The sequence below is a fragment of the Nicotiana tabacum genome, chromosome 13 (genome assembly GCF_000715075.1).
Source record: "Nicotiana tabacum cultivar K326 chromosome 13, ASM71507v2, whole genome shotgun sequence".
NCBI lineage: Eukaryota > Viridiplantae > Streptophyta > Magnoliopsida > Solanales > Solanaceae > Nicotiana > Nicotiana tabacum.
The window spans coordinates 50,016,892-50,088,980 of NC_134092.1; the positions used below are offsets into that span (position 1 = coordinate 50,016,892).

General features: G+C 37.7%; 1 protein-coding gene across 1 annotated transcript; it reads right to left on the reverse strand.

Annotated features, from left to right (window-relative positions):
• Positions 1-22,657: 22,657 nt before the first annotated feature.
• Positions 22,658-40,630, reverse strand: LOC107775304 (mitochondrial-processing peptidase subunit alpha-like). The gene is made up of 13 exons (XM_016595029.2): positions 40,472-40,630; positions 38,961-39,197; positions 38,575-38,871; positions 38,330-38,497; positions 38,055-38,222; positions 37,887-37,967; positions 28,229-28,295; positions 27,809-27,906; positions 26,314-26,386; positions 26,078-26,148; positions 25,915-25,964; positions 23,074-23,186; positions 22,658-22,990 (listed from the first exon to the last, which is right to left on the reverse strand). The coding sequence occupies exons 1-13, from the start codon at positions 40,508-40,510 to the stop codon at positions 22,938-22,940; spliced, it is 1,515 nt and encodes a 504-aa protein (XP_016450515.1). The 5' UTR covers positions 40,511-40,630; the 3' UTR covers positions 22,658-22,937.
• Positions 40,631-72,089: the final 31,459 nt, after the last annotated feature.

The following is a 72,089-nucleotide window of genomic DNA, read 5'->3' on the forward strand; positions in this document are numbered from 1 at the left end:
ATGGGTTTTGAGCTGGAGTAGTAATCATGATTCTTTTGGCATGTATTGTCGCTTAGAGATATACGAAGAGATAAATAAAGAAAGAAGAGAGATGGAGATTGCTTGATATGCAAGGAAAATAAGCAGTATACTTGATGGACCACCATCACCCCTGCAATTAAAATAATACTATATAATTATTATATATGTATATATACATTATGTATGTATATACTCGCCACTTAGATTTAGTATTAGAAATTGACAAGACTTGAAACTTAAGCACTCTCCTAAAATTAGTTCATCTAAAAGCAAACTTCAGGAGCCAAATAATTTTGCATTATCATTTATTTAGATATGTTTTTCTTAATCTAATTAATAGGATTAAGGTCTTTCTCTTGATCATGTCTGCTCCCTTCCTCTAATTTGATTCGTTAAAGAGAGCGTTTTAATAAGACTATATATTCCGCAGAGAATATGGCTTAGTTTCAAGACCATCTAATCATACTTTACTATATAAGATTTACCTTATATACACCGACAATATCATTTATATTTTGCATTTTTACTTGTTCTCCTAGATTTTTCTTATTTCCTACGTCACCAAATTCGGCTTATTATATATAATTACAATTTACATGTGGATGGTAGGTAATATTTTGCCTTATTGTTTACCCTAAAATTCGAGTAACAATTAAACTTTCCAATACCAATTGATAAACAAAGAATTGAATAGATAATCTGAATAATAAAATAAATCAAACCAGTGTTCTAGCAGAGCTTTCGACCTCGATCTGAGATGGACTCGAGGCTGGATAAAGAGAACAGTAAAGAACAGAAAAATAAACAATGATGAAAACTAGTAGATAGTAAGTGAAATAAAGAGCAGCGTTTTTTATATATGTTTCTCAGTGAATCTGTCCTTATAAATGAATGGGGTTCCTCTTTATATAGTAGAGGAATCCTAAATAAGGTACACTTCTTATACCGGAAACAAATCCCATGATTGGCGTCTATAACCGCTTGATTCGATCTGTTCCGGGATTTCCGCCGAGATCTTCGGTCGGTTGCTAATATTTTGCCATTCCTTTATTATGCCTTACTCGAAGTCGGTCATGCTCGGTCTCGATCTTCAGCGAGCACTTCGATCTTTATGCTCCATACTCTGCCATTGAGCTCGAGCCTGGTCTATTACGAGCTTACTCTCGAGGCAGCTTCTCGTGGTTATGAAATCTGACATGCCCGATTTTGACCGTATACAGATAATCCCTGCGTTTCTTGGAATAAAATGATAAGAAACGATCCGAGCCTTGATTTTCTGAAACCTCGATCATGACGTAGTCCTTATGACGTAAGTGACAGATATGATCGAAACGTCCCGTCAGTTCAGTTCCCCAAATCATAAATGCTTGTCAGTTAGCGGTCAGCCACTAACGCCACCGAACTGTCGCCGTGAACCTATAAATACCCGCTCCTTCATTGAATCAAACTTTACTTTTTCTCTAATCAAACCTCTAAGTATTCTCACTCTTTTCATCTCCTCTTTTTCGCCGTTTGTAGAGCCACCGTCGTTAGCACCGAAACCACTAGTTTTTCATCTTTCTTCACTCTTCCTTACTTATACAAATGGCGAAAACCTCAAAGACTGTACCGCAGAAGGAGAAAGCTTATTGCTCCTCTTCCTGGTCGTCCGGTGGCAAGGCGCCCGGCCCGTGTACTCTAAAATCCGACTTCAAGGTCGAAAATCCTTCATCAATCCCGGGCCGATGTGAGCATGTGTCGATATACATGTTCTCAATATCGAAGAGCCACCTCGAGGCCGTGAAGAAGGACTGCAACTGGGGTCCCGAGGTCGTGGTGCAAATTCCTGCTCCCGAAGATAGCATCACCGCTTATGTGGAGGGGTTCTTAAGTGTTTACACTTACCCCTTCACATTGGGTCCCCTCAACCCAATGATTATTGATCTCTGTAAAAGATATCAGGTCACCCTCGTCCAAATCCATCCCTCTCTATGACGCATAGTAATCATGCTACGCTTCTTCTCTAGCAAGGCCGAGGAGCTAGAGTTTACTCTAAATCACCTCATGCGGTTGTACCGGCCTCGAATCTACCGAGGACTAATCAGACTCCAACGCCGGGCAGCGAAGGCCTTGATCTTGAGAATCGATGAGGACAAGGATCGGGGTTGGATGAGCCATTTTATACGGGTGAGGACCTGCGACATTATCCCGAAAGAGAAGATGTCATTCCCTGAGGAGTGAAACTTCGATCATAAGTGATCTTTTAAACTTTGTTCTTCGTACCTTCTTCGACTTCGCCTGATAGCCATTCCTTGGATGCCTCAAGCGGTACCTGACCTCGAAGATTGGGTGCGGAAGTTAGCCTTAACTTCCACATATGCCGAACGCGCATGGCGTGATTTGGCAAAGGGAAGATGGGAGGACAAGAACCACGGTAAGGATCTCCTTTTTCATGTTCTGAAATATTTTTTATACTCCATTCATCACAAAATGTTTTTCATGCAGGCCTGACCAAGGATGCCATTTTGAGGCCTTCAAGTGTTGAGGAAGAAACCAAGTCCCCGGTTCTGAAGCCGGGAGAAGACAAGAAGAGGAAACCTGCCCCGCAGTCCGAGGACCCTAAGCCCAAACCTCGAAGGGTGAGTAGGAAAGTAATCGCTCTCATGATGGACTCGGTCCAAAAATTGAGAAATGAAGAAGAGGAAGAAGAGGAAAATGCCTCGGTACTGACGGTCCGACCTAGGAAAGCCTTCGAGGTCACCAAACCTTCTGAGCTGACGGCGGCTGCTAAAATCAAGCCTCGTGTCGAGGAGGCTTCCAAAAAGAAATCGGGTGAGGATCCTAAATTACCAGAGGTCGAGACCGTTTCTCGGCCATCTGCAACTACACCAGACGGGGCCGGTTCTAGGACCCCGAAGATCAATCAGAGCGTCCTGAACGACTTGCTCGGGACCATGACAGCAGGTCACTTGCCTTCTCTCCTGATCTTTTCTGAGGAGGCACTAAGGGAATCTCAAGAGTTGAAGACTCCTCATATAGGCAGAGGCTCTAGTGTAGGGGATCCTTTTCGGGATTGCTTTACTGGAGTCAATGATGCCTTTGATATCGGTGATGCTTCTATTCTTTTAGAAGAGGCCCAACGCCTCTTATCTCGGGTAAGAATCACTTCTTTTCTTTACTCTTCTTTTTCTTTTTCTCTAAATCTGAATTGTGTTTTCCTTTTTTGTATAGGCCTTCGCCAAGTTTCAAGCTGACCTTAGCCAGTGTAAAACCGAGCTCCAAAGGGTCTCAGAGTAGAGGAACGCTTTGAAGCTTTTTTTCGGCCAAAAAGACGAAACTATAAAGGATCGTCAAGCGAATTTGGCCAAGGCTCATGAGGAAAAGGCCAAGCTAGATAAGCAGGTGAGCATCATTTTGATAAAGTACGGACTCGACCCAACTGTGGAGGCTAATACTTCATTATCTCAGCTGCAGAAAAAGGTTGAAAGGATCGAGCTGCTTCGGGGAGAAGTCAATCAAGTAAAGGCCGATTGTGATCGGTGGAAGGAGAATATGGACCGCCTAGTTGAGGAAAAAGAAACTACCTTGGCCAAACTGTCATCGACCAAGCTTCAACTTCGGATTGTCAAAGAGAAAAGTTCAGCCCAAGCTAAGAGGATCGAGGAGCTTGAAAACGGGCTTGCTAAGGCCAAGGCGGAGATCGAGAATACAAAGGTCATGGAGGAAAAATCCATTGCCATGTACCAAGCCGATGTTGAGGCTGCTCAAATGCAGCTAAGGGAGGCTTCTGACCGAGAGCAATAGATCATTGACTCGGCAAAGTGTCAATCCCGGAGGGAAACCCTCGAGGAAATCCATACTCGAGGTTTTGACCTCCCCGAGGAGATAGCCCGAGCCAAGGTGCTTGAAGCTGAAGCCAAGAAGCTTGCCTCCTTCGATGACGAAGATGATGATAAAGAAGGCAGTCGAGGCGGATCCGATGAGGGGCCTGAAGGGGAAGTTGCTCTTAGAGAAGAGGTCAAAACCGGTCGTAGTTAGGGCTTAATATTTCTTTTTGTAAGACCTTGATCGGTCTTTTGTACATAACCTTTTTTATCAATATATAAAAAAACTTCTCGTGAATGTCTTCTCAGTTTTATGTTCAAATGTGTTTTGTGCTTTTGCCTTGTGAAAATTTTGTTGTTGCAGCTTCTGTAATCGAGTGAACACAAATTCGAACTTTAGGATAAACCCTTAGGTTTTTTAGATGCGCAAGGGCGAGTCCCTGAGTTCAATAATATGTTCGAGATTTCGGATGGCTTGATCGATGCCATGACTGCACTGTTCTTATAACTAAGTTCGAGTATGTTTCGAACTTAGCATAGAGTAAACCCTTAGGCTTTTTATCTAATAATAGGTAATTTTTGAACTTATAGTAACATACCCCTTAAGGTTTTATGTCGGATCCTTGAGCTAAATTCAAGTCAACTTTATTTGAACTCGGAATAGTAGAACCCTTAAGTCCGAGTTGAGTGAGAACAAAGTCTCGAACTCTAAATGTATTAGCCCTTAGGACCTTTTAGGTTGGGCCCATATGGAATCTAAAAGACGACTATTATTTCTCCCTTTTTGGCTTAAAATACTTAATAAAATTTTCTTTATGCCTTAGCATGTATTTTACCCATTGGGTTTTTTGAGGGTCTGATGTCAGTTGAAACCCTTTTACTTTTTGTGCCTTAGCACGTTTGTGTTAAAAATAGTTTGATACCTCTTAAGGTTTTTTGAGGGCTGATTTTATCGAAGCCCTTTTGATTATTTGCCGAGGGTAGCCTTTTTTTACTGGTTTTTCAGAGAATTTGAAGGCCTATCGTTATTGCGGAATTCGGACGTCTCCGAGCCGTGTTATTTAGGCCATAGCCTTTAGTTTGGCCGTAGCCTTTAGTTTGGCCGTAGCCTTTGGGTACGCCTCTTAGGCTTATTTCCCATAACATTTCGGACTTGTTTGAAATGTCAGTCCCCGAGAATGGTGGCCTTGGCCTATATATAGAGGGGTGCCTCTTTGAGGTCTTATGCATTTGTGTTTAGATAACTCGAATATGCCTATCATCGATGGTAGTCCCCGAGTGTATATTTACACTTTGGCTCTTGAGCTGTTTCTCGCAATATCATAAGCATAAGGTTTGTATAGTAGATAATTCTCTTCGAGACACAAAATGTTTAAATGAAGAGAGAATGCTTCTTTGAATAGTTTATACATGTGTATATGTTTTGCCATCGGGGCTCGATAATTTATATGGACACGGTTCACTTGACCGTTTGGTCCATTACAAAGCTTCCTTATCGAGGCCTTTTGACATGAGGTACTATTCTCGAGAATACAACATCCGAGGGTGTTGCCCTCCAGTATTCGAAATTGATTGCATAGAAGCCTTGGATACTATTGAATTGTCCTCGGGTAGCACATAATTGTTGCCTCGTTAAAAACCTTGCCGGAAAAACCCAGTTGGGATAAAAATCGATCTAAGGGAAAAAGAGTGCAACGCGTACTTTAAAACCTGAGGTCTCGATGTCTTTGGTCGAACTCCTGCAATGAGTTAGCGTTGAATATATATAAATGAAAGAAGAGAGAAAATCATACCTTAACAATAATATCGTTTGAGGAGTGATATGTTCCAGTTGATTGGTAATGGTTTGCCGTCCATCGTTCTGAGTTTATAAGACCCTTTTTCCGACTATATCGAGGACTTGACAGGGTCCTTCCCAATTCGGGCCGAGATTCCCTTCATTAGGATCTCGAGCGTTAATGGTGACCTTCCTTAGGACTAAGTCCCCAACCCTGAAGTGGGGAAGGTTGGTTCTTCTATTGTAGTACCTTTCGATTCGTTGCTTTTGTGCAACCATTCGAACAAGTGTCGCTTCTTGTTTTTCATCTAATAATTCGAGGCTAGTATTCATAGCCTCGTGGTTCGATTCCTCTGATGCATGTTGATGCCTTGCGCTGGGTTCTTCGACTTCTACTGGGATTAAGGCTTCGGAGCCATACACTAAGGAAAACGGAATTGCCCATGTACTGGACTTCGATGTTGTTCGATATGCCCAAAGGACTTCGGGCAGAATTTCTCATTTCCCTTTAGCTTCGTTCAACCTTTTCTGCAGGTTTTGGATGATAGTCTTGTTCGTTGATTCGGCATGTTCGTTCCAACTAGGGTGATACGGTGTTGACAATATCCTTTTTATTTTATGGCCTTCGAGAAATTTCGTCACTTTACTACCGATAAATTGCTTATTATTGTCGCATACTATTTATGCGGGTATCCCAAATCGACACACGATGTGATCCCAGATGAAGTCTATAACCTCTTATTCTCTCACTTTCTCAAATGCCTGTGCTTCAACCCATTTAGAGAAATAGTCAGTCATAAATAAAATGAACTTAGCTTTACCTGGGGCCGATCGAAGAGCGTCGACGATATCCATCCCTCATTTCATGAATGGACATGAGGATAGGACTGAATGAAGTTATTCTCCGGGCTGATGGATCATCGGTGCAAACCTTTGACATTTATCACATTTTCGAACAAACTCCTTAGTATCTTTTTCCATGCTATCCCAGTAATATCCTGCTCTAATGATTTTGTGAATCAGTGATTCGGCACTGGTGTGGTTCCCACAAGTGTCTTCATGGACCTCTCGTAAAACATAATCGGTGCCTCCTGCTCCCAAGCACATTGCCAATGGTCCATTGAATGTTCTTCTGTATAATGTTGCATCTCCAGCCAATGTGAATCGAGCAACTTTGGTTCGTAAGGTCCTCGACTCTTTAGGGTCTGAGGGTAGCTTTCCATTTTTCAAGTATTCAATATATTTATTCCTCCAATCCCAGGTTAAGCTTGTAGAATTTATCTCGGCATGACCTTCCTCAATCACGGATCTCGAAAGTTTAACGATAGTCCCCGAGCTGATCTCATCTTCCTCGACCGATGACCCCAAGTTTGCAAGTGCATCAGCCTCACTGTTTTGTTCTCGAGGTACATGCTGTAAAGTCCATTCCTTGAAACGGTGCAAAGTTGCCTGCAGCTTGTCCAAATACCTTTGCATTATATCCTCTTGAACTTCGAAGGTTTTGTTTACTTGGTTCACCCCCAGTAAAGAGTCACACTTGGCTTCAATGACTTCTTCCCCCAGGCTTTTAACTAGATCGAGACCTACAATCATAGCCCCGTACTCGGCCTCATTGTTAGTCAACCTAGAAGTTTTGATAGATTGCATAATAGTGCTACCCGTGGATGGCTTCAAAACGATGCCTAGCCGGGACCCCTTCACATTTCAAGCATCGCTTGTGAAAAGGGTTCATACCCCCGATGAGTGCCCGATTTTAACAAGAGTTCCTTTTCAACTTCGGGTACGAGGGTTGGAGTAAAATCGTCCACAAATTTGAGACTCGGTGGTCGTCCAGAGTTGATATTTGATGTCATACCCACTGAGTTCGACGTCCCATTTGGCCAATCAGCCCGACAGTTCGGGTTTTTGCAAAATATTACGAAGTGGGTACGTGGTTAATATGCATACGGGGTGACATTGAAAATATGGTCTTAACTTTCTAGAGGCGCTTATCATTGCAAGTGCCAATTTTTCTAAGTGTGGATATCTAGTTTCTGTTTCTCCTAAGGTTCAACTTATATAATAAACGGGAAATTGCGTACCTTGCTCTTCTCGAACTAGGACACCACTTACCGCGATTTCTGGTACTGCCAAGTACAAGTAAAGTTTCTCATCTGCCTTTGGAGTGTGAAGCAGTGGTGGGCTCGATAGGTATCGCTTCAACTCTTCCAATGCATATTGGCATTCCGGGGTCCAGGCGAAATCGTTCTTCTTTTTGAGTAAAGAGAAAAATCTGTGGCTTTGATCCGATGACCTCGAAATGAATCGGCCTAAGGCAGCTATCCGTCCAGTTAGCCTCTATACGGCTTTTACACTATCCATGACGGCGATGTCTTCGATGGCCTTGATTTTATCGGGGTTGATCTCGATCCCCCGATTTGATACCATGAAGCCAAGGAACTTGCCCGAACCAACCCCGAAAGCACATTTCTCGGGGTTGAGCTTCATGTTGTATTTTCTTAAAATCTCAAACGTTTCCTGCAAATGAGTCAAATGGTCCTTTGCGCACAGGGACTTAACTAGCATGTCATCAATATAAACCTCCATTGATTTACCTATTTGTTCTTCGAACATTTTATTCACTAGGCGTTGGTAAGTAGCTCCTGTATTTTTTAGCCCGAAGGGCATTACATTATAACAATATGTTCCATACTTGGTGATAAATGAAGTCTTTTCTTGGTCTTCTGGGTTTATTTGGATTTGATTGTACCCGAAATAGGCATCGAGAAAAGTAAGGATCTCGTGGCCAGTCGTGGCATCGATCATGTGATCGTTATTAGGCAGTGGAAAAGAATATTTGGGGCACGCCTTGTTTAAATCCTTATAATCTACACACATTCTAAGTTTGTCCCCTTTTTTAGGGACTACAACTACATTGGCTAACCATTCGGGATATTTCACCTCCCGAATGGATCCTATTTTGAGAAGTTTAGCTACCTCGTCCTTTATGAATGCGTGATTTACTTCAGACTTGGGTCTTCTCTTTTGCTTCACCAGTTTAAATCTAGGGTCCAGGCTTAGCCGATGTGACGTGACCTCCGGTGGAATCCCTGTCATGTCTAAATGGGACCAAGCAAAACAATCTATGATATCAACAAAAAATTGAATAAATTTTTTCCTGAGTTCGGGGGTTAATCCCGTTCCCAGGTATAACTTTTGCTCGGGCAGGTACTCGATCAATATAACCTGTTCCAGCTCTTCGGTCATTGATTTGGTAGCGTCGGTATCTTCGGGAACAACAAAAATATGAGGGGTCAAAAAATCCTCCTCTTCTTCTTCTATCTCCCGCTTCCCTGATTCGGTCGAGGCCGGTGCTGTGATTGCTATTTGACTTATTGTTTATCTTTGATGTCCGACTTTTCCGAGGTTGATAGTCTCGATATCAGGGTGACCTCATCGACCGCAAATATTTCCTTTGCACCATACTGCTCCCCGTACATTATTTTTACACCGTCCGACGTTGGGAATTTCATCATTTGGTGGAGAGTCGAAGGGACTACCCTCATATTGTGGATCTAAGGCCTTCCGAGCAGGGCATTGTACCTCATGTCGCCCTCGGTTACATGGAACTTGGTATCTTGAATGGTTTCAAATACGTTCACCGGTAGAATAATCTCTCCTTTAGTTGTTTCACTGGCCATATTGAAGCCGTTTAAGACTCGAGTTGCGGGTACGATTTGAGTTTGTAGGCCGAGCTGCTCCACGACCCACGATCGGATGATATTTGCCGAGCTACCTGGATCCACTAAAACACGTTTAACTTGAACTTTATTTAATAAGATAGAAATTACCAGAGCAACGTTGTGGGGCTGAGAAATGCCTTCTATTTCTTCGTTATTGAATGATAAAGTGCCTTCGGGCACATAATCTCGGGTTCGTGTTTTCCTAGTGATCGATACCTTAGTGCGTTTGAATATGGGTTCCTGTGGGATGTCGACCCCACTGACGATCATATGAATGACATGTTGGGGTTCCTCTTATTCATTTTTCCTGTTGGCGTCCCTTTCTCTGAAATGATTCTTGGCTCGATCGTTGAGGAACTCCCGAAGGTGACCCTCGTTGAATAGACGGGCTACCTCCTCCCTTAATTGCATGCAATCCTCGGTCTTGTGACCATGCGTGCCATGATACTTGCACATCAAAATTGGGTTTCTTTGGGAAGGATCGGTTTGTATGGGTTCGGGCCACCTAGTATCCCTGATCCTTTCGATTGCCGAAACAATGCCCGATATATCAATGCTAAAGTTATATTCCGATAATCGAGGTGCCTCTGTGGGATCGGCATACTTGTCGAAACCACTTTTGCTCATAAGTCCCCGAGAATTCTGTGCTCAATCACTTCTTCGATCGTTCCAGGCGAAATTGCATCCTGAACCATTGTTCCTTCGATCTGCGGTATATGGTTGATATTGGTCCTTGTTCGACCTTGGCTCCCTGTCGACGTCCCTCTAGTTTTTAACTGTCGACCTATTTGGATATAATAAACCATAAGGGGCTCCTAATTGGTCATCCTCGACCCTGATCTTCGACTGATATCTATTATATACATCTGCCCAAGTTATAGCTGGATACTCGATCAGATTTTGTTTCAACTGCCGTGATGCTATCGAACTCCGGTCGTTCAATCCTTGGGTGAAAGCTTGAACGGCCCATCATCTGTGACCGGTAGTAAATCCATGCGTTTCATTTGAAATTGGGACACGAACTCCCTTAGCATTTCATTATCCCTTTGTCTTACCTTGAAAAGGTCTGATTTCCTCGTTGCGACCTTTATGGCCCCGGCATGTGCCTTTATAAAAGAATCTACTAACATGGCAAATGAATTGATGGAATTTGGTGGCAGGTTGTGATACCAAATCATTGCTCCCTTCGAAAGGGTCTCTCCGAATTTTTTTAACAGCACGGATTCGATTTCATCATCCTCTAAATCGTTACCCTTGATGGCACATGTATATGAAGTAACATGCTCGTTGGGATCGGTAGTCCCATTGTATTTGGGTATGTCTGGCATACGAAACTTCTTTGGAATAGGCTTCGGAGCTGCACTTGGAGGAAATGGCTTTTGTACAAACTTCTTCGAATCCATCCCTCTCAAGATTGGTAGTTCCCCTAGTATCTAATCAACTCGAGAGTTGTATGTCTCCATTTTTTTATCGTTGGCTTCGATTCTCTTCTCCCTTGATTCAATTCTTTTGGTGAGCTCCTTAAGCATTTTCATTACCGCAGGATTAGTCTCCGATTCGTTACCATTCGACCTCTCCGGTATTGGCTCGGTACGGCAAGTAATTTCCGGCTCGACCTTATTCGGAGCTCTATGTTGATTTTGTAACTGAGCAATAGCGGCTTGCTGAGCCTGAAGCATCTCGAATATCAATTAGAGACTGACTCCTTCATCTCCTCTGCCTTGTGTTCCTTGGCTACTAGATCGACCTTTTCTACGTACACTCCCATCAAGATCTGCGCCTAGGTTCGCGTTTAGAGTAACGTGCGAACTGACATCAACTGGGTTGGCAACCAGTGCTGCCCCGAGATTAGCCTGTGGCACCTCGACTCCTGGAGTGATTACATTTTCGTTTTCATCTTGGAATCTGAGGCCATTATTACCGTGTGTGGATGCGTTTTGTGAGTTTAACATGTTTTAACTGGAAAGCAAAGCCACTCAACAAGAACAAGCGTAAAATAGTGTATTTTACCAAAATCAGTACTGAGCAATCACTATTATCCTTATCCCCACGGTGGGCGCCAAACTGTTTACCCTAAAATTCGAGTAACAATTAAATTTATTTAGTGGTTTTAAGGATACGTGATTTAATCCAATACCAATTGATAAATAAATAATTGAATAGATAATCTGAATAATAAAATAAATCAAACCAGTATTCTAGCAAAGCTTTTGACCTCGATTCGAGATGGTCTCGAGGCTGGATAAAGAGAACAGTAAAGAACAGAAAAATAAACAATGATGAACAGTAGTAGATAGTAAGTGAAATAGATAGCAGCATTTTTTGTATATGTTTCTCAGTGAATCCGTCCTTACAAATGAATGGGGTTCCTCTTTATATAGTAGAGGAATCCTAAATAATGTACACTTCTTATATCGGAAATAAATTACATGATTGGCGTCTATAACCGCTTGATTCGATCTATTCCGGGATTTCCGTCGAGATCTTCGGTCGGTTGCTAACATTTCGCCATTCCGTTATTACGCCTTACTCGAAGTCGGTCATGCTCGGTCTCGATCTTCAGTAAGCACTTCGATCTTCATGCTCCATACTCTGCCATTGAGCTCGAGCCTGGTCTATTACGAGCTTACTCTCGAGGCAGCTTCTCGTGCTTATGAAATCTGACATGCCCGATTTCGACCGTATACACTTATGGTGTAAAATACTTATACAGTATCAATGTACATAAGTTATATTCCTTTGTATATGAGACAACTGCACATGTCTATATGGTGTGTTCCTATTTTCAATAGTAGTACATTATTGATGTTATTGTTGTTACCCCCATTAATTATTATTTTTATTGCTAATTTATTTTTAGTTTTCGGGCATAGTCAAAAAATGATGAGTGGACAAAACAATATCCATATAAACTAGATTGCTATAATGATATATATGTCTAGAATCCATCTAACATTTTCTTTTCTTTTCTTTTTCTCTTTGAGGCTAAAAAAGAAAAGCAAAGGAAAACTATCTGATTCTACTATTGAAAGAGAAAAGAAAGAATAATATCTTAGAAGGCAAAAAGGCTGAGCTAATTTAATTGGATATTTGGAATCAAATTATATGGTTAAAATCGCATTCAACTTGTGAATGTACCAAACATCCTTTGTTTGGTCATTTTGTTCAAAGGAATGAATAGGTTTGAGAAGAAAAAGCAATTTAAGTGTATAATATGAATGTGGCTGTTGACCATTAAGTTGGCTATTGACTAATCGATCACTGGAGCCCACCTATCATAACACTGTTTTTCTTGGTCTTTGATTCTCTACATGTTCCATGATCATCTTGGCATTCTGTGCATTCTTAGTTTCTTACGTACTTTCTGGTCTACTTTTTTTTTTCTCTTATTCTTTTATGTGAGGTGCTACAAGCCTGTGCTATAATGCAACATTTAGTCCCAAGTAGCAGTGTTACTCTAAAAAAAATTGAGTTAATATCATATGAATTGATGGTCCACATATTTTTTATTAAATTAATAAAAATATATACTACACTTGATCTTAATTAAAAGATTGAAAAAGCTTTCAACTTATTGAGTTCCACAAATTACATCCTTCATTTTCTTTCCCTTCTCTTATGGAATATATTTTAACTCGGCAAAAACTAACCTAAAAGTTATAATTAATTTTTTTTCAAAGAAAGAAAGAGAAGTGACAAAATGTACTAACTTGTGTCAAATCAAGATTGCTCCTCTGGGAGCTTTATATTATTTAAAATAAGAGTGGATAATGACTTTAAAACCATAACACACATCTTATCATTGAAAGGAAGATTGTTGAGGTATAAACTGACAGAAAATACAATAAATTCAATGTAGCCAGTCAAAAGACCTACTATCTAATAAGTCAACAGCAAAGATATATAGAAGGATATATTATTGAGTGTGAGGAAAAGCTTTTTTTTTTTTACCTTTCCCCGTTTTATTTGAAGGCCTGATTTATCAGGGTTATGGTAAAGTGATAAATATTTTTAATATTCTTAACTAAAGGTTTTGGGTTTGAGCTCTTGGTATAGCATCACCTTTTATGGAGTACTTTACCCCTCTCCCCTCCCCTCCCCTCCCTTCCCCTAATATGGAACTTTAGGGCACAAATTCGAAAATAATCAAAGTCTCAATATAAATATTGGACGCCGGGTGATAGAAACAAGAAAAAAGAAAAGTCTAATAGAAAATGGGCATATAGGGAGCACATGTTTTGTGTCATAGGGAGGTGGTGAGGGTATTCAATATGTCACTGGACTAATGGTTTTGCTTATGAATAGGCATGCTAAAACATTCATCATTAAGCCAAAAGGTCAAAGTGAAAACTGGCCACCACTCTCAACTTGTTTCTTCAATAACCTCTCAACTGGTATTCATCCCTTGGTGGGGCACTATGCTGCTTCTGTTTTCTTCTTGCTTTTGTTGCCTCATAAGAACTTTCTAGCTCAATCTAGGAAATCACTCTAGCACTAATACTATTACTATATCACATTGATTATATTTAATAAGACGCGTATGTTCCATCTAGATGTTGGGACTTGGTAGGGCGTTTGGCCTCGAGCTTATAAGTTAGATCAAACAATTAAGTATTTCTTGATTTATTTACGTACTTGATAAACATTATCTTAAAAGTGTCTCTTATTTTATTTGTAATCTCGGAGTACTATTGTGGTCAAACGCACATACAAGTGTATTCGGCCGTCGAGTAATAAAGTGACTAAAAATCTAATGTCGAACCCACGAGGACTTGTTATTAACTATTAACTAAATTAGACTATCCTAATTATCTAAATAAGATTTAGATCCAAAGGTAGTAATTCTAGACTAATTACAATAAAGAAAAACAAATGGTGAACTCTGAACAAAGGAAGCGGAGATTTTTATGTTATCAATGTGATGAAAACGATCTAGGATCATGGGCTATATCTAAAAAATTCTATTGTATTATTCAATTGAATTGGCTACTTAATTTATCTAGTTTATTGGTTGATGGGGTTAATATTGCTCATAAGAATCTACTGAGTTCTTACTCACCTATTCAAGCTAATCTAACGTCTATATGCCTATGGAGTTAGAATCAACAAGAATGCATTCGTAATTCCCGTATAATAACCAAGCAAAGCAATTAGCATATGTCTATTCTAACCGCGAATCTATTCTCCGATGCCCGGGTTCAAGAACTTGCTCTACTCATTCCTATATGCAATCTAGAATTTTTCACTTTCGAGTTCAACTCTAGATTCGTAAATAGTATTCAATTGATGATCAAGCAATTAAATAATTAACTGCAGGATTGAATAAATAAATAAATAAATAAGTACAAGAAATCAAAATCAATATCTGAATAACAATAGTCATGAAAGAACCACAATCCTAGAACGTAAAGTTTAGCTCCATATAGTCATGGTAGCAAAACAACGAATCACCCAAAGAAACATAAATATTACTAAGTTTGGTGGAAGAAAAGATGAAACACGTCCTCTACGGCGGCCCGTGCTCTCCCATGATCGAATTTCCCTCTAAAAAACTTCCAACCCCTTCTTAGACATGTTTTGGGTGTATTTATAGTCTAGGGTCAAAGTCTCCAAGTTTAAAAATGAGTAGAAAGTAATTTATTCGCGGACTGGGGGACCAGTCCTTAAGCCAGGCGAGGCCTAGGGCAAGGTTGAGAGCGCCTTAATCCAGGCGGGCCGAGGCCTAGAGCGAGGTACCTTTGCCTTGCTCTGATTTTCTCCTTTTCGTGCTCTTTTCTTGTGTCTTCAACATCTTTTTGTGCAACTTTCATGCCTTTATGCATTTCAATGATCCTACACATAGAAATAACTCAATTAAGTTCAAACATCGCACAATTAATGATTAAAACACCAAAATATAAGGTAGGTAATGCACTAAAAATATAAAATTATAGCCAAACATCACTACCCCACACTTAAATGCTGCTCATTCTCGAGTTAGCCAACACTTTACACTATCTTGGACCATGTTATTTTTAACACAGTTGAAGCACACTACACCAATGATCATGATTGATAGCAACAATTAAACTTTAGCATATGTATTCAAAACACATTTTCTTTTTTCTTATGCCAAACTTAAAAAATATTCACAACAAAGACAACATGTTCATAGCAATCCTAGCCTCAAAAACCAATTTAATTTCACAATGCACTCAGGCTTGAACACCCAACATCATAGAGAAGTCTAATAACGTTACCTATCCATCGAGAAACCATCTGCCCGCACAACAAAATCACATAGAATTAAGAATCCACACATTCGAATCTCATGATCAAATATATTTTAAGGACTCACATATATCAAAGAAAATCTCTCACTCTCACAAAGATGTCACATGCATGCAAAAGGTACCATAGGCTTGTCCATTATGTAAACCTCTACTAATGTAGGCTCGCTCGATCTAAAATCAATTAGGACTTTTTCATAGTTGTAATATGGGCTAAGGAACGGGTAGGATATATTTTAGGAATAATGGCTAACCCTCCTAAGCACTTCAACACAATAAATAATCAACTTTAATGCACATGTCTTCACCCCAATTTCAATTTCACAAACAATATCATCCCAAAATATTTCCTATTTCCTTAAGCAATACTTTAACTTACACTCACTAGCAGAGACAAGATGTATTAATTTTTTTTTTTGCTACCTTTTTTTCAGATTTTTTTTTCAACAATAATTTTCTCTTCTATTATTCCGGCTAGTGGTGTATTCTTTAGTGCACCTTTTTTTTTTCATTGGTTCTACTCAAAAACCTCCCAAGTTCCCTTCTTACTTCATTCTAGCGCTCATCTTATAATTAAGTGCTTTAGAGGTAAAAGGATCAAAATAATGTCAACTAAGAACAAAAGGGTATAGGCTTGTAACTTGGGTGCCAAATAAAAGTTTATAGGTTCAAGCATGCTAACTATGGATAATTTTATTTGTGATAATCATTAAGCTCCAAAAATATCAAAGAAAGCCTAAAATTACTTTTCAAAGCGAGCAACACCTAAAATTTCGCTTCAATTCACATGCCAAGCAAGTTCTAGACTCACTTACAATACATGTACTACACAAAATCTCACCACACATGGCACACGACTCACTAAGGACGGTCTCATTCCGACTCTCAACTAATGAAAGTATCCACAAAGCCACGAGATATTAAGCATTAAGTACAAAGTGAACATAAGTCAATAAAACGAGACATAGGCGTCATAAAATATGTTATCCAATTCATAAAAGCACATGAACAATTCCAAAATATAGGAAAGATACTACGCATGCCAAAACCTAAATATGCTACTATGAAACAAGTCAAATGAGCCTAGGAATTACATCATTCTTCCCCTTTTATTTTTTAAGTACTAAAAACTACTACCTGATTCAAGTTATACCCCATAAAAAAAATTGAGGCACAAAAAAAAACCACGGGGGATTATTACTACCTCAGAAAAACTAAAAGACATGTTTTTATCTTTTTTTTATTTTTAATTTTTTTTCTTTGTATTTTTTGTTAGACTTTAATCCCTCAAGAGAATTATCTAGGAAATCCATCGTCGGGAAAAGTTCACTATTTTTCCAATTTTTTTAAAAAAAAAATTAAATCTTTTTAGAATAAAGAAGCTAACTTAAATGACTAATCTACTACTAAAATACTATACATCTAAAATAAGAAGCTAACATAATAAAAAGCTAATTATCCAAAGGAATTCTGTCATCCCACACTTAAAAGAGTGCAGTGTCCTCAATGCATTTTATAAACAAAATCATGAGGGTACAAGAAACTCTCTGGAAAGCCAAAGGTTGAAGCAATCGCGGCTCACGAGGCACTCAGACTTCTCTTATGTTTGATCTTTTATGCGGGCACCCCACACTTAGTTCTTACCATCGGCTCGCTTTTGCACACTTTTCATGGCTTTTCTTCCTATGCGAATAATCCTACAAAATAAAAATAAATACTACAAAATAATAGAAAAATAAAATAAAAGAAATCAATAAAGTTGGATTGCCTCCCAACAAGCGCCTAACTTATCGTCGCGGCACGACGTGAACCACTTTTTGCCTTCACCTTGAACTTATGAATTGTACCCCTAACAGAGCATCCAGTTTGCGGCTATGCTCCTTTGGTGGGGCTATAAAGAGAACCAGGCCAAGTAATAAATTTTTTACTTTGCACTTCACGGCCTTTAGATGAGGAATGTAATATTTGCTTTTTGGCACAACAAATTTAAGAATATAGGCACTCTCATCCTCATCCTTTGACTCTCCCTTAGGCTTGGCTCGATTACTATCTTACTATCTAAACATAATGTGAAAAAATAATTGGAATGAGTTCTAATGCGTCCTAACTCATGAATTGTACTACTATTTACATCACATATATACACGCACTCAAGTCTCCAAAAGTAAGGTTATCTACTCTCTCACATGATTCTAGAGCACTCTTCTCAACATTGCCATCATAAAAAAAAAAACATGATCTAATGATTGATATTCTCGTTTTAGCTCCTCAATTTGGCCTAGAAGGTTTTTTTTATGTTATGGACAAGTCATCATTAATTTGTTGGGCGTTACATGCATCAAATTTTGCACTCAAATTTGTATTTAAGTTGTGCACAACCAAGCCAAAACTGTCAATTTCTTGTGCAAGATCAACTCTCTCCTTAGATAAATCATTCACCAACGTTGTTAGTAAACAACGTTGTTCTGCATATTCCCTTAATCAATAATATTTCTCACAATACCAACCCTTAATACAAGCCCAAAAATACGGACCATAAAAGTCCTTTGTCAACCAAGTATCTTCATCAATAGCCTTACTTTCGTATATTTCATCTTCAGATGTCATACTCAGAGAACTAGAAACACACTAAGAGAAAAATCAAATAGTTATAAAAATAAAAATATTTACAAAAAAAACTTGTAAAGATAAAAGTAAAAGTCTAATCTAGAAAAACAACTAATTCTAAGTCCCCAGTAACGGCGCCAAAAACTTATTGCGACCAAACACACACGCAAGTATACGCGGTCATCAAGCAATAAAGTGATAAGATAGAGTGTCGAACCCACGGGGACTTGTTATCAACTATTAACTAGATCAGACTATCCTAATTATCTAAAAGGATTAAACCCAAAAGTAGTGATGCTAAAGTAATTAAACTAAAAAATAAATAAATAATAAACTCTGAACAAAAGAAAAGTAGATTTTTATGTTATCAATGTGATGAAAATGATCTAGGGTCATGGGCTATCTATTAATCCTATTGTATTCTTCAATTGAATTGACTTAATGTATCTAGTTTATTGGTTGACGGGGTTAATATTGCTCATAAGAATCTACCGAGTTCTTACTCGCCTATTCAAGCTAATCTAACGCTTATATGTCTATGGAATTAGAATCAACAAGAATATATTCATAATTCCCGTATAATAACCAAGCAAGGCAATTAGCATATGTCTATCCTAACTGTGAATCAATTCCCCGATGCTCGATTTCAAGAACTTGTTCTACTCATTCCTATGTGCAATCTAGAATTCTCACTTTCGACTTCAACTCTAGATTCGTAGATAGAATTCAATTGGTGATCAAGCAATTAAATAATTAAGCGCAAGATTGAATAAATAAACCAATCTGATAAATCCAGAAATCAAAATCAATATCTGAATTACAATAGTCATGAAAGAACCACAACCCTAGAACGTGATGTTTAGTTCTACATAGACATGGTAGCAAAACAACAAATCGCCCAAAGAAACATAAAAATTACTAAGTTTGATGGAAGAAAAGATGAAACTCGGCTTCCACGGTGGCTCGTGCTCTCCCTTGGTCGAATTCTCCTCTCAAAAATGCCCAACCCCTTCTTAGACATGTTTAGGGAGTATTTATAGGTTAGGGTCGAAGTCTCAAAGTTCAAAACTGAGTAGGAAACAATTTATTCGCGAACTGGGGACTAGGCCTTAAGCCAGGCAAGGCCTGAGGTGAGGTACCTTTGCCTTGCTTAGATTTTCTTTTTTTCGTGCTCTATTCTTGCGTCTTCAACATCTTTTTGTACAACTTTCATTCCTTTATGTATTCCAATAATCCTGCACATAAAAACAACTCAATTAAGCCCAAACATCGCATAATTAATCATTAAAACACCAAAATATAAGGTAAATAATGCACTAAAAATATGAAATTATAGTCAAACATCAAGTACCCCTTCTGAAACACAAAACCCTTAAATTTCTTTGTGTTCCATCTTTTCAATTTGTCCTTTTCAATATAAACATCCTAAATTTTAATTTCTTTGTAAAAAAAACTCTAAGGCGCATTTCGACCATTTTAACCTGAAAAGTACTTGTCAAACATATTAACTACTTATCATTAGCTTCATCATTTCTATTCAAGCACGTGATGGCTTAAAAATTAGTTTTAGCACTTAATCTTTATTAGCTTTTTTTCTTTGTGAAGGAAAAACTATTATTAATCACCAAGAACAAAATACAATTTAACATCTATTTCCTACCTCCCTAATTAAGGACACATCCAGCAAAGTATTCTATGCATATACAGTTAATCAGTTAATCCAAAGGGGCTCTTAGACGTACTCCCCTCTGGTTCATATCATCTATCTTTTATATAAAGCTTTGAAGACTTTTAAGAAAGATATTTAGTAATTTTAATCATAAGCATATTTATCTAATTAAATTATTATTTATCTCTATCCTATGCATATCATTTAATTAACACTCTACTAATTGAAGTAGGTAACTGGAAAAAAAAAATTAACTTTCAATTTTTCTAAAACGTCGATTAACGTTCTGTTTCAAAACAACTAATTTGGTATCAGCGAGAGTAATTATTTTCCAATTGTAAATGTGCAGACGTACCAAACGTTAACGATTAAATGTTTGTCACTTTTCATGATCTAAGATATTTCATCCTTACTTCATATGAATAGAAGAATCTATTAGAGTAAAGAGAAACGTGAACCCGCCAAATTGGAGGATAAAATTATTTGCTAAGTTCGTACATTTTGGAAAATTATCACTTTAACTTTTATCTTCACTAGACACAAGTTGTTGTCCTTTTCTATTCATAATTTGAGGCACAAAACAAGGAAGAGGCTGCCTTCTATAGCTGAAAAGCTTTCTGAACCAGGAAGAATAATCAAGGAATAAGCAAATAATTTAGGTTAGATATAGCTTAAGCAAGAAAGGATAAAGACTGCGAGTGTTAAAAGGAAAATGATAATTTTGAGCCTAAAAGGGTGAGACAAACCAATACGTTATAGGAAAGAGCAACAAAAGGACAAATGAAAGATTGAGGAATGACAATACATTATTCTTGTTGTCCACAAAAAAACCAAAGGATGAAAGTGGGTAGCGTAGAAGATAGGAATTATATTGAAACAAAAGGGAGTGTAGTCCTGTGTTTTGGGTATGACTCTTAAATTCTACTATGGTTTTTTCCCTGTATAGATTTAGACAGGATGGTAAATAGTATGGAGTTAGGTCCATCTAATATTTGGCCTTCACTTTTTGTTCACTCCATCTTTTTGTTCCCACAAGCTATGCCTTTCTTGTAATTAAACAAGCAATATCACTCACTTCATCTCCCCTAATTGCATGATTATTTCTTCAGTTTTGACAGAAATGGGACTTGGGTTCATTTTGATGATCAAGACATATGGCCGACTATAGATCACTTCTATCTTTTTCTTTTTTTTCCTTTATTGAGAAAGAAAATCAGTTTAGTTTGAATATCATTTTTTTTCCAATTATATTCCTTGCTCATTGCTCCTCAAGCTTAAAAGCCTTTTGTTGTTACCACTTATCTATATTGATATTGCTAGTTTCCTAGTGATATTTCAAGCTTGAATTAAGGGTCCGAATCCTATGTTTGACCCACTAGATAAGTTTACAAACCTAAGATTAGAGACAAACTTGAGTATAGAGTCACCTACTCACCTTGATCCCAGATTCGAAACATCAACCACATTGTATTATTTTGTCTTTATGATAACGATATGCAGTTGATACGATTTATTTTGACCTATTGACTATTGGATGAGGGCAACGGAAAGAACACAACAAAGGCAACGTAAAGAGCGAAATTTCAAGTGACATAGCGGTTGTCCAATGACAAATTAAGAAGTCATTGAACGCTCCTAAAAGGAGGAAAAAACGTAACAAAATAAAGAAATGTTATGAGACACTCCCCCGACTTAAATTATATGTTGTGTTTCTCTTTTACACGCTTCTTAAGAAAATATTAAATATGAGAGGCTTGACTGTTTTATCCATATTTATGTCTTAAGATATAATTTCTTTACTCATAATTGAGGTATTTGTAGTCTTCATATATTAAGGGTAATAGGAAAAAGATAATTAATTTAGTCTTTGAACTTCTAAAATGACAAATAATTTGATACAATTATTTTTGAAAACCACGGCATTTGAGACGAAGGGAGTAATACTAATACTAAGAAAGGTAACCATGTCAGGGCGCTATCTCTCTCAGGCAGCGCCGAAAAGGAATTGGGCTTTGTTTGGAAGTCCCCAGAGCGAGCGCCAACCAAACACACCAAGTTAAAATATGTTGTGGGAGCAGAGGTGTCCTGCTAAAATATAAAGTTTCAAAAATCGTGAAGACGAATGTAGTCACGAAGTGAACCTTTTTATAAGTTTGTTTAATTGGAGCATATCACATCTCACACCTGATTCAAAGAAGTGATTCAAAAAGTTCTCAGTTATCAGCTAGAGAGTAGGGGGGTTCAATATCTTCTGGGAACCACAACACAAAATAGTAGGAATTTTAGAGCAAAGAAACACAATCTTTTGTTTCTTCTATTATCATCATGTCTTGACCACATAAAAAGAAACCAGAAACATGTCTGAAACTAAAATAAAAGGCGAATGAAAATTACATCAGTGATTGCAATTACTCTGCACCACCTACGTGTAAATATTTAATCCCTTCAGAAGTCTTCTTTCGTAACTTCACCATAAGACCCACTCATAAAAAACAATACTAATAATGATAAAGCTAACCCACACAAGCGCCGTAACAAGACAACTTGATCAAGTTTCTTTAAAAGAGCAATAAGACCGTTTCTATCCAGAGACAACTCCAAATGTCGATTATGACCTATCCAATACCTATAAATTTCATTAAGTTTGTAATTTAAAGCTCAACGTCATTAACTCTCAATTGCTACATAACATTGGTTGTGCATCAAGAGGATAATAAAGAATTGCTGACTAGAGAATTCTGGCAACTTACAACTTCTACTCTTTCCCACTTTTAGCTTTAGACCTCCCATCTACGAAGCCTTATTCATTAGCATTTTAAATCAAGTAGTATGACATCACATCAAGAATGAAGCGCTGAATAACTTACAACGGGTAAACCAAAAAAAGGAAGGAAAAAAAACCGTGCCGAAAAGCAGCTCACCAAAAGCTTGGCAGATGGCTAATTTGTCTATAGCTTGTACAATTCCTTATTTTCCACAAATTGAGGCAACATCGACACTCAAAATTCTCAAATACCCAAAAATAAGGACAAGTCAAATGAGTCTGCGGGCTCCTTGTTGTAAATTGTTTTATTTGGAATGGAACCTGCTGCTAACTGCGTCGTATGTGGGGAGGGAAAGAACTGCCATTCAAAAGCAAATGAGAGAACCACCCCGAAAAAACAAAAGTAGAGGACAGAAAAATAATACTAGATAAAGTAATTACCATCTCCGTAGGATGCCATTGTCAGAGGAGAAGAAATAAGCTTCTCTGCCACAGAAGCAATATCATTGGCTGTAATTGCGTCAATGGCTTTCAAGAAATGCTCCACTGGTTTCCTGAAGATCCATCCAAAACCGAAAAACACAGAAAACCTTAAATGCTCTATATGATACAGGACAGATGCAAAGGATGGGCAAAAAAATTTAGTACCACGGATCTTACTCAAAAAAATTCCATGGAATCCCTACTTCCGCTTTTACAAAAAGACACATTGTTGTTGAGAACGCACGTGTTTTTTTTTTTTTTTTTTTGCGAGGGGCTTATCTTGGTTTAAGCAAAGACTCAACCCTATGCTTGAATTGGTCAAAATAAAAGCTAGTCGGTTCAATGATTCAATCTCTTAAGATGCAATACACCTAAGGGTGGCAAAACTAACCCAAACCCATTTGACCCGCCCAAGTTTTAATAGGTTTGGGCTAGAATGATTTTGAAAATGGGCTGTTTTGAACTAGCCCAAGTTAACCCATCAAAAATCATCAGCCCAAATGGACCCATGATGATGCCCAACCTTGACCCATAGAAATGCTTTAGAGTTCTACCTTGACCCATGTTCTGGAAAATATTTTCTAATTTTCCCATCTTTGGTTTGTTTAAATGTTTGAAAGTTATTTTCTTTATGAATTCGTTTTTCTCCAATTGGAGGGAAATGTTTTCCAAAAGGAAAACATTTTGCAAAAGAAAGTACTCATTTTGTGAAAAAGAAAATATTTTTTCTATATCATGAAAAGAAAGTACTATTTTTGTTGAAACAAAAAAAATACTTTTTCTATAACATGAAAAGAAAGTACTCATTTAGTGTAAAAGAAAAAAAAAAATTCTACATCATGAAAAGAAAGTACTCATTTTATTGAAATGAAAGAAAATACTTTTTCTACGAAATAAAAAGAAAATATTCATTTTGTTGAAATTAAAAACAAAATACTCGATCTACAACATTAAAAGAAAGTACTGTAAATAATATTTCTATTTAGGGTGGGTGTGAGGGTTCGGGGGTAGGGTGGGGATTGGGTTGGTGAGAGGTTGGTTGGGGTGGGTGGGAAGTTCTAATTTTACTACTTTTTTATTATTCTGATCTTTGTTAGTATTATAACATGAAGAACTATCAAATAAAATTCTAAATCCAAATTGAGGAAAGAAATCATTAGGCATAAATTGACATTTATTCCAAAACATAAGATAATTTTTATATATGCTTGTTTAAAAGTTGAAAATATTGCAAAGATTTGGGTCAATTTGGGCGGCTCGGGTTACAACCCATTGTTCAGCCCATCTTGACCCAAGTGAACTTTGGGCATGGTTGGGCAATGACCCATTTAATGAGTCAGCCCATCTTGACCAGCCCAAATACAGCCCATTTGTCACCCCTAAATACACCTCATAAATGGCTCAGATTTGCTCATGAACTATGCAAAATGGTTCAGCTTTTCCGTCTGTTAATTTGGGTTCAAAAATAACCCCTGTTGTTACCACATTGGGCCCAATTCGCCCTTATGGCCCGTTCTCTATTCAACCATCCAAATCCAATACGCCGGTTTGCCACAACTACATGGATGGAATTTCTTATTAAAAACATACTCCCTTCCAACTTATCTAGCACTCTTCATTTTGGGACAATTCAAAATATTTGACTCACTCGAAAAGATTTGACACCACGCTACTTCTATACAATTATTCAATTTTCAAATTCTAATGTGATGTCGGATATATCAAACTAACTTTTCAATCATTACTTTAAAAAGTTTCAAACACCCCTAATATAATATACAAGTCAAATCAATCTCTCTTTTTTTTATAAGCTACAAGTCAAATCAATATCTTAAAACGTTTTTTGAGAAGGAAATCAACATCTTAAACTTTTATTTCAGTATTTGACTAGACACAGTTTTAAATCAATATATTAAACTCTGTATATAATCAAATACTAAAATAAAATGGAACGAAGGAATTAGATGGTAAAGCCACTACCAAAAAACTGACAGGTACAGTTTCTCATTGCATTTATTTGCACACTGACACACAACAACATGGTGTGGCAAAATAGAATTCCCCACGAGCCTCCGCGACGGGCTTCACAAAAGTTTTCTTTAAGACTCTTTGTTTTTTTTAAAACTAGAGTACAAGATTGCTGGCAAAGCTCACACCTAGTTTCTCATATTCAACAAATATTTCATTCCTAATTCAGCAACAGATCTGAGGGTTATTAAGCGTGTCGAATGTGATAAGTTGGAGTGACATCTAATGTGGGATTAGAAGACAAATAAATTGCCAATAAGACCATCCGATCCACTCAATAAGTTGGTTTAAAAGTGCATCAAACTTTTTAAAACCAATCATTTTGCGGGAAGAGGAAAAGGTGAATGGGGATTATTTGGGATTTATGGTGGAGGGATTTTTTTGCATGAGTGATGGAGTAGAGACCATTACATGGCCTGACGAGGAACAGGGAGGCAATGAATTGGATGGGTGGGAAGAAGATCTTCACAATTGTTTGAAAAACAACTTCACCAAAGGGAGGAGATCTGACAGTCACTCGAGGTAGCTGATATGGGTAGGCTCCTGGTTGGGGAGGACCATTGCGTGGGATGGGAAAGGTTAAGGAAAATGAAACAAATGTTGTTATCCTTGCTTATCCCGGATTAGGATTCCAACCCCGTCCCCGCCCTTCGAAACAATGCTACTAATCCATCCTGGCCTTTCAAGTAATAAAATCCAAATTCAGCATGGTAATCTTTTCTAGGAGTAATAATTAACTCATTAAAGCTAACATCAGAAACAAGGGCATACCTCTCTCCATAAGTCAAAAGTTGTCTCCCAATATCTTCTGATGCAACCATCTACATATTAGAGATCAGCAATAAGTACAGAACAATTATGGCAAGAAAACCATGAAGAGATGTCCTGCACGTCCAGCAAATGATGTATAAAAATTCAAGCAGACATTACATACACGTGACTCCAGGTTCATTAGAATTGCAGACTTTGTTGACTGTTTTGCACGGTCTAGCTGTACCTGGTCAACTGCATGAAACAAGTACAAGAGACAGGGCAAAGGAAGCAAACGGTCAGTAATAGGTTAATGCAGATGGCGTAACTGAATTAGCATATTAATCAAGTAATATGTGCTCTCATGGGAAGTAAGAAAAACAGGCAAAAGATTGCACATATCAAAGTTATTTGTCAAACCTTCTTTAGGGTTTGCAACTGCAGTAAGCTCTTTAATCGCTACTTCAATAGCTCTTGGTGCAAAATCAGAGGTCTGAAGAAAATAACCAAAAAGAGACGAAAAAATAAGCTTCTACTTTTAGGAAGTCTTCGTATCATGAACAAATAACATACAGAAATCCGGAAGTGCTTTACAGGAGGAACTTTCTTGACATATGCAATGGAATGTAACTCCTTACATACATAACAAGATCCAGAGCAACAAGATTTCAATTTATTCCCCAAATAACAAAGATGATTTGTGCAGTTTGGTTCACCTGAGACATGGAAAGCGTGTATAATACTTATGGTGACTTACAACCCGAGGCATGAACTGGCAGACTACATATATAGGAGTATTACCTATGGGAACTTACAACAATTTCATTTTTCTTTTATAACTAACTTATTACAATTTTAAATTATTTTTTTTTTCGAGAAAGACTTGCTACAATGTTAAACTGAATCACGAAGCATTTATGAGGATGACCCTTCTAGCACAGCCCTCCTTTTGACTGAATTTTTTTCCCCCCTATCCCTACCCATGTTCATATAAAGACCATGAAATTACTTCATCCAAAATCCTACTCTTCTTTTAGCACAAACTAACACCTAATTGGGTGTGCATACTGTTCGGCAGCCCAACACCCTCATTTCCACACATACCAATATAAGAACACTCACGAGGTTATCCAACAAAAAAGGTAAAGTGATCCTGATCTTTTAAAAAGTGAAATGCAGGGTGAAAAGACTGATCTTGCACAATCAATAGATCTCACCTACACTTATAGTTGATGATAGTAATACTGCTATTGAAGAAACATTTTCCACAACATTCTCATGTGGCGTAGATTGCTGGTAGGAAAAACTGGAGCTAGAAAAAAAGATTTCAAAAAAAGGATAAAACTAAACAAGAATTGAATTCCTGCAAGAGAACAAAAGAATTTGATCCATACTTTTCACAACCCGCATATTATTTGGAATAACATGTTACCTCTAGCAAAGGCAGAAAAAGAAGTTTAAAAAATGGGAGTAGATAGATAATGTACTCAGACAAGAAATGTATATAGAGAGGGTGCTGATATGGTTAGTCAAGGTAAAGCAGAAGCAACATTAACAAAAAACTTCACATTATGAAGTCATATTTAAGCACAGCTACAACACTCAAATAAAGCATCAATGATGAGATTCAGTATAAATAATAACCTATTCTACCAAGTAAAAAAGAAAAGGAAAATAATCTAAAGCAAAATTTATCATATCCTGAGCTTCGGACTGTGCACCAGCTGGTTCTCGGGGATTGCTCGGTTATCAAAACAAATGTCAAAAAATTGATGTATAAGATTGAGAAACAGTCTGAGAATACCAGATAAAACGGTTAACAATGTGACAGATAAAGGATTAGCCAATGGACTGTTGCATAAAAAAAGTTTGGGATAGCTAGACCAGAATGAAAAATTTGAAATAGTTATCTTACTGTGGCTGCTTGAATTCCAAATAGTCCAGTGTTATTATAAATGCTGCTGAATGCGGAAAAGGCATGGATCTGTGGATACGCATTCAAGACACGGAGATCTGCTCATAATTGTAGCATAATTACATAGAAGAAAGATGAGAAGACCCAGATGAAAGAATATTGCATTAAATAAATAACAAATCAAACATGCAAATCCAACTTTACAGAGGGCAATAGCCTATGGTAAGCAGTACAGATCCACATGAATATCACAACGCTCACTTAATTGACTCTACCTAGATTCTCAACCCAAAAAAGAAAAGAAAAAAAAAGGAAAGCGAAGAGGGTATATAGATTCTTAAATTGTGATTGTCAAATGAATCTGCATTGTTTATGCTAAAGTAAGTGCCATATTAAGTAACAAATATGTGCACAACTTACATAGTCTAGAATACATCCCTTTTCCGGGACCGCCAGCTGAGAAAGATCCACCTCCTCCCATAAGCATCTGTTAAATCCATAATTAATATTACCATTCACGGCCATATCACACCAGACACTAAACTATCACATAAATGGATACTCCAAATAATCACAGTGACACAAAGTAAAGTTGTGGTTGCATATTATATCTAATGTTCTTCAAGCTCATCATACCTCCTAATGAATAACGTCCCTAAATTCCTAACTATTATATCCAATACAAGTAATAAGCTGATGAATATAGACCGACATACATGCATAACTCCCCCTTTATATTATTGACAACTTACATGTGTCACACCTCCTTTTTATTAGGTGCTCACAACATGAATATGTTCTTTACGAGTTTGTTGCATGTGTGATTTGATAATATTTAAAAGATAACATTTGTTGCACGTCTGACAATATATTGTTTGCTTTCAACTACAAATCAAATTTTCCTCTTTAATTGCTGTGTTACGATATTTCTGGAAGTTTCTAGGATTCATCTTACCACAGATTCGGGATAAAGATGACAAGAAACCGTTTACTTTTTCTTTTTGTTTTTTTGAACAGGTACGTATTTCAATAATATAAAAAAACAAGCACAAGATGGTGCTTGACATTACAAGGTCTAAGAACCCCCTATACAACGACAAGAAATTAATTTCTTATGAGGACCAAACTTTGTTGGGAGGTTTTGCTGATGGATAGCTTGGTTATGGCTTAAGCTTAAAAGATACTTAACCTATGTCCCTTAAGCATCACACTATAGCATTACACTATTTCAAGAAAGCATATTTGCTACAAACAATTTAATTTTAGACGAACTCTATGTATTACTCCCTCCGTTTCAATTTATGTGAATCCATTTGACTGGGCACGGAGTTTAAGAAAAGAGAGAAGACTTTTGAACATGTGGTGTAAAATGAGGCACATTTATTTTGTGTGGCTATAAATCATTGCATAAAGGTAAATTGTTTCCAAATATGGAAAGGGGTCATTCTTTTTGGCACGGACTAAAAAGAAAATAGGTTCACATAAATTGAAACGGAGGGAGTATAATCACTACCATGGGGTTCATAAACTCTAAGACCCAAGGCAACCTCAGAAATGGTCTGATACACCAACTAGTAAACATATATACCATCTAAAATACCCGGATCCAGCTTCAGCCAGCAGCATCTTATAAAGGCAAGACATAATTGGGCCATGACTCCAATTACTCAAGCACAAAGAAGAAGACTAAAAGGAAGGGGCCCAACTTTACGGCCCAATGGAAAGAGGTGAAGGTTTTTATTGACCCATGCCTTAATAAATCATCTTCACCACCTGGAGCTGCTCGCAAGTTTGACCGAATCTCGGAGGAAATTAAAGCCCAAGATTTTAAAGCACAAGCAGTAAAAGGGGGCACTCGAGAGACTATTCTGGCGCCGATGATGAAGCAGAGACCTGCCACATACAAATTTGAGTTATGCTTTACTTAGGGCCACCAGTATCACCATAGGGGAGTGAATCCACATCAATTTCTCATCTCATTATATAAATGATTATCTCCTTCTACCTTGGCACGGCAGAGATGATCTCAAGATGCAGGAGGTGAGTATCACCCCTCGAGACTTCTAGATGGACAAAATTGGCATTGGGCAAGGCATGCAAAGCTTTTGGGGTAAGCATAATGGAGTTTGAACCTGAATTCTTGGGTATTATACTCATATTAGAGCAGAAAAGACAAGTGCAATGATGTTCGTGGAGAGTTGGAAAATCTATCAAAAAACTTGATCAATGGTGCCTAGTGCTATTTTTTGGAGTATTTGGAATGAAAAAAGTCGTACATATTTTGATGGGAATTCAACACCTAACCACACTCTTAAAGTCACTTGTTGTAATTAATTTATTTAGTTGGTTCAATCAAGCCTTGTAACTAGTGTTGAATTTTTTTGGATTTTTCTGCTCCTTAGTTGTCCAGTAAGTTTTTGTATATGAGCAAACACTCCCTTTCTGTTGTAATTTTTGCTATGCATATCCATGATGTCATTTAATGAAATTCCCTTATTTCATCAGGAAAAAAAAAAGACAAGCGCATTGCACCAGAATCTGGCAAGTCCAACACACAAAATCCAAAAAGAAAAGGGAACCTGAACTCAAGAAGTTGGTACGGGGACTTAGTGAGGGGAAAGAAAGGGGCAGGCATTACAAGTCAATTTCCAAATGAAAACAAAAAAAATTTAAGCTGGAATGTACAAGTCTTAATGGGAGAAATAAAAGCACTCTGAAATCTCTAATTTGCAAATACGGAGCAGATATAATTTGTTTACATGAAATAAAGATGGCAATAAAGATTGAAGATTGGAATGTCTCTTTGAATTGGCAAGATTGGGGGAATAGATGGGGGATCCTGGGCTGAGCTTAAAGCAAGTAGAGGCAGTGGAGGAATAGTAATTCTATGGGGCAAAAGATTTTGGAGCTGTGTAGACATTCAAGTTGGGACATTCTCTGTTTCATGCAGATTTTAGTATCTTCATGAAGAATCTAAATGGGTCATTACAGGTGTATATGAGCCTCACACCAATCCGGAAAGAATTGAACTTTGGCATGAATTGGCTGCAGTTAGATGGTTATGATCAGAGCAATAAGTAATAGGTGAAAATTTTAATGTGTAGATTTGTCAATGAAATATTAAACTGCTCAGGATTTCTAGAGCAATGATGAATCTTCAGACTTTGTTCAAGACTTGGAGCTGGTTGATCTTCCACCTCATGGAGCACAATTCACCTCGTATAGAGGAGTGGATCCCTTCCAAACCTCAAGGATTGATAGGTTTTCAATATTCCCTGAATGGAATAATATTTTGAAGGAAGTGAAGCAAACTACATTTCCAAGAGCAGTATCAGATCGCAAAACTATTCTTTCAGGATGTGGAGACTAGGAGCCCAACACATCATATTTCAACTAATAAAATATGCGGCTCCAAACAGAAGGTTTTGTGGAGATGGTTAAAAATTGGTGGCGATCTTACACTGTAGTGGGTACCCATGACTTCATACTAACTTAGAAATTGAGAAACCTAGAAAAAAGGATATTACAGCTTGGAATAGGAGATTTTTGGTAAAATGGAAGCAAAGAGAAACAATGCCCTAGAGGAGTTACAAGCACTTGAACATCATGTTGAGAACATAGCTCACGCCCCAGCTGGAAACTTTCAACCTGGGGCTAAATCTAGAACAAATTGCCATTGCTGAAGAAATATCTTGGCAACATAAATCAAGGTGTTTATTGTTAAAAGAAGGGGACAAGAACACTAAGTTTTTTCAGAAAATGGCAAACTCCAATAGAAGGAAAAAACAGCATTGATAGGCTCAAGGTAGGAGAGGAAATTACTAAAGACAAGGTGATCATCAAGAAGTTTCTGGATTACTACCAACACTTGTATATTGAGGCAAAACCATGGACCAACGGCTGAATTTGAAGACTTAGCCTATTTAACTTTAGAGGAGAAAGACTAGTTGGAATCCCCTTTTGAAAAAACAAGAGGTGCTATTAGCTTTGAACTTTTGCGCCCCTGACAAAGTACCTGGGCCAGATGGCTACACCATGACCTTCTTCCAAGAAGCATGGGGATTTCTCAAATCAAAAATCATGGACACTCTCTGCCACTACCATCAGAATTTCCATATGGTGAAGTCTTGCAATCCATCTTTCATTGCACTTATTCCTAAGAAGAAGAAAGTTGTTATTGAGTTAAGAGATTACCGACCCATAATCTTAATAGTTGTGTATATAAATTATCTTTAAAAATGGAAAAGGGCCAAATATGCCCATCTACTATCATTTATTATTTAAATGTATCATCTGTTATACTATTTGGCTAAATTTGCCCCTACCATTAAGCAAAGTTCTAAATATACCCTTAGTTTAACGGACTTGCCACGTGGAGGCTTCTAATTAAAAGACCCAACCACAACTTAAAAAATCTATACCCATTCGGATAACCTGTGACCTATCGGACCTCTTCTTTCTAATGATAAGTAGATCCAAAAAGTTCAATCTTAGCCATTCGTCTTGCTTGATCAACAGCTCATGTGAAAAGGGCTTTTTTTAATAAAATAACACCAGAGATCGGATTTGTTGTCTCAAATTGCTCAGCCAATTGGGAATTTGTGGTTGTCGAAAATTGCCACCACCGTAGGCCACCATATCTCCGCCATCTTTCCCGTTGTGCGCCATCATCGGAGAACTGCAAATCGGCCCATCTTATACCCATCTTCTCCTCTCGTCTTTCTCTACACAAATCTGAAACACAAATCCCTCAATGCTTTCTCCATCTTCACATATTTGAAGAAAATCGAATAGCCTATTCCGGCGACCACCTTCCAGAATCACTCCAACATCTAAAAATTATGACACCTGCAGTGTTAGAGAAAGCGCTCGCTTCCTCGCTTTAAGCGAGAAGCGATGCGAAGCGACTCAGTGTCCGCTTCCCCCATGTGAAGCGACTCAGGTAGAAAATAGCGACCGCTTCCCACTAAAAAGCGAGAAGCGACCAAGCGAAGCGATGCGAAGGAAGCAAACACTTCTTTGTTTTAAACAGAAGCCAGGCTATTTAATTAAAAACGAATTTCAGTGTCTTTTTCAGCAAAGCATCTGAGAGTCTAAAAGGCGACTAGGGTTCTTCTTCTTCTTCAACTTCAAGTTCAAGTCTTCAACAGCAACAGGTATGTTCTGATTTTCCTTCTTCTTTTTCTTCTTCTTATTTTTCTTTTTCTTTCACTGTTTCAACGTCCAAATAGCAGCGAAATGCTGGCGAATTTTTTTTTTACCTTCGGTTCTTTCTTTCTCAGTCTTTTCCTCTTCGTTGAGTTTTTCTTTCATTGTTTTTATGCTCATTTTGTGCTTTAATTGATGCTACTCTTTAGTTTTTACATTGAAGTATTGAACATTTGCTTACAATTACATGTGTTGTCTATGTAGTATTTATTTTAATTTTTTTTTTTTAAATTCTGCTTCACTTCAAAAAAGTGAGCGCTTTGCTTCTCGCTTTGAGCGAAATGGGGGTTGTCGCTTTTCCTCGCTTTACGCTCTTCACAACACTGGACACCTGGAAGTTCGATTTGTGTTGATTTTGGCATCTGGTACCACTCAAACATCTAAAGACGATGATGACACCTGAAAGTTCAAATAATAAAAAAATTCGGGTAACTTGAAAATGCAAAACTAGATGTTGGTAAAATGAGAGTTTCTTGAGTACTTACACTATACTTATCTTTGCACGCTTTTACTTTATTGATTCGGGGACCTACGAGAATCAATTGTTGATTTATCTTTCGAACTTTGATGAATGAATTCTACTTTGTTGCTAGAAGGTTTTCATAATGTGCGATTGTTGTGAGCACAAAATTGGAATTGCTATGCCATTAAATCAGGTGATACAAACCATTTACATTAAGATTTGATTGTTGTTTCACCGCGATAGTTTATATTGTTGTATAAGAAATTGTGTTTAACAGGGAGAAAAGGTATGGTGGTCTCTGGGCTTTTATACAAATTGGAGAATGTGATCAGTAGAAAAATTGGAAGAATTGTGGAAGTAGTTCGGCGGCTATGATAATCAAATGGTTGAATCTGTTTTGGTGAAAGAAAATTATGGTGAAAGGAGGTCAAATTGGATAGTGAAATTATTAAGAGATATGAGCAATTTATCTATAGAGATGAAGAAGGAAGAACAGAGGCATGGGTGGTATTCAACTTTGCTAGGGTCATGGGTTTTAATTGGGTATGGGCTTTTTAAGTTGCGGGTTGGGTCTCTCACTTAGAAGCGTCAACGTGGCAAATCTGTTAAACTAAGGGTATTTAGAACTTTGCTTAATGGTAGGGTCAAATTTAGCAAAATAGTATAACGGAGGATACATATAAATAATAAATGATAGTAGAGGGATATATTTGGCCTTTTTCCGCTTTAAAGTACTGGTTGAGAGACCCAAGAAGGTCATTGGCAAGCTTGTCTCAGGCCAGCAATATGCTTTTGGCCTGCTTTTACCAAGAACAGGCAGATCACATATGCATTCTTAATTGCCAAACTAGACATTGGAAAGGCATTTGATCAGCTAAACTGAACCTATCTAATTAGCATACTAAGGAGAATGGGTTTTGGAGAAAGGTGGATTAGGTGGATTAAATACAGCAGCACTATTGTGAATTACTAATCCTAGTTAACAGGAGACCCACAAAAAGACTTTAGACAAGGAGACCTCTTCTCCCCTTTCCTCTTTATACTGGCTATGGAAGGTCTCACTAAATGCTGGAGAAAGCAAAGCAGCTACAGTGAATACAAGGCTTTCGGGCGGGAGAACCTTTGGAAATTAAGTAACAGTCTCACATTTGTTGTTTGCATATGACACCTAAATATTTTGTGGGACAGATAGGTCCCAGGTGCTTAACCTGAACCTCAGGCTACTCATCTTTGAAGTATTATCTGGCTTACACATTAACATGCTGAAAAGTGTGACTTATCCGGTTAATGAGTTCTCCAACCTAGAAGAGCCGACTGATATTCTTAGCTGCAGCACAGGCACATTTCCTTACAACCTACCTAGGCCTCCCTTTGAGAGCTAAACACAAGGCAGTTGGTATTTGGAATGTAATAGTAAAGTTTCCGAAAAACTTTCCATGGGTGGCAGGCTCACATTGTCACATTGATAACCAGTGTACTTGATAGCATCCCAACATACTACATGTCATTATTGCCTATCCCATGCTCGGTCCTAAAACAATTGGATGGACTTAGAAGATTATTTTTATGGCAAGGGAATAGTCAGACCCACAAGTTCCATCTGGTTAAGTGGAATAAGGCCACTCAACCTAAGTCACCATGAGGTTTGGGCATCAGGGATTAAAAGCCCACAACAAATGTATGCTCTGAAAATAGTTAGGGAGATATCGACGGGAGGAACCTGGGTTTTGGAAAGATATGGAGTAGAGAGCCATTGGCACCAAAAGTAGCTCAGCTCCCCATGGAGGGTGGTATGTGGAAAAACTTTAGCAGAAACCGAAATGAATTCTTTCAATGTAACTTTTAAAATTGGTAATGGAATTAATGTTAGATTCTGGAAGGATAGGTGGATTGGAAACTCCACACTGAAGGATACATTCCCTAGTCTTTTTCATACCGGCAATGATTTTGGGATGTTTTGTTAGCTCCTCAAGGTAGTAGAGCCAGCCAGTTTTTCATTACACAGGTATGATAGTCTTCAACCACACAAAAAGTTGTGCGGAGAACTAGTAAGAATTATGTTTGTCATCCAATTCTTGACGCATGGCAAGATTACTCTACCACTCTATAAATGGAGAGAACTCCACCATAGCCCAGAATAGGGAAGGTAACATTTAGAATCCCGTATTCAGAAGAAACTTGCAAGATTGGGAAGTCAATGATCTACTAGCTCTCTTTGAGGCTTTAGAAGGTTACAACTTAGAAGACAACAGCAAGATAGTATCATTTGAGGAAACTCAGAGAGGCAAATACACAGTCAAAGCGGGTTACAATCTCATTTGCTCATAAAATGGGATGTTACAGTCTTACAGAATTGGCCTTGAAAGCACATATAGAAGACTAGACTTCCAAACAAGGTCATATGTTTTACATGGACAGCATTGAATGGGGCCTGTCTCACTCAGGATAATCTCATCAGGAGAAGCAAAGCATTATTCTAGTTAATAGATGCTACATGTGTCTCCATACTGCAGAGAACATCAACCACCTTTTCCTTCATTGTGCAATTGAAGTTGACCTCTAGAACTTCTTCTATTCCATTTTTGGACTATCTTGAGTCATACCTAAGTCAGTTAAGGAAGCCTATGAAAGCTGGACTTTTTGAAGAGTTTTCATCAAAAACTATGCTCCAAAGCAACCTAATGTGACAAGAGTTCAGAACAAACTACACTCAATCTTTCTTCTTCAGATATCTCCAAGAATCAGCTAAATACCCCTGCTGCTGGAAATATCCAGCAATGTGTAAATCCTCTAGTTTTGAGGAAAAAACAATTAAAAACCCACTAGACAAGACTCTTACCTAGGGGTGTTCGTCGGTCGGTACGGTACGGTATTTAGACATTTCGGTTCGGTATTTTCGGTATTCGGTTTCGTAAAATGCTATACCAATACCGTACCTAATTAAATTCGGTATGGTTCAATTTTTCTCCTTTCGGTTTCGGTTTATTCGATTTGGTAACTTCAGTTTATTCGGTTTGAATACTAACTAGTGCATAAAGTCATAGACGGTAATATTCTTAATTAAAGTACTCAAAGTACAAACCTTAAAACGTTTGTTGACATAAGTTTTGTCCAAAACTAGCATATACCAACCTAGAGAGAGAAACCTTAGAGAAATATCGTGTTGATTGCTTAGAGTTAATTGATGAACTTAGAGAATAAAGGAAAGTAAAATTTTAGATTTCTTATACTTATGTTATAATTAATAAAATGTGTATCGTGTAATATAATATATATATTTCGGTACGGTATCGGTATTTCGGTATTTCATTTTAAAATACCAAATACCATACCTAATACCATTTCTTTTTAAAAACTTAAACCAAATGCCATACCGAATACCAAAATATCGAATACCGAATATCAAAATTTTCGGTTTCGGTACGGTAAATAACTCACTGTCCGGTCTTAAAGTAGAAGATGCAAATGTACAAAAGTTCAATAAATCTCCGAACATATTTTACCTTTTACACATTGGACAACTGATTCGGATGTTAGAACAATTTTGACCCCTGAGGCATCTAAATAATTACATGAATAGATCTATTGTATTTTGAAATCATACAAAAATCTCTTAATAATGGTCTATTTGGGAAGTAATAACTAATACTTCAACTTTTGACACTTTCCATGTCCAGTGATTGTTTTCTTGTTGGAAAAGTAAGACTCCAGATGATATTTGGTTGACTGCCAAAAGTATAGTATGAGAAAGTAAGTAGGCGTTTAGCCACAAGTTTTGGAATTTTTTTTTCAAAAAAAATTTCAAATATGTGTTTGTTTATAGAATTAATCTAGTTCTTGGGAGATTTTGAAAACCAAAACTTCAAATCCCAAATATAGCTTAAGACCTCTTTTTGGGCCAAATCATGGCCAATTTGGGACTCTTTAGCTGAAAAAACAGCAAAAAAAAAAAAGATTTTTTAACATGTCAAAACTTGCCCCAAAATTCATGTCCAAACATATTTTCAATTTCACATTAAACTTCACCCAAATCAGCTTTTTCAAAAAATATTTGGGAATCTATGTCCAAACGGGTCCTAAAAGTTGACGCTTCTACATCCCTTGTGCAGCTTGGAGTAGAAAAGTTCTGGTCAAAAACCTTTTGGGATAAGAGTGTCTGCAAATTAAAACTTGTAAAAGCTATTTGATGGGAAGTCATATCTACTTGCTTTCGATGTATTCTAAATTTACTTTTTCGTTTTCAAACAACAGCCTAAAAACTATTTTCCCTTTCCATTGCTATTTAAATTACTTGACATTCTTCAGCAAGCCCATTAACACATTTTCTAACGACTTTCTTGACGAACAGACCCCAGAAGGAAAATTTTGAACAATAACAATTCAACAGTTTACGTGAAAATTAAATACCTGAAGAACAGTTAAAGTCATTGCATCCTTTTCCTTAAGCCAGCCACCAGAAACTTCAAAAGCTAGTGCAAAATGTGTCAGCTGCTTTCAGAGAAATCATAAAACCACGTTAGTTCTCAAATCAACACATGTACAGAGAGGAGGGGGGGAGGAATTTCAAGGACACACCCCTGAATCAGCTTGACGGCGGTAATCACCTCCTACATACACAGGTGTCGGCTCCTCCGCACGGGGCGCCTTAGGTAAGTCCGATAAAAGAGGCTCTGCAACTTTTAACAATTCTTCATGTTCAACACCTGATGCAGCAAGAACAATCCGAGGAGCAGTATAATTCTCCTGTAAGGAAAAAAAAACATCAAACTGGACATTGCTCCACGAAAGTAGTAAAAGTTGGATACAAAACAGGTTGGCTGCATCAGGAGATAAATTCTTTCAACACTCACAGCTACAAACTCCTCCAGTACAGTGCTGTTCAACCTGTTCACTGTGGCTTCTGTGGCTGCTAGAGAATTCCCGTATGAACCAGAATAACCAGCAGAGTGAACTGCCTCCAAAAGCAAGTGTTGCGGGTTTTTAGAGTATTCATCAATCTCAGCTTTAACCTTCTCAAGCTGCATATGTAGAATATTAATTTTGCAAGATCTAACACTCAAGGACACCCCAAGACAGAGATAGATAATAAAAAGACCTGTTCGTTAACTTCCCAATCCAAAAATGCTGGATTTCTAACACAATCAACAAGCAGTTCCACCATCTGAGGAACATATGTTTTCAAAGCATCATAAGTGTATATCATATGCTCTCGTGAGGCAGCAGCAGCTACATTACCGCCAATTGCTTCAACTTCTCGTGCAATACGTAGGTGGCTCCGGTTTAATGTGCTTTTGAAGGCCATGCGTTCCAAGAGATGTGTGGCTCCATATGAAGCCGGTGTTTCGTAAATTGAACCACAATCAACATATAAGCCAATTGAGGCGGCAGGGCTCTGAACTCAATAAATTGGAGCCTATTTAGGATTCACAGTAACGATTAACTCAATATTTCTTCCAGAAAAGAATGTTAAAATGATCTTACTGATGATGTTTCTGAGGCTATTTTGAGACCATTTGTGAGAGTTGTTATCTTGGTCTTTCCGGGTTCAATATAATCAGGTAATGGTGGAGGAAGCTGAACATCCTTGAGGGGGAAGTCCAGAGGGGGTAATGAATCTGACCTGCCACCAGTTATCCAACTAAAGAGGCCCCCAGATGGCTTGGTTGCAACAGCAGTTGAACTTGAAAATCTTACGAAGGCCCTACTGCCTCCGCGAACCTATCATTATTTTCAACATTTAGAACAGACTGATAGAAGAAGTGAATAACAAGTGCTTACCCCAAAACACCCTGTGAAAAAGAGGATACATAGCATAACTTATTTTCCAACAGGGGATCTTTATTACTTTTCCTTTGTGTTATTTCTCATCGACCAAGTAGGGGAATATTTCGTTACTCCAACTAGTGTTTTTAAAAGGGAATGCACAAATGAAAAGTGAAAATGCCCATGGGGCATGGGCATGAAGCAACAAAGCGAGAAATAAAGTGCACCGTCTTTGAAATGAGCACACAATTTATGAAAAAGTAGAAAACACTAAAAGCATATGAATATTCTACTATAATAATCAAATTCAATATATAATTGATTTCAGCAGCCGATCTACAATAATGTCAATATTAATCCAACTCCTCAAAGTTGAGATTCAAACAATCGACTGCTTCTCGTTGAGATCACTTTACGCATCATTTTTTGAAGCGCACAATTTTCAGAAGTTCATGGCTTCGCCCATGAAGGGATATGACATCGCTTCACATAGCTTCATCGTTTGAAATGGAAATGGAGGTCTATTAGCAATGCTGGCTCCAGCTACTACTGGTCGATGGGAGAGAAGCATGTGTAGATTCTTAAAATCAATCATTTTTCCGGAATATTTCAGGATTTCAAGAGAGAATGGGTCCATCAGAAGAAAAAAAAACACTACTTTTAAGTTTCACAAGGAGAAAAAAACTACAGTTGCATCATGTTTCAAAAACTAACTGATAGTAAAGTAACTTGTAATAGTTTGAACTTTGAACTAACCTACTTGTTAGATGAACTTTGTATTAACCATTCTTTTTTTTAGACAATGGTGGTGCCGAGGCCAGGCTTGAGTGTACGGCTTTTGCCATTGGATTTTCTTTTCTCATGTAGCTGCTACTTAAATTAGTTTGCCATATTCTATTAAAAACTTCAATTTCACCAATAAAAATCACTTTTTTCAAAGCAACACCTAGCTGTACACAAATAAGCAACATTACAATTCGTGATCATCTCAAGCAAGTGAACAAAATACTCGGTTACATTTCAGGAAATATTTACTAACTACGAAAATGGAGAAATTAAGCAAAACCTAAATCTCGCAATTTAAGGTCAAACATGCATAAAACTGCATTAGTGATCTAATCAGATCTGAAAAGCCTAACAAGGTACAGGTCCAATACAACATATGCAGAAGCGATTCATTAAGAGAAACATTTAAGGAGGTTTCGAGCTAGGGAAAACAAACATCTTACCTTAAGTGCTCGGAAGCGAGAAGATGCGGTTCTGTACATGGTGAATGTGAAGGATGCGATTACTGAGGAGAGAACGAGAAGTGATTTTCGACCGAGGAGGGTTCGGGATTTAGCTGCAGAGATGAAGAAGACTGAGTTGATGGCCCAGACAATTATGAAAATGTTTTGGGCTGGGAAAAGTATCTTAGATGGGCTCTTTACGTCTGACGTGGTCCAATGGGTTATTCAAGCATTTGTCGGCCCGGTATTTATATTTTAGCCACCGTTTTAAAAGAAAAGAAGATATACTTTGTAGATATATATTATTCATGTAGTTTCAATATCTAAAATAAAACATGAATAATAGTATTCTATTCTTGTATTTTTGTGACAAATCTTACATGAAAAAAATTCACAAAAAAAAGTGAAGAAGCTAGCAGCCAAAAAAGAAAGAAAACCACATTGGCCAATATAACTTCTACGTTGCAAAGGTGGAATTAGCATGTAGGAAATGGAAGAGAGAACTATGCTAGTGAAACAAAAGTTTGGAGCTATTTTAGGTTAGAGAAAAGATATCATTTACTATGCCAATAGGATATTGAATGAGATTAAGCTGAATGATATCGCAGCTGGAAAAAAATTATAGGCGATAGTGCTTATATTTGATAAATTTCATTCCTATTTGATAGTAAATAAGGTTACTGCATTTATTAACCATGCAACTCTAAAATTCCTCTTAGCAAAGAAAGATATCATACCTAAATTGGTAAGATAGTTTTATTTCTCCAAAAATTTGACCTTGAGATAAAGGACAACAGGAAAATGAGAATCAGGTAATTGATCATTTATCTAAATTAGAGAATCCTGTCTCTTAAGTTTTGTGATATAAAAAAAGAGTTTTTCGATGATTACAGTTTTTTTGTGAGCTTAGTTGTGACTCAACTACCCTGGTTTGCATATATTATGAATTACTTGATTAGAAAATAGATACCCAAGATTCTCTTACCAGTAAAGGAAAAAACTTATATCTAATGTTAAATAGTATCTTTGGAATGACCTTTATTTGTTTAGAAACATGCCAGATAATATTATCAGAAGATGTGTGCCTGAAATAGAAATGAGCAAGATTTTTTATCGGTGCCATAATGGAGCAATTAGAGGATATTATGCAGTAAAAATTAGAAATGAGCAAGATTTTTCATCACTGCCATAATTAAATTATAAAAATATCCCTCTTAATAAACTAACCGCCCTATATTAAAAACTAAACAAAAAGATGTCTGATCCTACAAAAAGTCCAAGCGAATAGTCAGAACCATCCATTTTTCAAATGGAAAAAGCCCCTCATAAAGCACTTATACTACATTTTTCAAAGACACAATGCATAAGTTACCCTCGAAACTATGGACCAAATCCCTATGATATACCTGTTGACTACAAAAATTACTTTACATTCTCAATCTTTCTAAAATATCTAATACACACTAATTTTCTCTTGACCGGTTTATCAAAATATATGTAATGTCATGCACCAATAAGGTCATGATACGTGTCACTAACTTAAAATAATTAAAAATATATATTAAAAAAAATACATATATATTTTCATCTTCTTCCCCTCCATGGACCACCAGAAAAATCAAAACCACAATTTAAAACAAAAACAAGCTCCGGTATTCGAACCTTACTAGAGAAGCACCTCTCATGATTGAAAATATCAGACCATCAAGCACTTGGCCAAAAACTGAAACATTTTCCTTCTGCAAGTTATAGGTAATGATATCGTCACGTGACAAGAAAAAACTAGAGTTAGTTATGAGGTGTGCTTTGATACATTAGCATGTTTTGCAATACTCATAGATGCAAAAGAAGCTAGAAGAAATTTCTGAGAATGCAAATTTTAATCCCAAATTTTCAACTCTAATTTAGATTTAACATAAAAAAATTCAGACCCAAAACCCCAAGCACAAAACAACAAACACCGATTTTTTTTATTTGAATTTCAAATTAAGAACCTGTTATAACTCGATTTTTTATCGAGTCGTAATCGGCACTCGATGCCTTAACTTGACCGAGCGAACCTTCTAATCTGTTATTTTTATTTTATCATGCATCCAGAGATATTTTAACCAAAGAAACCCTATACTGTTTCTTTTTAAAATATAAAAAAAATCCTTTAAAAAGATTTTCATAATGACCGGGTCGGTTGTTTTGTGTATTTGAGCCTCTTTTTTTATTTGATATTTTTCATATGCTTGATTATTATTTTTTTAACTTCCAAGATTACTTTATTTGGTTCCGGGAAGGTTTTGAAGTGAATTGAAATACTTAGTTCAATTGTTGGAAGTTTAGGTTGTAAGAGTTGATCAAGGTTTAACTTGTATATAAACGATCCTGAATTGGTGATTTGATGGTTCCAATAGATTCATATGGTAATTTTGGACTTAGGCGTATGTTCGGATTTGGATTTGGAGGTTTCTAGGATATTTTGGCTCTTTTTGCCGAAAGCTGGCAACTTGAAGATTTGGAGAGTTCATAAGTTTGACCGCGAGTTGACTTTGATAATGTCAAAATAGAATTGTGGTTCTAGGACTTGGAGTAGGTTCGTTTTATCATTTGTAACTTGTGTGCTAAGTTTGGTGGTGAACCGAAGTGGTTGGGCATGAATCAGATGCTTAGTTGGAAGTTTAGAAGTTTATGAACTTAAGAGAAGTTCAATTTGTGGTTTGGTATTCAATTTGTAGATTTGATTATCTCGTATGTGTTTGGAGGCTTTGGATAAGTTTGGATAATATCTTCGGATTTGTCGGTACGATTGGACGGGGTCTCGGGGGACCCGAGTGTATTTCAGATTATTTTGTGGCATATTGGTATAACTGAATCTGGTGCATTGCACATGTTCCACTGTAGAAATGGGGAAGAAGACGCAGAAGCAGAATTTGGCTTGGTCTTGGGAGTCCACATGTGTGGAAGAAGTTGCACAGAAGCGCTTGAGCACCTACAAGGTTTTAGCGCAGAAACGCTTCCGCATAAGCGATCCTTGTAGCCCAGAAGCAGGGAATTGGTTGGTTAAGTTATTTTGGCATTTGCGAGGATTTCATCGTAGATGAGACGTTGCAGAAGCGACCAAGAGGTCCATAGATGCGGAATCACTGGCAGGAGCATATATTTCAAGGGTTTGGCATATTTTCATTATTTTGAGTTTTGAAGCTCGGTTATAGGCGATTATTGGAGAGATTTTCATCACCACTTTGAGGGCAAGAGACTTCTACTCGATTTTGTTAATATATTGTGTTTCCCCATTGATTATTACACGTAGATGATGGGATTTGAAAGAAAAATTGGGGGTTTTGACTACTTTTTGGAGAGTGTAAATTGAGAATTTGGGAGGACTCAGTTTTAGAATCTAATCACATATTGGGACTCGTAGCATTATGGGTAGTTGGAATCTATCATTTAACTTGGGTTTTGACCATATGAGCCCGGATTGACTTTTGAAAATTTGATTAAAGATTGAAGCTTTATTGTTTGAAATTGATTCATATGACTTTATTTAACGTTGTTGAGTTGTATTTGACTAGATTTGACTTGTTTGAAGGTTGATTTGAAATAGAAGGCTATTTTGGAAGATTGAAGACTACCAGGTGGAGGTAAGTCTCTTATCTATCCTTGTAAGAGGGAATTCTCCTCATAGGTGATCTATTTGCTACTTGTTGCTCGATTTAGGAGCCACGTATATGCAAGGTGAAGAGCGTATATGAGTAGCTAGGTTGGTCATACCCAGTAAATGTTCGGCTTAAGATTATGCCTTGTTTTGATCAGTATTTTAAAAGCCGTTTTTGGGGCGAGCCCTGGGGCGAGGCGCACCAAAAATGCCCCGGGCAATGGTGTGGCGCGAAAGTTTCAAGAGGCGTACGCCCAGCAATTCGGGGAGTACGCCCGGGCGTTCGGGGAATTTGAGGCGAGTTTTTTTAGTGAGGCGTAAGCCCCAAAGATTTTTTCAAATTAAAACAAAATTTGTTGAATAAGTCCTTCATATAATACTCAAATTTTCAAAATTCAGCTTGGTAATTACTCAAAAATTTTAAAAAGGAACTGAAATGTATTAAATTTATAAGTCAAGACCTTTTTATTGATCGAAGCCCCAATTCAAGGTCTTTCCCAATTCTTTATCTTGCCCGCTAATCTGCTAATATCTCTCAAAAGCAGCGAATATTCAATTTTTTTTACAAATACAAAGAGAACTTCATTCTCCTTCATAGTAGCAAGTTCAAAGTTCAAATTGAAGGTTAGTCATCCTTTTTGTTCCTCCATGTAGAAAACTTTATTCTTTTCGACTCAAGTTACTTGAGCTTCTAAGTAGCGTATAATAGATTGTTTTGACTAGTTTTTTGTGGAGATGATACCCTTGTCCTTGTAAATGAATGTAGACCATGATTACCAAAGATGATGGACTTTTGTGGCTTCATTTTTTGTCTAGCCCTTGTTTATATATATATATATATATATATATATATATATATATTTCATTTTTTATGCATTTTACCTGTTTATAAATATTTACTTTAATTATATTATTATATAAAATATTAAATATTAAATATCTATGGGGTTTACGTCCCGTGCTTCGAGGCTTACGCCTCGTCTTATGCCCACGCCTTTTAAAACACTAGTTTTGACCATGTGAAATTCTTATTTATGCTTTACTGATTCTATGACTACCTGATGACTTGTAATTGTTGCTTAGAAGCATGCCTAGGATTATAACTTGTGATTTGGGCACAAAGGATTATTTTGCCACCTTGAGCTTCTTTGTCGAGCCGTAGTCATATACTTGTCTTATTAATTCAAGACTTGATGGTTAAATCGCTAATTTAGTTCATGTTAAATATAATGATAAAACTTTTGAACGAATGAAATTGCTTATTGATTTGTTGAGATGAATTGCATTATTTGATTAGCCATAGCCATCTTTTTAGCATTGTGTGCTTTTATCTGTATTTATGTTATTATGATCTGATGCCTTTAATAATGTTGTCTCATACATATATCCATGGATTTGAGAGCTGAATATTGTTGAAAGATGAGAATTTTGGCGCCATAGATATTATGAGAGGATATTGATTATTGATGAGATTGTTATGGATCTGGTGGTACGCCGCCACGAGTATTATGTATACATAAGGTGGCATGCCGCCACAGGTACATGTATGGATCGGGTGGCACCTCACCATAGGAATATGTGTATGGATCGGGTTGCACGCCGCAACATTATATTATTTATTAGTGATTCGGGTTGTACGCTGCAATAGCGCTTGGATTTGGTATCATCCCTCCGGAGTCAGGTGATTACCCATGTTGCCTTGGGCCTTGTGAGGTAAGATATTAAGATTGGTATTGATTTGGATATTCGATATGTATTGGTTTATGAATTCATGCAGAGAATTAGTTTTGGAATGTGAGATTGTATTGACAGCTTAGACTCATGCAATGTCTCTTATGATTATTGGTTGCAATTTGCCTCATATCATGATTGTGAAAGATTTGAGATACTTTATATTGTGTGTTATCTTCTATTTGAAAATCATGTCTACATATTGGCGTTATTGTGTTTTTATTGGTAGATTTGACTGATGATATCATGCTTTATTTTCAAGTTTTGGTGATGCCTCTTATAATTATTGAGCTGATAGTAGGTCCGGCTATAGACTCTTGTTGATATATCCCTTGTGAATGCTCTGCATATCCCTTTTATATGTTGTTCTGATGTTCTAATATATGTACTGATCATGATACCTTAAGGAACAAGTACTATCTCTCATGCTTTGACTATGCTTAGTAGATACATTGTTCTTTGTTGTGTCTTCCATTATTGCCTTTGATTATGATTTGCGCATGTTTATGAAAAGTGAGTATTCTTGTCAAAACTACGCCACTACTTCGTCGGGGTTAGACTTGATATTTACTGAGTATGCATTAATTTTTATAGTCATACTATACTTTTGCATATTATTGTACATGCACTGACTCGAATATAAGCGAGACCCAAGAGGGAGCTCAGTAGCTAATTACCTTTGGAGACTCGAGCTAGATCTGTTTGTCTATTTGTAGCACCTTTGTAATAACTCGATAGGTCATTTTGGGCACTACTCCCCTTTTTATGTTTTGAGACCTTTCATAGCTCTATTTTATGATTTATGACTTACGTGTGTGGTCCATGTCAATTTCCGAAAAGTTAAAATGTGAAGTTTTAAAGAAAATATGAATTTTGACTTTGAAAGTGCTAGAGTTGACCACAATCAATATTTTTGGTAAACGACATTAGATTAGTGTTTTGACAATTCTGGTAGGTTCGTATGATAATTTTGGACTTATACGCATGTTTGGTTGGGGTCCCGGGTGACTCGAGGCTGTTTCGACGCTTTATGTGGAAAGTTGGGACTTTGAGTTTGAACTTTGAAAATCTTGAGTTTTGGTGAGTGATTCTTGATTTTAGATGTTATTTTGATGAATTGAGCTAGCGAGCGTGTTTTTATGATGTTAATATACTTGTAAGTGTTTGGATTGGAGCCCGAGGGGATCAGATGAGTTTCGAATGGGTTTTCCGATTGTTTATTCATAATTGAAGGTTGTTGGTGTTGCTGGGTTGCAGATCTCATATTTGCGAGGATCTGTTCGCAAATGCGAGCCTCACATTTGCGAGAACCTGCTCAAATTTGCGATACTAGGAGAGGAAATGGCAGCTTCGCATTTGGGAAGCTTAGTTCGCATTTGCGAGGTGTACAGCCTTCGCATTTGCGAAGTTTAAGTCACAATTGCGACTCTAAGGGAGTAAAGGGCAGCTTCACATTTGTGAAGCTTAGTTCGCATTTGCGGACTGCTCAGGTTTGCATTTGTGATCGATGCATCGCATTTACGATATTGGAAGCTCAAGGGCTGGTTTGTAATTACGAGCTCTTGTTCGCATTTGCGAATGTCGCAATTGCGAACAAGAGCTCGCAATTGCTATATTTGCAGCTGGGTAGAATGTTGGGATTTCGAGACTTAACTCATTTTACACCATTTTTCAGACCTAAACTCCATAGAGGCGATTTCTAGAGAGCAATTTCTTCCCAACTTCGTAGGTTAGTAATATTAACTTGTTTTTATTCAATTTCCATTATTTTTTCATGAATTTCACTATCAAATCCATGATTTATATAGTAGAAATTAGGGGGTTTTGTGTAAAAAGTAAGAATTTTGTAAAATTGAAATTTAGACCTCAAATTGAGGTCGGATTTCGAAATAAATCACATATTCGGGCTCAGGGGTGAATGGTTAATCGAGATTTGGTCTTAGTTGCGGATTTCGATCACGTGGGCCCGTGTTGAGTTTTTGTTGACTTTTCCAATTATGTTAAAGATCGAACCCTTTTCGTACTAGGGTAGTTTTTAGAGCTTGTATTGACTTATTTGAGTAATACTTAACTAGATTCCAGTGGTTTGGAGGCTTGTTCCAAAGGGAAGGCCATGTTGGATTGTTCATCTTGCCCCAGAAAGAGGTAAGTGTCTTGGTTAACCTTGATTGAGGGAATTAGGGTGTAATTGAGTCTATTTGCTATGTGATCTATGTGTTGGGGGAGTCGTATATAAAAGGTGATAAGTGTATATGCGTTGGCCATGAGATAAGCATGCAGGTAGAATTAGCCTTAATTGTGCCATGTTACTTTGTGTATTATGTTTTCCATGATTTAGATAAATTATAAAACTCTTTGATTTCTCATATTCATGTTGTTTCTTATGTTGAACTTATTGAGATATTGGGCGTTGAATTATTGAATTGTTGATTGGTTGTTGGTGCAAACATGTTGGTTAATTCTTTTATGTCGAGTTATGTTCAAATGTAACCTTTGATGTTGTTTGTGTTTTCCACTTTGCTTGGTACTGTGTTATATGTGATGCTTGATGAGGAAGAGTGAAATGCACGAAAGGTGTTGCGGTGCTTGTGAGGTAGAGTGATTTTGCACGAAGGGTATTTCCGTATTTTATTCATATATTGATATCATTGCGTGAAGGGTGTTTCTATGCTTGTGTGAAATTGAGGATGTGCAAGAAGGGTCTTTCTGTGCTTGCTATTATATTATGATGTGAGGATGAGAGTAAAAGCATGAAGGGTGATGTCGTGCAGGTTGTTGCTTTTGTTGTTCCTTACTTTGTTATTCGGATTGTTGACTTCACTTTGTGGTTTTGTAATTTACTTTTGAAAGATTTTTCAGAGTTGTTGTAAAAGCATGAGTTGTGGTTCACTCAGTGATTCCTTCCTTTACTTTCTCGTTTTATGTTCCTTTACTTATGTACTTATTGTCTCTCTCACAGGTTATTATCCTGCTTTATACTTTGTACTTATCATCTCGCATTTCTTGATATTATAACTGCTCATGTTTAATTGTAGGTGTCTTATCTTAGCCTCGTCGCTACCTCGCTGAGGTTATGCTCGACATTTATGGAGTACATTGGATCGGTCGTACTCGCACTATACTTTTGCACTTTTTGTACAGATTAAAACATTGGTACTAGTGGAGTCCCGAGAGGTGCTTAGCGGATACCACATAGATGACTCGAGGTGGAGCTGCATTCCGTTTGCAGGCTTTAGAGTCATCTTCCTATTTCTATTATATTGTTTCTACTTTTTAGACAACATTGTATTTCTTTCAAAATAATTTATTTAGTAAACGCAGTAGCTCATGTACCTGTGACTCCACGTCTTGGGATGGTTGAATGTTAGTGTTGATCTTAGACTATTCATGTATACTTCTAAGTTGATTTTACATCATATTATTATCTTGTTATTAGTCATAAATTGCAGTTCTTTCATATTTTCTATTGTGTGTTGGCTTGCCTAGCAAGCAGTGTTCAGCACCATCATGAACTCGATTGGTTGGGATTCTAGGTCGTGACAAGTTGGTATCAGAGCCTTAGGTTACATAGGTTTCATAAATCTTGAGCAAGCCTAGTAGAGTCTTGAGGATCGGTACAAAGACGTCTGTACTTATCTTCTAGAGGCTATAAGGCTTTAGGAAACTTTACTTTCTTTCTTTCTCTATCGTGTGACTTTGTTCTATCATTAAGATTGAATCTTTCTTCTCTTATTCTCTAACAGATGGTGAGTACGCGTATGTCATTCACAGCTGATCAGGAGCCGGAACCTTAGATTGCAGCCACTACCAGGGGTAGGGGTCGGGGCATAGCCAGAGGTAGAGGCAGAGCTTAGCCTAGAGCACACACGTCGGCACTCCTTGTCGAGCCTCAGATAGAGCATGATGATGAGATCCTAGTTCTGACCGAGCTAGTAGGACCAACTCAGGTCCCAGAGGGGTTCATTGCTACCCAGTACTTCAGGATGCCTTAGTCAGCATGGTTGGCTTCATGGAGAATATGGCTCAGGCCAGTGTGTTTTATGTGGCACCATCCATTTCTCAGGTCGGGGGAGGAGTTCACACTCTCGCTACTCATACCCTAGAGCAGATGGTCCATGGTTATCAGATCCTAACAGTTCTACCAGTTGGGGCAGCACGACCCATTGTTGCTACACAGCCCGAGGACAGACCCGCGATGTCAGCTGATGAGCTAAAGAGGTATGACAGGTTCACCAAGTTGTTTCCCCCTCACTTTAGTGATGCACCTTCAGAAGACCCCCAAGACTTCTTGGACCGTTGCCATGAGATTTTGAGCAATATGGGACTAGTGGCGTCCGACAAAGTTGATTTCACCATTTTTCAAATGCATGCTTCTGCCAAGAGGTGGTGGTAGGTTTACGACCAAGGCAGGACCAACAGGATTATCTCCTCTCACATGTGCTCAGTTTTCGTAGTTGTTTTTGGAGAAATTTATTCCTTTCACTTAGAGAGAAGAGTTGCGTAAAGTTTGAGTGCCTTCAGCAGGATAGCATGATCGTTAATCAGTATGAGAACCGATTTATTGATATATCATGCCATGCAGCTATTCAGATCCCTACTAAGAGGGAGAATGTGCGGGGGTTCATAGAGGGACTTACAGATATCAGTAGACTTCAGATGGCTAGAGAGATAGAGACTGAGATTTCTTTAACTCGGGCAGTGGAGATTACTAGGAGCATTGAGCACATCAGAGGCTAGGTGAGGAAGACGACCTTTGACAAGAGGCCCCATAATTGTGGAGGATTCATTGGTGACTCGTCTGAATATAGGGGTTCCTTTGGTTGAGGCCATCCATCAGGCCGATGCAGTCAACTCTACAGGTCACCCATAGTACTTCAAACCACAATGCTTATGGACCTCGTTCCGAGCAGCCAACATAGAGTGCACCTCCAGCTCTGGTTAGTGCACCTCCGGTACAGAGTTGCCAGGATGGTTATTCAGGACGTCAGTGACAGCTCCAGGTTCAATAGCCACATCAGTAGAGGGCTTGTTTTGTATGTGGGGACCTAAGGCACGTCGCGAGGTTTTGCCCTAGGCCGTAGAGCAGTATGCCACAGTAGGGTACTCGTGCTAGGATTCCGGCACTGGTAGCTCTGCCATCTGCTCAGCAAGCTAGAGGCGAGGATCATGCACCCCGAGGTGAAGGTGAGATAGTTAGAGGTGCAGGTTAGTCAGTGTGAGGTCGTCCTAGAGGTGGAGGATATGTTGGTGGGGCTTAGCCCCGTTGTTATGAATTTTCGGCTAAACTTTAGGCGGAGTCATCAAATGTAGTTATTACCGGTATTATCTTAGTCTATCATAGAAATTCTTCTGTGTTATTTTATCTGGGTTCTACATATTCTTATGTGTCTTCATATTTTTCTTCGCATGCCTCATGATTCTCTTGATGTTCATGTTTCGGTATCTATACTAGTTGGAGATTCCATTGTAGTTGATCGGGTATACCGGTCTTGTGTTGTTACTATTAATGGTTTTGATACTATAGTTGATCTTCTATTGTTGAATATGGTAGATTTTGAGGTAATTCTTGGTATGGATTGGTTGTCCCCATATCACGCTATCTTGGAATGTCATGCTAATACTATGACTTTAGCGATGCCGGGGTTGCCTAGATTAGAGTGGAGAGGGACCCTCGATCACTCAACTAGCAGGGTGGTCTCATATTTGAAGGCTTGGTGTATGGTCGAGAAGGGGTGTTTGGCGTATTTGTCTTACATCCGAGATTCTAGTATGGAGGTTCTTTCTATGGATTCAGTACTAGTTGTGAGTGAGTTTCCAGAGGTGTTTCCTATAGGTTTTCTGGCTATGCCACCCGTTAGGGATATTGACTTTTGCATTGATTTGGTTCTGAGTACTCAACTTATTTCCATTCCACCGTACCGTATGGCTCCAGCTGAGTTGAAAGAATTAAAGGATCAACTACAAGATTTGCTTGATAAGGGATCCGTTAGTCCTAGTGTTTCTCCTTGGGGTGCGACAGTGTTGTTTGTTAAGAAGAAAGACAGATCGATGGGGATGTGCATTGACTATCGGCAATTGAACAAGGTCACTTTCAAGAACAAGTATCCATTGCCTAGGATTGATGACTTATTTGACCAGCTTCAGGGTATCAAGGTGTTTGCAAAGAATGATTTGAGGTCTAACAAACATCCGTTGAAGATTAGGGCATCTGATGTCCCTAAGACAACTTTCCTGACTCAGTATGGGCATTATGCGTTCCTAGTGATGTCATTTGGGTTGACAAATGCCCCAGTGGCATTCATAGATTTGATGAATCGAGTGTTTAAGACTTACTTGGATTCCTTTGTGATTGTCTTCATTGAGGATATTTTGGTTTACTCCGTAGTAATGAGGAGCACCTGAGGATTGTACTTCAGACTTTGAAGGATCGTCAACTATACGCCAAGTTTTCAAAGTGTGAGTTCTGGTTAGACTTAGTTGCCTTCTTGGGTCATGTGATGTCCTCGGAGGGTATCAAGGTGGATCTTAAGAAGATAGAGGCAGTTCAGAATTGGCCTAGACATGCTTCAGCTACAGAGATTCGGACATTGGTACCAGCGTGTCCCGAGAAGTGCTTAGCGGATAACACATAGACGACTCGAGGTAGAGCTACATTCCATTCGGAGGCCTTAGAGTCATCTTCCTATTTCTGTTGAACTATTTCTACTATCCAAACAATATTGTATTTCTTTCAAAATAATGTATTCAGTAAACTATAGTAGCTCATGTACTTGTGACTCCACGTCTTGCGATGATTGAACGTTAGTCTTGACCTTAGACCATTCGTATATACTTTTGAGTTGCTTTTACATCATATTATTATCTTGCTGTTAGTCCAATGTGGTGGCCGATGCCTTAAGTAGGAAGGCTGAGAGCATAGGTAGTTTGGCATTTATACTGATAGTGGAGAGGGTGTTAGCCATGGATGTTCAGGCTTTGGCTAACTAGTTCGTGAGGTTGGATATTTTGGATCCTAGTAGGGTTCCTGCTAGTGTTGTGGCACGATCATCATTGTTGAAGCGCATCAAGGATCGCCAGTTTGATGATCCTCACTTGGTATTGAAAGACACAGTGCAGTGGGGTGGTGCTAAGAAGATCATGATTGAGGATGATGGTGTTATACGGCTTCAAGATCAAATTGTGTTGCAAATATTGATGGGTTGAGAGAGTTGATACTTGAGGAGGCTCATAGCTAACAGTATTCCATTCACCCAGGTGTCACGAAGATGCATCGTAACTTGAAGCAACATTTTTGGTGTCGAAAGATGAAGAAAGGCATTGTTGGACATGTCTCTTGGTGTTTGAATTGTCAACTTGTGAAGTATGAAAATAAAAAAAACTGGGTGGGTTGACTCAGAAGTTAGTGATACCGGAGTGGAAATGTGAGCGCATCACTATGGACTTTATGGTAGGATTAACGGGCCTTGAGGAATTATGATACTGTTTGGTTCATCGTGGACCAGTTGGCCAAGTTCGCGCACTTTATTTCGATGATGACATCCTATTCTTCAGAGCGGTTGGCTGAGATTTACATCTGGGAGATTATTCGATGTACGGTGTGCCTATTTCTATCATTTTTGACTGTAACACGCAGTTCACTTCACACTTTTGGAGAGCTATGCAACATGAGTTGGGCACGTGGGTCGAGATGAGTACCACGTTTCACCCTCAGACGAATGGGAAGTCCGAGCGGACTATTCATATTTTTGGGGGATATGTCGAGGGCATGCTCTATTGATTTTGGGGGTCAGTGGGACCAATTTTTGCCTCTAGCGGAGTTTGCCTACAACAACAGCTATCAGTCGAGTATCCAGATGGCTCCGTACGAGGCCTTATATGGGATGCGATATCGTTCTTTGGTTTGTTGGTTTGATCCAAGTGAGGCTGGATTGTAGGGTACGAATTTGGTTCGTGATGCTTTGGAGAAGGTGAAATTGATTCAGGAGCGACTTCGTACAGCTCAATCCAGGCAAAAGAGTTTTTTCTGATAGGAAGGTTTGCGATGTGGCTTACATGGAAGGTGAGAAGGTTCTTCTTCGTGTTTCGCCTATGAAAGGCGTGATGCAATTTTGAAAGAAGGGCAAGTTGAGCCCAAGGTTTATTGGCCCGTTTGAGATCTTGGAGAGAGTTGGGGAGGTTGCTTATAGGCTTGCATTGCCTCCTAGCCTAGCAAGGGTACATATGGTATTTTATGTTTTCATGCTCGGAAGTACCATGAGGATAGTTCACATGTTTTAGACTTCAGCACGGTGCAACTTGATGAGAACTTGACCAATGAGGAAGAGTTGTTGGCTATTCTAGACCGACTGGTTCAAAAATTAAGATATAAAGATCTTCTTTTTGTGAAAGTGTGTTGGAGAGGACAACCGATTGAGGAGACTACGTAGGAGTCCGAGTCCGACATGAGGAGTATATACCCGCATCTTTTTACTAGTCCAGGTATATTTCTATATCTTTTCGAGGACGAACGTTTCTTTTAGAGGTGGAGAATGTAAAGACCCGATCCACTTTGATTATTAGATCCCTTTTTGTATTTTTAGACCTTTCATAGCTCTATTTGATAATTTATGACTTGTGTGTGCGGTCCGTGTCGATTTTCGAAAGTTTAAATGTGAATTTTGACTTTGAAAGTGGCTAGAGTTGACCACGGTCAACATTTTTGGTAAACAAACCTTGATTAGTATTTTGACAATTTCGATAGATTCGTATGATGATTTTGGACTTGTACGCATGTTTGGTTGGGGTCTTGGGTGACTCGAGGCCGTTTTAATGCTTTATGTGGAAATTTGGGAATTTGAATTTGAACTTTGAAAATCTTGAGAGTTGGTAAGCACGTCTTGATTTTAGATGTTGTTTTGATGAATTGAGCTAGACAGCGAGTTTATATCATGTTAATATACTTGTGTGAATGTTCGTATTGGAGCCCGAGAGGCTCGTAGGAGTTTCGGATTGGTTGCAGACTATTTTTGCGTACCTTAAGGTTGCTGGTGTTGCTAGGCTGCAGATCTCGCATTTGCGAGGATCTGTTCACAAATACGAGCCTCTCATTTGAGAGAACCTGCTTGTATTTGCGATACTAGGAAAGGGGATGACAGCTTTGCATTTGCGATGCTTTGTTCGCATTTGCGGACTGCCCAGGTTTACATTTGCGACATTGGAGGCTCAGGGGCTGGTTTGCAATCGCGAACAGCTGTTCGCATTTGCGAAAGTGTAGCGAACAAGAGTTCGCAATTGCGATATCTGCAACTTGGTAAATGTCACGACCCAAATTCCCACATTAGGATGTCGTGATGGAACCTAGTCTCTAAGACTAGATAAGCCTAATATATGAAAAAATCTAACAGAAATAACCAATTCAACTATATTAAAAAATGATACATAAAATAACGTAACTAAAGTTGAACAATAGTTATACAATCCCTATAACCGGTAGTACAGAGTCATAATCTCTACTGAGATACACTAGAATTCTCTAGGTACAATACAGCTTTGCAACGGAGATAAATAGTAGCAAAGATAATATCAAGAGATGACTCCGAGACTTGTGAACGAAACGGCAGGTATACCTTGAAGTACCCAACCGCATAAGCACAACTCTTAAATCCAACACGATCCGAAGTACCTGGATCTGTATAAAATGTGCAAAAGCGTAGCATGAGTACACCACAACGGTACCTAGTAAGTATTAAGCCTAAACTCGGTAGAGTAGTAACGAGGCCAGGTCAACAGCGGAAAGATTATTGATATACAACAAACAATGGAATAATAGAAACACAAATGGCAACAAGAAGTAAATGGGTAATAAAGCAGCAACATAATTAGAACACAGATGAAATATGAATGAACTCAATTAAGGGAGCAAATGACAATTCAAGTAACCAAATCATTCTCAACGCATGACTTACAACAAGAGTTACCCCGAGGCACCACACCTCGTAATCACATATCATAAATCACAATCCCGAATCTTATACAGATGGAACCTCGTGCCCACATTATCAGTCACCTTCGCATGGCAAAGTCCATGAGCTACCATGTTCAGTGTTTCCGTGTCAAAATGCCAAATAAAATGTTCAAGAGATTTATTTAAATACAATAAGGCATAATAACAATCCTGAATAAAGTAAGGCGTCAAATGAGATAATGAGTTTATTTTAGAACTAAATAAAGTAAAATAAAATACAATTTATACGAAAATAGAGTATCAAATGAGTTTAGTTTAGAAATCAATATGGTAAAGTAAAGTAACGTTTTAAAACAAAGTAAAACATCAGATAATTTAATGAATTAAATATAGAATTTGTTAAAGTAAAGAGTGATAATAATTTTAAGTAAAGTAAAACATCAAATGGGGTAGTGAATTTAATTTGAGAACCCAATTAAAGTAAAATATGATAACCATTTAAAAATAGTAAAGCACCGAGAGAGATAACGAGTTCTATATTAAGATTCACATAAAATAAAGCATGTTAATAATTCCTTTATTTAAAACTGTTATGCTACGTACCAACAACTCAACATAATATGAGATAGTGACTCCACACATGTAAATTCATCTTGACAATTGATTCACCAAGTAATAATGGAGGCACATATTGACACATTAAAGCAACACAAAAAATCACATAGAATGCATGACTCACACAAAAAGTCACAATGGTTCCAACACAAGAATTTCAACAAATAACCAAATACAATTAAAATACAAGTGAAATGTTTTAAGAAAAAACAATAATCGTTCAATTTACGATCCATTCCAACATAGGATGTACAATAAGAATCACAACCGAGTACCATGCCTCAAAATCACATTTCACAAGTCACAATAACAATCTTCTTTATATCGCCGCGTGGGCCTTGCATTTATTTTTAAAAACATTTTTCTCGAAATAGCTACATGCGCTTTAGCCCCCTTATTTCACCGCGTGGATTCAAGTAATTCCCTTACTAGCAACACACGTATAAACTCCTGCTTAGCCTCCTTAGGTCTTAGGTGTGTCAAAAGTCCAGAAAATAACGTTTTTCCATGTATATACCAAGTAGGGTCGGTCCCAAACGAAGACACCTTCTCCTGTGCAAAATAGGACAATTACTCTGTAAAATTTGCACAGGCATGCCGTATGGGGCGACGCGCCATGCGGGGCATTAGTGGGGATTTCCAGAGAGTTGATTCTGACGGGCATCATACATTTTACACAAGCGCGGCGCGCCGGTGTTGTTTTCTCAGAGTCCGGATTTTTCTTGACTTTTTGATATCCAGGCGTAGTTTCCGACCCCCGAACGCGATCCCAGCTTAATCCCTTGGGATTTTACTCAGACTTCAAAGCTCCAAATAGATCGAATTCATTCCATAACATCTACATAGCTCGGATTCACTCCTACAAGGCATAAACACACAATTAGTGCAAAACACTAGCGATTAAAGCTCAAACTCAATTAAAGTGCAGTAAATTAGAGTGCAATAAGTGATTAAAACATGAGATTATAGCCTACCATCAGTATCCCATGAGCTGCTAATACTTCGGCCTTTGGCCTACCAGGAATTTTCTTTTACCTCTTATTATTTATAGTCTGCATTGAGAACATTGCATAATTTTAAGTGTGGGGTGAGAAGATTGTCTGAGTAATTTTTTGTGCTATCCTAGATTAGTTGCAATATTCTTTCTTAATGTAGTGGTTTTTGTTAAAAAAAAATTGAAGAAAAAATCAGAAAATTTGGACTTTTCCCGACGATGGATTTTGTGGATAGTTTCTTGAGGGATTAAGCTAATAAATAATGCAAAAAATGATTTTTTTTTTATAGTTAGTTTTAGTTAGGTAATAATCCTCCTTGATTTTTCTTTGTACATCGATTCTTTTCCAGGGGATGTAACTTGAACCGGGTAAACTTTTTTATTTTTAGGATTAGAGTTATTTTAGGAGTAGTAAAAGAGGGAGAAGAAAAACCTTTGTGACCCTTTTGATACTAGCATATTTAGCCCTGAACTTGAGTAGTACTTTCTTCTGAGTGCTTGAGTAATGAATAAAATAGCAGACTTTCTGACACCTAAGCTCGGGGTTGTGACTCTGTATATAGCTTATTCTTATTTTATTGTTCGCTATGATCCTGTCTATATTAGAGTAGAATTGATCCGTCTTGATTGATACGTGTGCCATGTGGGTGAAAATTTCATACATATATTCCATATTTTGCATCTAAGTCTAGAGCTTGCCCTGCATATTATTGAAGCGAAATAAAAGTGTTTCTCCATTTAGAAGATGATAATGGGCTTTCTTTGATATGTCTTGTGAATTTTAGCTTTTTCAGATATTGTACCACTAGTTAGCCATTTGAGCCTGTAGCCTTTTGTTTGAAAACCATATTTTTGCCTTGATTCTCTTGATAAATCCCTAGTTCACCCTGCTTCCTTGAGCAATGTTGCTTTGACTATGATATTAATTGATAAATTTGAAGAAAAGGATGACTAAGTGAAAATTGTGACCAATGATAGTTGCAAAGTGATGAAAAAGCCCTCTTAAAAATAATGTGGCATGAAAAAAAGAGGGAAAAAATTACTTTGAAAAAAATGAAACATTCTAAATATGAGGGAAATACTTGTGAAACAATTGATGAAGAAAGGGCTGAAAAATAAAATTAAGAGATGAACATAATGGGTGATGAAATCTAAAAGTGCAAAGTGCTTAGGAAGTATAAGTCACTATTATATAGTTCTCCTATCCGTCCTCTAGCCAATATTATAACCTGTTAAAGTCCTATTTGATTCTAGTCGAGCACACTTAATTAGTAGAGATGTACATAATGAGCAAACCTATGGTTCTTTGTGCATACATGTGTTCGTTTGTGAGTGCGAGAGTTGTTCTTTGATGCTAAGTCCTTAAATTATATTCATTCTTTGATTTGAATATATGGACTATTTATTCTTGTGAGGGAACTTGTTTCATGATAGATAGATGATGTTATTAGCTTTTTTTGACAGAGTAGGTGAGCGAGCTTAAATTTAGTGAGTTAGAGTCCCTCTCTAAGGTTAGGAAATTAGAAATTTATTGTTTGTTTGTGACTTGTATATCTTGTATGATGATCAGGAAAGGTATATTTGATGGTTTGAGTTACTATAGGGCATAGTTGTTAGTATCAACCAAAATGATAGCATTTCTAAGCTTGAATTATTGAGAGTGGTTTTAATGCTTACTCGAGGACGAGCAAGAGTTTATGTGTGGGGTGGTGATGTTCGGTCAAAAATGCATATATTTACTCATTGTCGTCTCTTATTTTAGTATTTTTAATCATTTAATTATATTACTTTACGCTTAATATTATATTTTAATTGTGTGAGAATAAAGTGGTGTGAAGATGAAGAGATTTAGAGCAAAATTGAATAAAATGTGGAAGAAAAAGAAAGGAAAACAAACGAATTAAAAAGAAGGAGAAAAAGGGGAGACACCCTTTGGTGTTTGTCCCCCCCAAGTGCAAGACAATCAAAATAAGGAAACGCAATTCAAATCAAACAAATCGCAAAACGCTACTGCTTCTAGCACTAGGCCAGCGCGACGCACTGGCCTGGACCTTGGGTGCGGGATTTTTCTTATTTCGCCTGAGACATGGTTATTTCAGTCCTACACGGTCCCAAATTGTATAAAATAGGTCCTAAACCTAATTTGAAAGATATATAACATATTTTAGGAGGAGAGCACGCGACTTTGGAGGGGAGAACACAAACCACGCTTGGAGGAGGCTTCCAACTAGTTTTTCTTATCTTCTCTTCCTTTAATCTCTTAGTTTATTAGTTCTAGAGTTGTGGGGTACTACATGAATGTCGTAGTTTGAAGCTTGAATTGTTCTTATTATTTTATCATATTGGTTTATTTATTCAATCTTGTGCTTAATTATTTGATTGCTTGATCACTAATTGAACTATCTACGAATCTAGGATTGAACTCGGGAGAGGAAATTCTAGATTGCATATAAGACTAAGTAGGGCAAGATCATGAACCTGAGCATCGGAAACGGATTTGCGATTAGGATAGGGATATACCTGATCACCTTGATTGGTTTCTATATGGGAATTATTAATGCGTTCTTGTTAATCTTAATTTCATAGGAATATAGGCGTTAGCTTAGCTTGAATAGGCGAGTAGTACTTCGGGACAATACTACGAGTAATATTAACCATGTCAACCAATAAACCAGATAAATTAATTAGATAATTTAAGTGTAACACTCAACGGGATTGTTAGCTAACCCATAGCTCTGGAATATTTTCTCCCATTGAATTCGTCTCTAAGCTTTCCGACTTGTTTTCTGTAATCTCTTAGTTTGCTACTCTAGATTAGTTTTAGTTAAATATTGATACTTTAGAAAATCGCTTGAATAGATTAATTGTCTTAGTTTAATTTAGTAAATGGTTAATCACAAGTCCCTGTGGGTACGATATCTGGACTTACAATCCTATATTATTTATATGACCACGTATACTTGCGTGTGTATTTGGGAGCAATAGCATACCACTAGATAGGAATATTAAGTTCGGTATTGACTTGATGCTAGGTGCTCAGCTCATATCCATTCCTCCGTACAGTATGGCTTCAACTGAGTTGAAGAAGCTGAAGAAGTAGGTGCTAGGTTTGCTTGATAAAGGATTCATTTGACCGAGTATTTCTCTTTATGGTGCATTGTGTTGTTTGTGAAAAAGAATGATGGTACTATAAAGATGTGCACTGATTATAGGCAGTTGAACAATGTCACCATCAAGAATATGTGTTGGTTACCTCTTATAGACGATTTGTTTGAAGAGCTTCAAGATGCAAAGGTGTTCTCTAATATTGACTTGAGATCTGGTTATAATCAGAAAATGATTAAAGCATCATATATCCCTAAGACAGCTTTTAAGACCTTTATGTTCATTATGAGTTTTTAGTGATGTCATCTGGTTTGGCTAATGCTTCAGGAACTTTCATATATTTAATGTAGGTGGTCAAGCCTTATTTTGACTCTTTTTTATAGTGTTATTGATAATATCTTGGTTTACTCTCGTAGTGGAGAGGAGCATGAGCAGCATTTGAGGATTGTGCTTTAGACTATGAAGGAAAAGAAGCTTTATATCAAGTTCTCCAAGTGTGAGTTTTAGCTGGATGCAGTAGAAGCATTCTTAGGTCATGTAGTATCTGGTGATTGTATTAAGGTTAATTCTAAGAAACTGAGGTGGTTCAAAATTAGCATATACCTACTACAGCTATAGAGATTCGGAGTTTCTTGGGTTTAACAGGTTATTATCATATTTTTGTTGAGGGATTCTCATCCGTTGCAGCTCCATTGACTAAGTTGAATCAGAAAAATATTCCTTTTAGATGGTCTGATGAATATGAGAAGAGTTATCAGAAGCTCAAGACTTCTTTTACCATAGCCCCAATGTGTTCCCCACAGGTTCAGGGTCATACATGGTGTATTATGATGCTTTATGCATTGCTCTTGATGGTAATGCAGGATGGTAGGGTGGTTGCTTATGTGTCACGGCGGTTGAAGCCTCGTGAGAAGAATTTATTCAATTTTTGATTTGGAGTTGGCAACTATTGTGTATGCACTCAAGATTTGGAGGCATTACTTATATGGTGTATCATGTGAGATCTATAACGACTATGATAGTTTGCACCACTTATTCAGGCAGAAGGATTTGACTTTTAGCTAGCGGAGGTGGATTGAGTTGGTTATGGATTATAATATCACTATCTTGGCTATGGATGATCAGGCCTTGGCAAATAGATTGGTGAAATTGGATATTTCTTATCCTAGTAGTGTTCTTTCTTATATTGTTGCGCAACCTTCCTTGGTTGTGTGTATTAAGGCTCGCTAGTATGATGATTACCATATGCTAGTTCTTAAGGACACACTACATCGATATGGTGCTAAAAAGATTGTTATTGGAGATGATGGCGTTATGCGGCTCTAGGGTCAGTTATGTGTTCCCAATATTGATGGTTTGAGAGAGTAGATACTTGAAGAGGGTCGTAGCTAATGGTATTCCATTCACCCTAACTTTACAAAGATGTATCATATAACTACCCGACTAATCATTTTGTGTATTTGTGCCTCATGTCCCTATTTGATATCCCCTGTATGTGTATTTGATGTTTTTTCACTTGCAAGGATGGGTGGTTGGGCTTTTATGGGGTTCGAGAGTGAATTGGAACACTTAGTTTTATTTTGGAAACCTTAAGTTGGAAGAGTTTATCAAGGTTTGACTTTGGTGTAAACGGCCTCAGATTGGTTGATTTGATGGTACCAACATGTTCCTATGGTGATTCTGGACTTAGGTGTATGTTTGAATTTGTATTTGGAGGTTCCTAGAAGATTTTGAGATTATTTGCCGAAAGCTGGCAATTAGAAGTATTGGAGAGTTCTTAAGTTTTACCGATAGTTGACTTTGATGATATCAGACTCCGATTGTTGTTTCGGAACTTGGAATAGGTTTGTTTTGTTGTTTGGAACTTGTGTGCAATGTTTGGTTTTGAACCGGATTGTTTAGGCTTAAATCAGACGCTTGGTTGTAAGCTTGGAAGGTCTTGAACTTAAGAAAGATGAAACTTGTGATTTGATCCTTGATTTGAAGATGTGGTGTTATCGTATATGTTTGGAAGCTTTGTATAGGTCCGAGTAATGTTTATGGACTTGTTGGTATAATTGGATGAGAGTCCTTGGTGGCTCGGGTGAGTTTCGGATCACTCAAAGAATTTTTGGTGTAGTAGATTTTTGCTGGTGTCAGGTTCTTCATCGCGATTGCGAATGTGCATTTTAGAGCTGAGGGAAGTTTCTCTTCGCATTCACGGAAGGGGTCTCGCGTTTGCGAAGAAAGAGCTGGGAGCTGGAGGAAGCCTTCACTTTCTCTTAAGGTTGGTCGCGTTCGTGGAGTGGCTGGGCAGGTGAGCTTTCGCATTCGCAAGGGGTAACATCGCGTTCGTGAAGGAGATTTGGGGGAAGGCTTCGCATTCGAGGGGGTGATGTCACATTTGCAGAAAGCCATTTTTGGCAGAAGCAGATATTATGCTTCGCTAATACCAGGCATGAGCTGCCTTTGTGAAGAGTACCTTTGGGCAGTACATTTAAGTGAGTATTTCGGGATTCTTACTCATTCTCTCATATTTTGAACCCTGAATTTGGAGAATGGCGATTTTGATTGGAGATTTTCATACAATACTTTGGGGTAAGTAATTTCTACCCATTTATATTATTATTTCAAGAATCTACATGGATTATTAACACCTAAAATATAAAATTTTGAGGAAAATTTGGGGGATTTTTCCACAACTTAGAAAAATAAAAATTAAAAGAGTGAAAATTGAGGTTTTGAGCTACGATTTAGACTTAGATTTGAAAACCAAACACATATTTGGACACAAGGGGTTATGGGCAGTCGGGATCTACCCCTTGACACGGGTTTTGCTCATGTGGGCCTGGGTTGACTTTTGGGGATTTGATTAAAGATTGAAGCTTTATTGTGTGGAATTGATTCTTATAGCTTTGTTTGACATTATTGAGTTATGTTTGGCTAGATTTGAGCCGGTTGGAGGTGATTTTTAAGGGAAAGGTGTTCTTGGAGTATTGATTCTTGCTCGTTTAAGATAAGTATCTTATCTAACCTTATTGTGAGAAAATAATCTTTAGGAGATGACTGTATTTTGCTAATTGGAATTGTAAAAAGTGACATATATGCAAGGTGACAAGCGTATATGCAGGTTCTAAGCATGAGTTCGACCGGATAAGACTTTAGGCTTCTATTATTCCTTGTTTGGACTGTGTACTTCCTATCATCCATGTTTTGATTGTTTGTACGACTATGTGAACTTCTTGATTCATACTAGAGACCATGTGTAGGCTTGATTTCTTCTTTGATCATGATACTCATTATTGTTTGGCGTACCCGCCTAATCTAAGTTGTAGTTGTACATGTCGCACATGCATACACCTTAGCATGTTATTTTCCTCATTCCATGAGTATGTGATTTGATATATATTGTTCGTATACACGTGGTTTTGTATATGCTTTCTTTGCGATGGACTGGATTGAAAGCACGTGAGTTGTCTGTGCGGTTATTTTGATTATGGAATATAAGTTGTCCGTCCAGCGTATGGATAAGGATCCATCCCCTTAGGGTCTTCCTGTCATGTTTCTCCTTGATGACATACACGTGGATTATGGAAATTGATTAGTGTTTGGACTTTGTGTATCTTCTCTATATGCAAGCTCCTGGATGTATACGGGTTTTTTACCATGTATATTCTCTATATGCTATCCTTGGAATGTATACATGCCTTTTATGCATATGTTTTCTATATGCTGATTTAATTGATGAAATGATTCACAAAACATATCTTCTCTATATGTCTAATCTGTGTAACTTGACTTGTTATTCCAGCATATCTTCTAAATATGTTGAACTATTAGCTTGATTACGATGCTTGTGCATATCTTCTCCATGTGAACCATTAGTCCTATTTGTACCTTGTGATTAGATTTCGGTACTATTGTTCTGTACAAATATATTCATGAACTGTATAAGTTTGATAGTGAGTATCATTGAACACTCTTGCCACTACCTCACCGAGGTTAATCATGATACTTACTAAGTACATGGGGTCAGTTGTAATCATACTACACTCTGCACTTAATTATGCAGATCTAGGAGTTTGACCTAGCTGAGCATTTAGAGTTGTAGTTGTTGTTGTAAGAACCCGAGGTAGAGTTGCATCCTAACCGTAGTTCCTGGCATCTCCTTCTATCCTTTCATTACTGTTATTATTTCAGACAGTGTATTGTATTAGCAGACTTGTGTTCATATGTTAGAGCTCATGACTCAATGTTACTCATTTTGGGGGATTTGTGGTATTAGTTTGGTATTTATCTATGCTTATTCGACTTTTAGACTCATTTATTTTTGCATTGGTTATTATGTTTCACTATTGTTCTATTATTGTCTTGCCTAGCAAGTGGGTTAGACTCCATCACGACCGGTGGCGGTTTTGGGTCATGACATATCATGACTTGAAGAAATATTATTAGTGACGGGGGATGAAGAAGGACATCGTTGGGTATGTTTCATCGTGTTTGAATTGCCAATAAGTCAAGTATGAACATCAAAAACCAGGTGGTTTGACTCAAAAGATAGTGAGACCGGAGTAGAAGTGGGAGTGTATCACTATAGACTTTGTGGTAGGTTTGCCACGTACTTTGAGGAAGTTTGATGCCATTTTGGGTCATTCTTGATAGGTTGCCCATGCACTTCATACCAGTGCTAACTACTTATATTTCAGATAAGTTTGCCAAGATTTATATCCGAGAGATAGTTTGTCTGCATTGTGCGCCTATTTTTATCATTTGAGATCGAGTACTCAGTTCACATCTCACTTTTGGAGAGTTGTTCAGTAGGAGTTGGGCACATAGGTTGAGCTTAGAAAATCATTTTGCACGTAGACTAATGGTCAGTTCGAGCGAACTCTTCATATTCTTGAGGACATGTTGAGAGTGTGATTGACGTTGGAGGTCATTTGGATCAATTGTTGCTTTTGGCAGAGTTTGCTTACAATAATAGTTATTAGTTTAGCATTCGGATCAATTCTTGTTGTTGGCAGAGTTTGGAAGACGATGTATTGTAGGTTGGTACAAGCCTGGTGAGTCTATTTTGTTGGGTACAGATTTGGTACATGATTCCCTAGAAAAGGTGAAGATGATTCAAGAACGACTTTGGATAGCTCAGAGTAGGCAAAAGTATTATGCGGATAAGAAGGTTTGTGATAAGGCATTCATGGAGGGTGAGATGATATTTTTGAGAGCTTCACCCATGAAATGCGTAATGAGGTTTGGGAAGAAGTGAAAGTTGAGTCTGAGATTAATTACACATTTGAGGTATTGGACAGTGTTGGTGAAGTGGCTTATAGGCTTGATGTGCCTCATAGCCTATCGAGGGGTACATTCAATATTCAATGTGTTAACGCTTAGGAAGTTTAATTCAGATAAGTCATAGGTGTTGGACTTCAGCATATGAGAATTTGGCCTATGAAGAAGAGCCAGTAGCTATTTAGGACAAGCAAGTTTTGAAGTTGAGGTCAAAGGAGAATGCTTCGGTGAAGGTGATTTGGTGTCACGGTCCAAAATCCAGCTAGCCGTGATGGCACGTAACCCCAGTGCTAGGTAATCCAAATATAGAATAAGTTAACTCAAGTAAAATATCATTAATAACAAGAACCAAAAATGACTGAATTCTATACAACATCCCAAAGACTGGTAGTACAAGTCATGAGCCCCAAGAATTTAGATTTACAAAACTGGTACAAAAATAAATACATCATATGTTTGAAGATGCATAAATAGAATTTCAATCCTAAACTACCAAGAACAAGTGGTAGCTTATATTCGAAACGCAGGTACATCTTCAATGCAAGGCTTCGTCCTCCGCAGCTACTCAGCTTCAAGATCTGCACGCAAGGTGTAGAAGTGTAGTATGAGTACAATCGTTCCCATGTACTCAATAAGTATCTTAACTAACCTCGATGAAGTAGTAATGAGGTTTTAATACAATGACACTCGCTTACTATGTACCTGTGCAGATAATAAGCAGGAAAACAAGGCAAGATATATGTTAAATAATAGTAAAAGCATCAAGTGGGGGTTGTGGATAAAGTTAACAGACATGGCAAACAAAGCATAACCTTATAAACCATTTCTATGAAGGAAACAATAATCATGAAGTACGCACAAGGATCATAACCAAATATCACTAACAAATACCGTTGTGGCATGCAACCTTATCCCAATATTAATAAATACATTTTCAGCGTGCAACTTGATCCCTATATATATATATATATATATACACACACACTATTGTATACATATACACACACTACAATATATATATACACACACTATTGTAGTGTGGAACCCTATCAAAATGTATATATTGTTGCAGCGTGCAACCCGATCCAAATATATATATCATTGTGACATGCGGGTCACACCCCAACCAAGGTGAGGCGTGGCTGGCACCTGATGCCGTACTCTCCCAAGCAAACCACTCTGTAACTCATGATCGTTCGACCTAAACTATAATATACATAGGTCGGCTTGGCTGAACTCATTCTTTCTATAAACCATCATGGGCTAACATGGCCACAACTCGTAATATATATATATATATATATATATATATATATATATATATATATATATATATATTCAAGCTGGTGTTAGCGAGCCGTTATACTCAAAACATATCTATATGTACGGGCCAAGGAGGCCACTATGAGTATCAACACTGAACAACCCAGAAGGAAACATAAACGAGGGTCGACCAGGCCACTGACATATTGTATACAATGAACCTGTGTCTACAAAGCCTCTAAGAGTATCTGACATCGAAACATGGTCGGGACTGGGTCCCAGCCTACCCATAAGTCTATAACAAAACTCTGACATCATGACTTATAGACTCGGGTACACTCCGAATGAGGTAGAGTCTTACTGATCCGTCGTTGAATGCTAACCTCGTCTAATGTGAGGGCTCATCAAACTTATTACCTACACCTGCAGGCATGAATGCAACATCCACAACAAAAAGGATGTTAGTACGAATAATGTACCAAGTATTTAAGGTCGAACTGAAACATAACAATAAGACAACATCAATAAGAGAAATTCATGAATCAACCTGAACATTTGAAGTGCCACCGAGGGCCATGATATACTAATTATACTTATATATTTAATGTGCCTCTTTCGGACTATTATCCATATCGTAACATGATTGCCCAACTGATCAGCGATAACTGCCCAACCGGCCGTAGCGCGGTGATAAATAGATGATTGCTCGACCGGCCATAGCTTGATGGTAAATGCGTAACTACCCAACTGGTTGTAGCTCGGTGGTAAACACATGATTGTCTGACTGGTCATAGCTCGATGGTTAATAAAAGTGCATAATTGCTCAACCGATCGTAGCTTGGAGGTAAATGAAGATGCATAATTGCCTAGCCGGTCGTAGCTCGGTGCTAAGTAAAGATGCATAACTACCCAACCGACCATAGCTTGGTAGTAAATGAAGATGCATAATTTCCCAAATGGTCGCAGCTCGATGGTAAATGAAGATGCATAACTGCCCAACCAGTCATAGCTCGGTGGTAAGTGAAGATGCATAATAGTCAAATCTCTATACGTGTTATATATGTATGCATAACATCAATTCTTATTCTCACAAAAGTGTAAATGTTTTGGAGAACATTCTAAGATTTTTAGGTCTTCCTTCGTGGTGACGTATGGTCGCTTTATAGTATGCCTCAATAGGGACTTAGGAACATACTTAGACATGCTTTGAATTACATTTTACAAGAATGAATAACGTAGACATCCTTAACTACTAAAAGTAGAACCATTAATGGAATAACATTACGTTTACGTTTCGTTACTTGGATCATGCCAAAAGAAAGAAGGATTATCCCTAACATACCTTATATTGAATCCTTATGTATTCACCTAAGCTAAGCCTCCTTTACTCTGAATCTACAGTCAACAATAAGGACACCAACATTACCATAATGAATTTATAAACTTTTATCAAGCGACAAACGCGTTCTATAAGAAATCGAACAACATCTACCCTAAATTTATTCATCTCCCCAAGTCTAAACAACAACAACAACAACACACAACAGCTTACAATACATTCTCAACACCATACCAAGCTCAAACAATCAATAAAACAACACCTTAGCTCTCTATATTCAGTTTTCAAATTCTAGTCAATATTTAACATGTTCTTCATCTATCTAACCTTCCGTAGACTTAGACTAACCCTTATACACGAGAGGGGGAAAGAATATTACCTTACATCACATGAACAGCCCCTATCTTGGGCTTACTTCACCTTGAAGCAACCTCCAATTCAAGCAACAACACAACGAGCGACACGCTCGGTTTACAATTAACAAGCTATAGCTTTAAACCTTTTTCCCTTTTTTCTTTAGGAAATGTTGATAATAACAACCCAATATACTCAGGTTATTCCATCAATTTTCCATCCATAAAATACTGCAAGAATACCTCCCAAACAGTCCAACTATCAACAACAACATACCTACGATTTTCAAAAAATTAGGCAGTACCTATATCTTTCACTTCCTTCCAATTCAAACCAACACCAAAAACAAGAAGAACAATATCAATAATAACATGCCACCATTAATCTAAATATCCAGCACCTCAACAATACGAGAACAACCCAATACAATATAACAACAACAATAGGCCAGCGTTAAGCTAAGGAATAGCTGAGCGGCAAGCTCGGTCCTTAACTAGTAACACAACACTCATCTATACTTCTTCTTCTGCTCAAGTTACTTATTAACAACAACGCACGCGCGCGCGCGGCCTAGACCTACTTCAGTTACAGAGATCCGGAGTTTCCTGGGTTTGGCATGTTATTATCGTCGATTCATGAAAGGGTTTTCATTCTAAACAGTCCAACATGGTATCACAACTTCTATATGTCTTTTGACCGTCAACTCATAACTTCTAGCTTTAAACAACTTAGGTAGGGCTTAGATAATCGGTCAGAATCTCCCCCGTTTCTTTCACCTCCCTCAAGACCTCCAATAACATGTCTCCTTCAGCTTGAAAGAACTCATAACTCATCAACAACATCATATAAGTGATCTTCACCACTTCTATAACATTTTTACTGAAGAACTTAGGTGGTTTGGCTGTTTAGCCTTGGATTTATGTATGAACCTTTAGGATATGCTTAGAGGGAGTTTAGATGTTCTTGTAGGTTTGGTTTAGTCTAAAATGATGCTTAGACGTGAAGGCCTCCACTTTATATAACAAGATAAGTCCCCACCAACTTTGTGGGTCCCAAAGGGAGCTGCTTGCACAGTCTCGCAAAAATGCAAATATCTCTCAACTCTGACGTCGTATCGATTAACGACTTATCGATTTGGAAACTAGACTTGTAGATTTTTAATTTTGAGGGTGGATCATACCGTAACTTTAAGTACATTGAGAAAAATTCTCAGTGACATTAGACCAAACCTTTCGATAAAATTATGAACATAACTTGCGACAACTTTTGCAGTCTTTTGTTTTACAACTCGCTTGACTTCAAAACCTAACATACGAATATTATATAATTTAAATACCTCATAATATGACCTTCTTAGTATGTTAATAACTCCTAGTCTAACCCAAAGGTACGGGTTATAGCATTCCCAACTTGTCGACTTTCGACGAAACTTATTTTCTTTGACTCATTCAACTTCTAACCCTCTTAATACTTGCTGATCATGATCTTAAACCTTTATAACATCCAAGGTAGCATGATTAACTAACTTTATATAATCTCAAGGTTGATCTCATTTTCGAGCTTACGACAATTGACTTACGACGTACTTGACGTATGAAAATGCGGGATTTAACACTAACCTTATTTTATCTTTTCAATAATGTAACCGATCGATTTCTCTTATCTCTCTCTCTCTCTCTCTCTCTATATATATATATATATATATATATATATATATATATATATATGAGTTTTTGGGTATGTTTACCCCTCAACAACCAAGCACGGGAAAGTTCACGACATAACACCAAGTAAACGAACATGTGGAATTCAATAGGAAATACAAATTCAAACAAAGTAAGATGGGAAACAGTACCCAAGATCTAGTCTTTCATATGTAAATGACAAGGCTTCCATATTGAATAACAACCAATCCAATAGTCACCCAATCCGAATAAGCATAGAAGAGTAGGATATGAAATGAGTAAAGGTGTATGGAAAGTAAAAATAGGTATCAAGTAAAGGGACTTAATAAGTGAGATCATGTAACAAGTAGGGGCATGTAGAAAGTAAAGTCATATAGCAAGTGAAGGCATGTAGTAAGTTAAGGCATGTAGTATGTGAAGGCATGTGGCAAGCAAAGGCATGTGACAAGTAAAGTCTGGTAATAGGTAAAGGCTCGTAAAAGCACTTTAGGTAAAAAAAAAATATAAAAATAGTAATCGGGTAGCAGGAGATGATAGTATGTTCTCATTGGATAATATGAGCAACCATTGTATTTTAAGGGTTGCGAAGTATTTTTTATGTTGCACGGGGTGATCCTTTAGGCTAAAAATTTTAGGACCCCCATGTCTAATTATTCCTTGTATACTTGTTTGTTGAGAAGCCTATATTTGACTAAGATATATCTTGTAATTTTCAAAGAGTTGTACCAATTATTTATTAGTGGACAAGTTATTTCATTCACTTGTGTACAGTTTCTCTTAATCAATTATTTTGTCCTATTTTAACTTCGAATAGTTGATCAATTACTCGGACCCTTTACTATCCCTTAATTGGCATGCTCACGTAAAGTAGTTATAATTCGATAATCCTCACATAGTATAAAATTCGGCTAGGAACCACATTTGTGGACCTCGAAGAGTGCCTAACACCTTCTCTTTGAGTTAATTTGAGCCCTTACCCGATCTTTGGTGGCACAGACTTGTTTAAATAGAGTGATTCGAAAATAGGTACCCTAACGCACCCCAAAATTGTTAGGTGGCAACTCCTCTCTTTTAACACCTATTTAAAAGAGTTATCACATGTTGAAACCCGCTTTCGCGAGAAAACAGGGCGCGACAGCATGGCGACTCTGCTGGGAAAATACTTAGGCTCTTACCATAAAGAATTTTGCTTGTGTGGATTATTGAATTGCTTGTTTTACCTCCTTTCCCCATCCATTTATTTGCTCAAAATTGCTACATCATGAACTTCCCTTCCCCATATCCTTTATTTGCTTCTTTTAATTATGTCTTCTGAATCTTGTGAATCGTGCTAACTATTTCTTTGTTTTTTTTCCTTTTCCCTTTCTCTCTCGCTTATTTTACCGCATTATATAATACTGTCTCTATGTGCTTTCACCATGTAAATTACTTTACTACATGTTATCATTTTAACATAAGTATGTTTTCGATGTCATGTTCCACTCGTGTCAATTCTCATTAGTTTATAAAATTAAAATTAAAATAGGAAGTGTTGTAGGTTTTGGCTCCTTCGATCCGTTTTTAAAAGTACATTAGAAATCAACATCTATTGTACCAAAAAGATTGATGAGATTATTAGATATCAAAGTTGTACTTTCAATTTTGAACTATATGATCAATTGCAAGAAGAGCGACGGCA

Excerpts from the sequence above, each read along its gene's own strand:
- LOC107775304 (XM_016595029.2), bottom strand. The coding sequence starts at position 40,510 with ATGTACAGAACCGCATCTTCTCGCTTCCGAGCACTTAAG. Across the intron at positions 38,498-38,574 it reads ATTGGGAAGTTAACGAACAG|CTTGAGAAGGTTAAAGCTGA; the intron begins GTCTTTTTATTA and ends CTACATATGCAG. Across the intron at positions 23,187-25,914 it reads CTTTTGACTTATGGAGAGAG|GAAACCAGTGGAGCATTTCT; the intron begins GTATGCCCTTGT and ends ATGGATCTTCAG.